We start from the raw sequence: 72,089 nt of genomic DNA on the forward strand, positions 1-72,089 counted from the left end.
CAATCTGCTGTGATGACATAGCTTCTGAATGTTTGACTGTGCTGAAATTATTGTAAGGGTCTTGCACCCTCTGTCAGTGCGCAATGACCTCCGCGCGAGTTTGGGCTGTGGCTCTGAGCAGCAAGTGGTCCTTGTCCTGGCAGAAAACAAGCCACAGGCACCTATGCAGCCGACCACAATTTGCCCTTTTGTGCCTGGCTCTGATCTGGGCTTGGGAATGTGGACGAGTTTTAAAGCTGTTTAAGTTTACTTTGAAGAAAGTAAAATGAATCTCTTCTGAAGTGTGCTTGACCCTTGAGTCCTTTTGCATGAAAAACTCCCTCAGGCTTTTGTGGAAATTATGCAAGTGGAATGACTGGCAGGCTGGGGTGGGAGTTATTTGTAGAACAAATGCACAATCAGATCCCAAATCCCTCTAGAATAGGTTTAACGCGAGGTGCATTTCACCTTCGAATGGCTACTGGGAATCAAAATAAAAAATAAAATAAAAGAAGACTAGACCGAGGCTGCTTGAAATCTGTATGAGTGTCCAAGCTGAAAACCACTACAGAAAGCCATTATGCCTTGCATCTGCATGTCAGATGTAGCCACAGCTGCTTGCTTGGCATTCCTGAGCGTGGTGGCTGAGCTTGTGTCCTGGCCAGTGGAACTGGGAAGCATGGGGAAGAACAGTGCAGGGACAGGGAGGCTGTGGGGCGGAGGGAAGGACAGTGGTGCCCTCTGTACCCACAGCATGCTTCCTCACATGGGGTTCTGCATGAAAGCCTCCACACCATCCCTGGGTTAACAGACGGTTTACAGGGGGTTCGTCTGGTTAGAGACGATCCCAGAATTTGGGTGCTTGTTTTGGCTCCGGTGAAGAGACAGGCTGATGCTCAGCGGGTCCACAGTATTTATAGAGCAATTTCAAAGACTTTAATCCCCTCCTCTTCCCCTCCCAAGCACAAAAGCATGTTTCTAAAGCAGGATCTTGTGGGAGAAAAAAAGTATTACCATATTATTTTTCGGAATACCTTAATGTGGTCATTCATTTTAGAAACAATGGGTAAAGACGTCAGATTTATTCCTTATTCATCTTTCTATCTCAGTTCTAATCTTCTAATAGCCTTAATTAAATGCTGAGTAGTTTAGAATATTATTAAATAGCTTTCATAGGATTTTTTTTTATTTCTGATTACATCATGAGTACAGATTATTTAATATTCCATTCATTTTAAAATTATGATTAAGAGGATAATCCCAAAAAGATGTTTGTAACAATTTTAACTAAGCTGTATTAATTGAGTTAGGGGATAAGAAATGAGATTTAAAGGGTGAACAAGGGGTAAAATCAAAGCCTGCACAGTTTTAAAATCAAGTGGATTAAGAGATTGGTCAGAATGGAGAAGGTGGCAGGTCAAAAACTGAACTGGTTCAAATAGAAAATTCACTTACTTTTGGGCCATGTGCCTGTCTTTCATGGAAATCATGTGCAACGGCACCCGGTGTAGTATGGCTAAACATGAAAGGGAATGAGTGCTTGTTACGGGTCAACAGACTGCACATTGCTCATTGTTGGGCTAAGGTGTGCAACATCAAGGGATGTAGAAAAGCCTGCTCAAGTGTTACCATCTGTGACAGCGTTGTGTCCCCAGATGTGCCCAAGCACACCAGATGACATGCATGCCCATGTCCCACAACTTGGGACCTTTTGCTGAAGTGATGTGTTGGGTGACCCTGAGACACTGATGGTTTTGATGCATTTGGGTTAGGATGTTGAGTGCAGGGCCTTTCAGCCTTCATTCCCATTTCCTTCATTTGTAACTCACTAGTTGTATCACAGCCAGAGTATTGCTAGGTTATTTCTCTTATACTGGAATGTTTGCTTAGGATTGATTCATTGCAGCTTTTTTTTCGGTGGCTGCTCTTTTCTTAGGAGCCATCCCCCTCTTCCTCTCTGCACAGAGGTCTCTACATGAGATGTTCCATCTCACCACCTCTTGTAAGAGGAACACAGCTCTAATGTATTTGGAAACCAGGGAAGATATTTTTACTCGTGTTCCTTAATCTCTGCATGAGTAACTGAAGGCATTCACATATTGGAGGAACTTCTGCAGTCATTGGTAATTATGGAAATGACAGCACCCTTTACGGTTCTCCCATGGGGACATGAGAACAAACCAGTGCCTGTAAAACTGAGCCTGGGAGGAAAGACATGAAAGCAAATGAAACACAAAGTGCAGAGCTCAAGCTCTCAGGAAGGGATGAATGAGGCAGGGAGCCTTTATTTTACAGATGGACAAAGAGAGCCTAACCCATAGCACTACTGTCAGAGACATTACCACGTGTGTATCATTTGTGCAAGTTCTCTACAGTTACACAAGTGTCCTTTAAGAATTACAGCAGTCTACACGACAGCCTTAGGAAGAACAGAGTGAATCAGCCCATGATACTGGGAGGAAAGTACACATTTCATATTTCTTTGGAGCATTTACTTGTTCCAGAAGTTTTGCATGGGTTCAGGGTGCAGATGGGGTCTTCTGTATCACACATCTAAATGAGGCTGAGGAGAGGCTGACTGGGGGAAAGCAGCACTTAAGCCCAGTAGAGAAAAACAGAAAATGAATTTGAATGTAGTCAAGAAGAGTAAAATACTGTGATGAGTGGTGGAAGCATTAGTTCTGCAGGTTCAGTTACAGAGGTTGGGATTTAATCTGTTTAGATCTTTTTCTTCCAAGCTTAACAGCTTTAATTATTTTTAGAAGAAAAAAAATCAATACGTCCTTACACACTATTAATAAAAAAATCAAGTATCATTGATATTTGAAAACAGAAATCATAAAGAACATATTGCATTCACACCAACTACATACCAAACAGAATGTTAATAACATTAACCTTTACTCTATCAGATATTTTCAAGAAATACCACTATATTTTTTGCAATGGCTCATATCTGTCATTTAACTGACATGTGATCTTTGCTAAGTTTGCCAAATCACTGAGGCCTGAATACCATTCAGCAATGTTAATTTTGTTTTCCTGTTCCACCCTTTACACAATTATTCTCACGGCAATCATTCTAGCCTTGAGTATAAATAATACTTCAAGTGGTTTGTTGATATCCAGAAAATGATGTGTATCTACATTAAGAGATTCTGGAATCTAATGGGAGAACCATGCATATTATTAAGCTGAAATGCCTATTTCTTTCCTCCCAGATGGGAAGTAGTACAGGGTAGTGCCATGGCATATGCATTAATTTTATTCCTTCCGCAAATTTTAGCACATATTATTTTTGCAGATTTTGAGTCTTTGCCTCCTACCAAATATCCAGGAGATTTAAACAGGATTTTACTGCAGAAGGGATCTCAGTCTTAACACTTAGGACCTTGGATAATTCTCAGGTGAGCTGAGGAAGAGAAGGATGGAGCAGTTCTCTTCTGGAGAATAAGGACAGAAATGGGAGTTTCGTAGGAGGAATCCTCGAGGATTAACAGACTCAAAAGAGAGACAGAGAGTAATTTTCCTGACTCCCATATTTCACTTCTATAGATTGAGTAGCTTGTTCTGAAGGTCCTAGTAATAAATAAGGAGCACACTTAAAATGAAAGGGGATAACAACCACATTGTAATGTGAAACATAAATCCTAAAACATGTCTGTAAGAATTGTTACCCCATTAATACACAGAAATACTCTTCTGTTTAAAAATCAGTCTTTAACAGATTTCTTGCTAGGCCTGTGGATTTCTTCCACGTTATCTTTCACAATTTTTATTCCACATTACATGTTTTTTCCTGTTCCAAGGCCTGTGCTCCATTCTCATTCCTTTCAGTCCAACATGACTTTTACTTCCCTGGGACACGGGTAGGGGGAAGGAGCACACTGCAATACATGCGGAATGTTTGTGTGGGAGTGAGCTGTGTGGGAGTGCTTCCTGCAGCACTTTACAGACACACAGAAGGACAAGTTTAAAACCAGTTGCTGGTGTTTACAGACGTGCAGTCATCATGGGGCCTAGTCTGGAAAGGCTGATGGTCTGAGGAGGCAACAATGTGGTATGAAATGAGGCCTGAGCTCACTTGAACCGCTTTTTCTTTTTTCTCTTTTACTTATTTGGCTCCTGTAACTTGGTCTTTATGTCTTGGCTTTCACCACTTGCCTATGAGCATTTTTAAGTTACACGCATTCATTAATGACTGTGGCTCTGAAGACCTGAGCCTAGAATTAGTGCTGACCTTCAGATCTGTGAAGCAGGACTTCATCTGTGCTCCTCCTCATTCTCTAGGGGCTTTCCAAATGGAGAAACACATCTGTCTCCAAAACAAAAAGGAGTATTATGGTGCGTGGGCACACACTGCTCCGTGTGAGCAGGACGTTCCCCAGCCAGATCAGCTCTAGCTACACAACGCTTTTAAAAGCACAGATCTGATGGCTAAAACACAACAGTGCATTCCTAGCTGCAAATCTACATACAAATTGATCCTTTCAGTATCTGTTCAATATGTCTTGGTTTGAATTCATCCCTCCTCCAGTTAATAGATACCTCAGGGTCCTCCTTCTGCCCACTGAGTAACTAGAGCCTATCGTCAAAGCATCCCTACTTTGACATCTCAGATATGCTGAGTTTAGACACCTCATTTAGGTGCTATCTCTAAATGGGATGAAGCCAGCCTTTATTTCAGCTGGTTTTTTTTTTCCCTTTCATTTCCCCCACCAGCATAGATACAGTTTTTCTCAGGATGAGTTCTGTTGTGTCTGAATTCCTCTTTGTGCTCTTCCCAGCATTCCAGGCAGCGTGCACTGCAGCAGCACACCCCTCTTTGGAATGTTATTCCCTCAAGACTCCCATGGCACAGAGAGATGGGTAATGTTTTCTGAGCTTCTTCCACTATTACCACATTTTCTGTAGAGGATCAAAATGGATTATTTTCATCTTGACATGCAAATGCCTAGGCTGTGCCCTTGGCTGAGATCTCAGCATTGGCTGCAGAAGTAAAAGATATGGGGGAAGTAGCTTTTTAAAATCAAATATGGAAGTGGCAGCCTTATTTCTTAAGAAAAAAAAAAAAAAGAGAAAGCGACTGTAATCCATTGTGCCTTAAAAAAAGAAGGCTAATAAAAATATTTCCTCATGCACTTACTGAATACTGCATTCATATGCAGCTGTCGATCTGCATAAGGGCAGATGAACATTATGTGCAAGATCTCACTGTTGTACTCTGATCTGCCCAGTTGCTGTGCCAAAATATTGATGGAAAGAAAAGACATACATGAATAATTTTACCCAGACAGATTACAGGCCCAAATATGAACATTTACTGAGCGATGGTATTAGAGCAGAAGTAGGAAGGATTTCTAAGGCTCGTTGTGAAATGCTTATAAAGCTAAAAAGGTCAAATTCTTCTCCAATTTTCACTCCACACAAAAGCAGTTAAGTAAATGAAACAACATGACCCACAAATTGATGCAGGATACAACCTGCAGAATATGTTGACACACAGTAAAAGACATTGTGTAGTTTCATGTTAACATGAAAGAAATGATATCTGACCATGAGAGTACCAGTACTGACTCACTGTTTCTAATTATTACTATATTCTTTTTTTTTTTTTTTTTTTCCTGAAACAACAGCGACAAAGCAGCATCAAGCAATTGCCTCCTGGCTAGAATTCTCGGCAAACCCTCATGACTATTGACTCAAATGAGCAGCCCAGCAAGTAAGTTGTTAGCTTAAATGAAAATTATAACAGAGACAAAAATGTCAGCCTGGGAACTGAACTAATAAGGGAAAGAATGTGCATGAAGCTGCCGGCACTGTTTTAAACCTCAGGAAGAATAAAGGAAAGCACGGCTACCCAAATTAACTTGTGAGGTGGAGGTCAATTAAAAAGCCCGTGCTCACCGCGACTGTGCTCTCAGCAGTGTGGCTGGAGTTGGGCATCCTGGGTTGGAGGGGGATGGGATGCATGGTAGGCAGGAGGGTGGTGGGTGGGGAAGGGGAGTTGGTTTTCCCCAGGGTAGGTGGGATGCTGGCATGGGGCGAGTGGTTGGAAGCGAGAGAGGATAACCCATGGCAGGCTTGCTCCGTGCAGTCCCTGGCCGCTGCTCAGGCTGAGGTCTTGGACACAGTCCACTGTCAGGCCTCCTGCCAGGGGATTTGTTACTGTGAGAGCTTGGCTTAGGCAGGATTTTAGTGCAAAAATTGTCTTGATTCTTCTTCCATCTTATTAAAATCTATCTCACCCTTCCCTTCCGTGCCAGGAGGAAGAATATTTTGTATATATCTGGGCAAAACACACAAACAAATTCATTTCCCATAGATAATATATTCAGGGTGATTTGCTTTTCAGAGTTGGGAGCTCAAAATGATGAATTTATTATGCAAAGTAATAACTGCAAATTATATTGGCAAACTCCATTCCAGAAAAAAAATGGGGTATTAATATAACTAAAAGGATTAAAAAATACTGGCTGTTAACTTGGGGCTACTGCAGATATTTTAGGAGGTTATATATCTCTGTTCCACCTAAACCACCAGAGGCAGTACCTTTCATTTTAAAGGTCTAGTGAGATACTGTAATTAATGGGCCCACCTAACAGCATATGCTCCACTTGTACTGAGCAGTAGGACATGGTGCATATAATGAAAGAAAGTGAAGGAAACGCTTAGCATCATAAAAATTAGCATCTCTTTTTAGTTCTTTTTTTCTTACTGTGAAGGAATGAAATACATCAGAGTTGAAATACAAAAGAATTTGACTCCAGTTTTTGGGTCAAGTCAACCTGTGCCTTCAGTGGAGCAAGTGAATCGTGTATGTTTATTTTCTGGATCCTTCTAGGATCCTAAGGGCTACAGTTATGATTCCCTGGAGCAGCTATACAGTACTTCCCAAGGGTAGGTCCAGGTGAACTGGAGAATGGTGGTTCTTCCACCTTGCAATTGCCTATGGACTCTCTTGCCAGTTCGGTCCTTCATGGTCAGCAGTAGAAAGGGGCCCTAGCAGTTGTGAGGGCTGAGGCTCTAACATAATGCTTGTCAGCCACTTGGGATTTATTTTGCTGGATCTGTATATTATGTTGGGATTCTCAAAGGATTAATTTGCAATCACAGTCTTCATGAAAAAAAGCACAGCTCTCTGCTGCTATAGAATCATTTGCATCTCTGGCACACATGTCCTATCAGGAAGTACTCTGTGGTAGATTATATTTTCCAGGATAGTTCAGATTTGTGGGTAATTATGAGAAAAACAATGTGCTTGTAAACCTTGCAAGTAATAGTTGCAGTGCAAATGCTGTAATTCATAGGCATGGCACCATTAGAAAGTGATGGAGCTTGTTAAAATAAAATGCTACAGACATTTTTAGCATACTTTCATGCAAGCATGACGATGAGAATGAAAGAAGGGGATTTAGGTGCTCCACAAGTTCTGGCACCGGCATGCATGCTAGCTGTGCACTCAAAACAGTCCTCAGATAGGGTGGTAGTTATTTAACATTTGCAAAGGACTTTGAAGACAAGAGAGCAGTGGCAGTTTTCACACCACGGCAAACTAAGAACAAAATGTCTAACACTCATTTCCTCACATCTTTATTTCTAATGAGCATTACCAACAGTCATTGTGATGAAAGGACTTCTACCTTGGGAAAAAGAGTAACTGGAAAAAAAAGAGGAGCAGTGGAGATGTCTAATATGTAAACATTGAACTTATGATCAACAGCTTCTTCACTGAACAACAAACCTGTATTTTGCTTTTCAAGCAGGGGAACAGACACCATTTGATTCACAGATTATCACATGGATCCCAAGAACAGCATGACTATGCTGACCATGAGGAGTCTGCAGCTTCCAGTTTTGACCACCAGCCTGCAGTATCAATAACAAGCACAAAGGTAAAACTGTTCCTCAAATGTTATCACAAAGTTCATCATCAAACTGTGCTTTGATCTTAGTCCTACCAGTCAGGTGAGGATACAGATCATCCACCTCCTTTTAAGCACACTAATTCAAACTAAACTCATAAACAGGACTGGAAAAGAGAACTGGACCTCAGAAAAAACAGACAAAGCTAAATAAATACTCAGACAAAGCCAGTTCTCTTGGTCTATGTAGAGATACGCTTGTGAGGGAGACAATTTGGAAACAACTTCAGTTCATCAGAAACACTGTCTGATAGCATTGGCTAGAAATTTTACCATGTTCACATGTTGGTGTTTTGATATGGTACGAAAGGTTTTTCTTGGTGCTCCACTAAATGTTTTCAGTGAAACTGTTGTCACAGCTGATGACACAAGCAGCAAGGAATAAGGTGGTAGGACCTGTATTAGTGAGATGCCATTGCTTTAACAAAATATACACTGTGATATTTAATGATAAGTAGTGAAGAATAACAAATAGTTACTACTGATTCCTACATGTCAAATAAAGGAAACAAATATGTCCTTTTTTTCCTGCTAAGATGCAACGTGATAAGATAAAGCTAACCACAGCGGTCGCAGTGCAGGCAGAAAACACAGATTTTAAACCATGTTGGTGGCATCCAAATTGCATTAAGATAGTAATACAAAAACAGAAAGTCAGCTCTGTATTTCTGTGATGGAGGCTAAAATCTGATTTTGAGGCTTTGACTTTCTCTTCTGCTTGGGAACCTGCAGAACCATCTAAGTAGTATTTTACATTATTTCATCCATTTAAATGTTTGGCAGCCTGACTGCCTTTACCATCAGTGAAAGAGAGGGATGTCCAGGAACTGGTGCAGCCCATTGGGTGTGTGGGAGAGGCAGTCCATGGGTTGCTGACATCTGGGGATGCCACAGTGGTCCCAGATAGAAGTGCCTTTGAGGCAGGAAATCCCAAAAGCTGAATGAGCATCCAGTGCCTCAGCTGGGTGCAGTTCAGCTGGCAGAGGTACCCATTCACTTGGTAGCCCAACATTCTTATGTGCGTAGATCTTATACCCCTTTCTCTTTGTTCCAAAGCAACTGAGAAGAGACCACTGTTTTCTGTTAAAATACTTCAGGAAGAGGAGACAGAAAGTGCCTGGCCTCTTCTTGAAGTGCAATAGCCCATTGTCAGAGCAGTCTCACAGGAAGAGGGACACATGGGTCCCATTTCCCTTCTGCCTCAGGGGACACAAGCCCATGTTTCACACCCTTTAGGAAAATGACTGTGGTCAAGGAGAGGATTCAGGATTCACAGGGCCAGTGACCAAACATGAAAGGGAGCACGGCTCCAGGGCCTCGGGCATCCTTTCGGTTCCACGCTCTGCTCCCAGGATTGTTTCTGCCTTTTATTTAAAGACTGTTTCACGTAAACATGAACCAAGGCAACACAATGGTGCAGTTTCATCACCATCTGATAACTGGAAATATATAAACCACGCCTTGCAAAAAAGAATGAAATGCACACATTTTTGTGTGAATGAAAAGTGAAGAGATTAGGGCTATGCAACAGACAGAGATGACTGTAAAGGAATATAGTAGCACTATTTAAGATAAGAAATGGAAAAAAGAAAGTAAAATAGGTTCTTCTGTTTATCCACTCAAGAAAATAAAGTTTACTGAAGCCAAAGGGAAAAAAATCTAATCAAAGTAAGCATTTTTTTCTTTTCTTTCTTTTTTTTAAACAAAAGCTGTAATTAACCTTGTGAACTCACTGCTATTAGGTATAACTTAGGCCAAGAGATCAGTAGGATTCAAAAAAGATTAGACATCTATATGCATAATGAAAATATCCATAAGCTACCATGATTTCAAACTCTTTTGTAGAATAGCTTCCTTCCTAATGCCAAATGAATCCCAGGTACCAACTTCTGTCTCACTGAAGATCTTGTGAAGCACCTCTCTTCATCAAGGAACTTTACACATGGTGTGTACAGCCAGCGTCACTCCTCCCCTCAAAAAAACAAACCCCAAACTAAACCAACAACAGAACAGCTAAAATAGAATACGTACTTTTATACTACTGCTGTTCCAGGGAATTAACCTGTATACTTACACAAAATAGATGATATTTGTACACCTCTTAAGTCAGTGTTTTTACAACATGTGAGAAATTCAGCCTTAGTAAACAGAGAGAGAAGTCCAGTCTGACCACCAACCAAGCTGCCTGAGATACATGTGGAAAAATCATAGACTTGTTTCAGTAGGAGGTGAACCACAAAAGGGTCTGACTTCCTACCTGCAGTTTATTCTTAATTGGAATAAGAGCGAGGTCACAGGAATGGTCTTTATAGAGCAGCTCTGTACCAATAATGTGGTGAAAGAAATGGACAGTTACCAAATTCTCCATGTGTATATTTCATACAGACTGAGGCAGAACTGCTCTTTTTTTTTTTTTCATTCAGTGAGGCAGAGATACACAGTGATGCTTGGAAAATCAGAGATTATTTCTGAATATAAGGGCTGGTGTTATAAACAGTGTCCTTCTTCCTTTTTGCAGACTCAGTAATAATAAAAAGATAGTACCAGCAGATCTGAAAACAACTGTCGAGGTTTTATAACTGTGTTTAGTTTGTATGAGGTCACAGAAGTTAAGAGAAAACTAAAACGTAATACTAAGGCCGTAGTTGGTCACTGCTTGTGGTAGACTTCCCATCAACAAATGTAGAATCAGAATTGCACTTGAATTTACCTTTTCTTCTATGACTCTTTTTGGTTCACTCTCCATGCACTGAGCCATCTCTCTCTTTCCATCCCTGAGGAACATTTTGTTTTTGCTCTTTAATATGACCTTATTCCTTCAAATTCAGTGAGACTGAGAGGACCTCCTAGCTTTCATGTTTCTGCTGACCATGTTGTTTCAGTGCTGTGAAATCTTTGGAAGTCTCATCTTGCTGCCATAGCCGCTGTCTCATATTCCTCAGTTCAGAGAACCAATCCCACAGTCTGTATGTACACCCAAATGAGCTTATCATCAGGTGGGTTCCAGAATGTTCCTGGGGCCTCCTAAAGCTTTTGCAGGCCCAAGATATTCAATATCTCAGGTGGGGGAGACTGGAGAATGTATTTCCTTGTTAAAGTTCTTCCTACCAATTCCAATTTAACAACTAAATTTAGTTGTGAGTGATATTTAACAATTCCAGGCTCACTTTGCTCTTACTTTAAAATTTGTCAGCATTACTATATTGTTGTTTGCAAAAGTAACAAAAGGTGTTGCAATGGGGATTCATTTTGGCAAATTAAACCTGCAGTGGGATTTCAAATGCAGGCATTTGTCCCCTGGGATTAGACAGCAGCAGCCTGTGGAATTATTTCTGACATTTCATCCATCATACACTCAGAATAGCTAAACAAACCAGTGCTGTTCTCTCCCCATTCAAGGAACAACTTTCACAGAGCCTTCCCACGGAAATATCCCAATCTATTAGTGTCAGGAAACTGTGCTTGGAAAGTTAAGAGAAAAAAGAAAATTCTTCTACAGCCAAAAGGCAAAGATGTTATCGTACGTCAATAATGCGCACTGGGAGGTCTTCTCAGAAACAGTTCTTGGGCTGGTGTAAATCAGAATGGCATAACCACTGTGAGTATATTGATTTTGTTCAGTTCAGAAATCTGCACCACAGGAGTGGTTAGGTCGACAAATTTGAGATTTTGGACTTACTCTCCTCAAAGTAAACTTCCAAATCAGTGCTAGATAATCTTAAATATCTAATATTTAAATATCACAGCATCAGTGAACAATAACTCTGGACGAGATCATTATTAGAGGGTAATAACATTTTAATCTGTATTAAAATGCAGTGTTGTCTGATAGTTCTCAAATTAGTTTCCCATTCTGGAGAGACCTCTAAGGATATATTGCAATTACAGGAGGTTTCCCCCCCACACTTTAATAACCAATATAAAGTGCTTTGATGTAATGTGGTCTCACACTGAAATCTACAGTCAAACACCTAAACTAACAGAAAAGGTAAAACCACCACAAGGGAGAATTTAGGAACGGAAGTGCATAATCAGATAAATGAGAAGAAAGTTTTGAAAAGGATTGCAGAGGAGTAACAGGAGATATTGCTGGTGTGTTTCTTACTACATTGTTGTTTTCCTTCAGTAAAAGTTCTATCAGCTGGGGAGGGTTGCTCACTTCTTTGAAGCTGGCTCTTGTTTCTCTGAAATCAGATTCCCTATTCCCAGGGCTCCACTCCGCGATGCCAGCACAAACATACATCAGCAGCTGCACAGCACTTTAAATACTAAGCAAGAATCTATCAAGCAATTACTTATTCCATTTTAGATCCATGTTCATTATTTTCATGGAGCAAGTTTGAAGTTGGGGGAATATAAATCTGAGAAAGCAAATACACATTTTGCAATCTGAGAAACTCACCTAAGAAGCAAAACTCACCTACCTTTAATTAAAGAGACAAGACCTGTAGATAAAAAAGAAAAATTTCTCACCCATGGATAAAGCCATAAAGAATACTTGTGTCTTTGCTCTGATTAAAGTAGTGAATTTTGATATGATGAAGCATTGTCAGCCTTATTCCTGCAGCCTTGTTGGGGGCAGGTGCAATTCTAGCTGCTTCTATGCTTGTACAGCACTGCATGTGGGCTGGTTTCATTCATGATGCAGTCCCTAAAAAGTTAGTACAGATGTGCTGTGGAAGAGTTAGTCCTGTAGAATAAGGTGAATGAAGAAACTAAACTGGAAATTGTTACACCTAAAATTAACATTTTTTTTTTTCTGGTGATCCCCAATTTGTGTTGATTTCTAGTGTGTAAGTGTGAAATTCAAGATATTGTACACAAAGACTGACTTTTCATATAAACAAGAGTATATTAGTCCTTTGGCCTGAAGCATGTAGTGACTCCGCTGATTAATAAGGTTCTCATAAAATAAGCAGTGGTGGAACCATTGAAATGCCTTCACCTATGAGAAGTCCTCAAGCACTGAGGAAATGCTTGTGGTGTCCCTCACTTGAAATCAACAAAGTCAAATAGCATCTCAATGAAAAAACAGCAAAATATCAAACAGTCTCACTCAAACTTAAGAGATGAGATGGTCTTTCTCATTTTCCCTCAGGTTAACTTTTGGCCTGCATGGCATTTATTGATTTTTTCAAAGGAAGTACCACATTGAGTAATTTGAGGGAAGAGTATGAAAACATAAAAACTTTAGGTCATAACATACCTAATATAAAAGTTTCAAGTCATAACTTTCAGATTCTTCACAGTTTTCTGTGTCTTTAGCTACCTGAAACACATGCTTCCCTGCATTTTCCTAGGGAAGAAAAAAAATCAATTTTTTGCCTGACAGGAATTAGGGAGAGATTTTTGTATGTGCAGTTAGATATGTCAGGTCAGAATGGATGTTGAGCTCAGGTATTTTGACAGAACAGCACTGTCAAACTCATCTGCTTCCCGCTGAATGTCCTCCGAAGCAAAGACATGGGACTGCAGAGAAGGGATCATTTGACTCTGCTTTCATTCTTTCACCCCCAAAAGAGTGATACGTCTGCAGTAAGGTGGGTGCCCAGGATGAATCTCCCCCACTCACATTGCAGTGACACGTGAGAAAGATCACTCAAACTCTATTGTTCATTTATTACCAACATTTTATCTGTCCTCCTTTACTAACATATGCGTAAGTGCATGTAACTGATTAAATGTTTCCAGTATTAGAATTTCATAAAATCATGCTATAGACCAAGCACATCCTTGTCCACCAGAGCAAGTTGTTAATACTGCTCTGGAAGGAAGAGGTGTGAGCAGGTCTGGGAGTATCCCCAGGAGCCAAGCCTGCATTGACCTCCCTCTTTGCTTTTCCACCCTTGTCCCAGGGCCATTGTTCTGAAAGCACACCTTCACTAGTGAGAACATAAAAGGAGAGGGCAGGATGGTTTGGGAATACAGCTTGGCTTTGCATAATCTGGTTGTTCAGTCATTCACCCAAGATGTCAGAGGATTGGTCCTAATCCGCAAGTTATAAAGCAGCATCAGCATGGAAGACAGCTGTGTGCATTTCTGGAGACATGGGGTTGGATGTCAGCTTCGGGGAGACATGTACAGATCTGCATTCCAGCAGAGCAGAGACAGGCATCAACTCAGGGCTGAGGATTTCCCCAGACACTGTAAAATTAGGTTACTTTATATGTTTTTATCCCTGTAGACTTTTTCAAAAATCTGTCTTTGCTTCTAAAACATTTTCAAGAAAAGAAAGATATTGTGGAAGGTTTCCGTATGTGAGCAATTTGTAGCAGATAGCTTTTTTAATGAAAGATTTATTTTATTTTTTTTCTGTCTAGAAAAATGCAGCTACTTTTTCATCCTTGATTCTGGGAGTGGAAAATACAATTTACCCGAATGTGGTGGCAACAGCTTTATTTTTTATGTGCAAACAAACAAGGATGTTTTAGGATAAGTACCCCTCAAACAACAAACTTGATGAAACTGGTTCTGCTTCCAAAGTACTCCTAAAAATGTCAAGAGCATAAAGCAATGTTGTCATTAGTCCATTCTCCCATAATGTTCAATGATTAGGGTGTGAATTTATGTGCCAGACTTAATCTCTCTCAGAAGGATGGAAAGAGGATCAGTGCTCCATGTTGACCTTCATCCCCTCCACCCCTTCATGAAGCAAAACACAGTGCAGAAGTTAGATCATCCCTTGTCTTGTCTTCCACAAATTACTTTCTATTTCTAAGCCCTCTGCACCCGAAAGCTTTGAAAAAGATAAGCAATTCAAAATGGCACTGAGAAAAGGCACCTCCAATACACTGTGAGAGCTCTGCCTTGCAGAGAAATGTCTTTCAGAGGAAGAGGAACCGGTTGAGTACCTAAGAAGAAATCAAGGTACCTTCTCCACTATACTCCACTTTGTTTCTGGCCTTTTATATTTGGGGAGAGAAATAAATACTTTTACATGAGAGGGAAAAAATTAGCATTTAAAGGTGAGTTGAGTGCCATGTGTTCTTTGTAGCGAGATTTTTCTTTGAGAAGTACGGAAACAAAGTCCCTGTCAACTGAAAATAAATTTTGTAATATTTTAGGGTAGTGCCTATGGATCTCCCAAAATACATGAAAAAGTTTCAAAAGGTTGTACTATCATTTCATGTATGACAGCAGCTGAGAGAGACAGCACAAGGCCCTAGGCTGTAACAGTTTGATCCTGTGTTCCTGAAAACCCTTAGAAATTCTGCCAAAAGGCTAGGACAGTTGTACTGAGAATGCTGGATTAGGCTAAGAAGAGACACCTAACTTGCTAGGGTGCTTTCTAGCTTCTTTAAAGTTCCTGGCTTGTGGTTAGAGGTTAATGGATGTATTGAAGTGGTGATCAAACTGTGTTGTGCTGTAGGCACACGCCATGTGTTTTGGGGAGAAAACCCGACTTCAAGGATTTCTACACATCATGCTTATGCAAGACAATGATGGCAAACTGAGGAACAGTTCTGGCTGTGTTAGTGCCAAATATAAAATTTGCTTTGAATTCAGTGGAAGAAGCTTTCCAAGTAAAATTTGCAAATTTCTTTGTTTGAATACAATATCCTTTGTCTCAAGCAGAGAAGGTCATGTATGCCTCAAATCAATAGGTTCACAAAAAACATATAAAGAGGTAAGTGCTCAACCATTATTGCTAAAGCTGTGATTTCCTTATAAGAAAGGTTAGCCCTGACTGGAAAGTCTATTGCGTGACAAGATCACAAAGACTAATCAATCACTTCAGCATCCAGCACCATATAGGGAATTTGGAGTACAACGCTCATCTCTGACCTGCACTGTGGATCACCCGGTGTTCTGCAGTCACTCTACATACAGCATCTGTTGACATCAACAGGGCTGACAGAAAAATATGTGTCAAGGTGACCCTAACTTCTGCTTTGATTAAATGAGTTTATAATTTGTCACTTTGGGGGGGACAAAAAGCAAATATATATCATTAACCTCTTTTGAAAGAACTGAACCTCAATCAAGTGCAATTATTTTTCTAGATGAAACTATCCTGACCTCTTCTTGTACTAACAAGTATTATCTTAGCTCAAATCTGGTATCAGTAAAAAGATGCTTAGTGTATTGACCTGAAATAAATTATGTCAGGACTTGTTTGTGTGGTGCATTCAGGAAAATGTTCTGTGTCCTCCTTTGGAATTACTTTCAAGTAAAAGCCATACACTTACAAATGACTGAATTCCTAAGGACCATGTTTTTGTAAAACTAGATTTTCTATGAGTTTCCACTAATACATCACCGAATATTTAGGAAGAGTCCTTAGCAATTCACAAATATCCAGACATATTTTTTTCACTTTAGCTTTTTTTTTTTAATAACAAAAAAGACAACAGTAAAACTTTAAGAAGATACATAACCTTGAGCTATGTGTTGTGTCAAAGCAGATTTAAATAGATGCCAAAATTGGAGGGATCTTGTTCTATTCTTATCTGGGCATCATTTTGTTCAATCAGAACGTTAATGTTCCTTTCCTATCCCGGGTGTAAGACCATGTTATTCATACTGGTTTCCAAGCATGACAGATTCCAGCCCAATCTGATACTGCAGTGACTGTTCATTTCCCACTGGTGATCACCCCCTCATCTTATGGTTTGCAAAGAAAAACACAGAGAAGCATCAGAAGACTCTCTCTAACAACAACATATACTCCACATACAGCCATATTCCAGCACTAAAGGTAAAACATTGTGATCTGCTTTTTTACTTTGCCATTTTGTTTGATGTGAATCTTAAAAAATACTTGGAGATCAGTGTTATTATTTGTTAAGCGTGTTTTCTTCATTTTTTTATTCAGTATATTTCGAGCCAAGCTCATTTATATGGATCACCCTGTGCAAATTTGCAGGTACACAAAGTTAAAAAGTAGCTATTTCTAAACAACAGATTGGCAAAAATTTGAAAATTCAATTCTTTGAAAACCCTGAGTACTTTCTTCATTATGTATAATTTGTACTAATGCATTTGCTTGTGCATGTGCCTCATATATCAGTTGCTAGGACATTTTCATTTGTTGTGACTGTTCTCTGCTGTACATCTCTATCTGTTGCTTTTTCACTATTCTTTCAAAAGTTTTGGATCTAAACCTGGTGGCAACGCATGAGTTTAAAATCTGCAGATGTTTTCCATTGAGTATGTAGAATGGGATTTATGTTTCATCAATGCATGTACACTGACTGTCTTGATTATACACATGTACACTTCAAATACACAGGCAGCAAAAAGATCTTTTCTCAGGAAGCAAGAACAAAACACTTAGACATATGAGCATGTACTCCGTACGTCAGTGAGAAAGACGACTTCGACACAGGGCTATCCCAGATCTTGTAGCTGTCACTTGCACTGCACAAGCAGAGATAAGGAGGAAGCCGTAATATAAACAAAGAGAGGAGACTCGCCTTGCACTTCAGTTTAATTTGCCAGAGCGTTTTCTCTCCATCCTGCACACCACCCGTGGTGCTGGGTCCCAGGAGCAAAGCCGTATCGGGGCTACAGTGACGGATGGACAGGGAGGCTGACCTCCCTTGCACCCATGTACCACCCAGACTGTGTCCTCTGATGGCATTTCTTTCTCTGAAACTTCACTTGTCCATGTGCCCTGGTGCTGTTCCCAATGCTGAGCTCTCAGAAACTGCAGGGTGATGCTTCCCCATCATCCCAGCAAAGTGCAATTGTCATATTTAGGGAAAATAAAGTGGGAAAAAGAATGAAAAGAATTTAAACAACCCCTCTTAATTATTAATACATATCAAAACTATCCTCTTCTGTTCTGGAAACTGCAGTAAAATGTCTCATGATCTAGGGTTTCTTCCCAGTAAGTTATTCTCAGTAAATCTTGCCTGCTGGTTGCACACATACACATTTAGATATCTCAGATCTGTCTTTATATACACTTTCTCCTTGTGAAAATCATTCTGACTACATAACAGGCATGTGGGAACTTGCATAAATTATGCTGATTATATATGATTCAAACTACGAAACACAAAATTTCATTGCATTTTCAATAAGCATATACACATACCATGAGATGCGTGAAAGGTCAGACTGGAAGTTCCTCCTTCTCATACATGAATACATGCTTTTTTCATTAAACAGCCCTACTGGTTTAAATCGGCCTGGATAAGAGGCTGTTCATAAGACAACTGCCTGGCCTTGTGTTCGCACAGCTACAGGGCTCCAGCCTTGTAGCCTGACCTGTGCACTGACAGGAGCACACTTAGTATGTTACTAGGCTTCTTTTTTTGGAATGGGAGCCCTTTTCCTGGATCAAGGCCATAATGGTTAAGTTAGCTACCTGAACAAGAACATGACAAAACTCCAACACAACATTTAATCTGAGATCTCTTGAGTTTATTTTAACTTTAATCTTCAGAGGAGTGTGGTCACAAGAATTATATTCTTACAGCATTCCCACGGCATGAAGAAGACAGATTACCTTCACACAAATGACAGACAATGAATAGTTTTTAGTAAATTTGAGGAGAACCACACCAGCAGAATGGCAATAATTACAGAAAAACAGATCCTTTCAGAACTCTCAACTTTCTCTTTGGGTTCTTGCATGCTTGCTTTCTTTAATCGTAGCTGACTTACACTGAAGTTTTTAAATCTGCTTCTTTATGCACTGTCATCCAAATTCTGATTTAGGTGTTTGTATTCAGAAAAATTGTTCTTCTGTGAATGCTGTTTAGTCCACACACAGACAGATGCATCCTCAAAGAACAGCTACACTTTGCTGGAGAGCTGAGATTTCTAGCTTTAGACACCAGGATTTGGAAGTACTTGTGCTTAGAGGCTGGATCCAATTACTTTTCTGTTACATGAGGACCTGCTTTAACAGTAGGGTAGGTGCTGAGCCAACGCTCTTTGAAGTCCGCTGAAAATCTCCCATAGACTTCCAAAGTAGGATGAATTGTGTCTGAAATATACAGCACAAATTTTTCTTCTCAGATGCCAGAACTGGCCTCCTTTGAGGGCGTCATAGGTGTAGAAGGTTAATGCCAGCCAAAATGCCTAACAGGCCCAGGCAGGTGCAGTTTCCCATAGTGAAACACAGGTACCTGCACATTTTGAAGAGAGATACAGTGCCAGTCTGTTTTTGCTGCTATCTGTTTTAATATTTCTTGTGATGCAAAGCACAACTACTTTTCCACAAGGTGCTTTTTGCTGATGCTTTGTACACTTTTTCACACACTGGACCATGCCTAGCACATTCAGCAACCTCTGCAGCACTTCAGCATGCTCTTTGTATAGGTATGTTGGAGATTCTCACTCCTTTAATATATGGCATACCCGCAGAGAGATGCACACGTGAGAAACTTGTTGCTTCAGTATGACTGCCGCTTTGGTATGGCAGTCAGTATGATGTTACACATAGAGAGACTGGGGCTTAACAAGACTAAATGTGTCCTGCCATACTGCACAAGAGATGATCTTCAGCAATTTTATCCAACAGTTATTTTGTAAAGGGAAAAAAAACAATGTAAGCTTTTGTTGTGTGTAGAAAAATGGTGAAAGACCTAGAAGAAAGATTTGAGATCTTCAAAAACCCTTGGCTCACAAAGTGATGTTGATGTACTATATGTCTAGGACTGCTTGTCTGGATTAGAACAGGACTGGCAGGTCCTGATCCACTCAGAGCTGAGTGCTTTCTGCATTTCCTTAGCTCATGGGAAGCCACACTGCTGCCCTCAGAGATGCAAAGGCTGAATAACCATCGTTTCAAGTACTATGAGCCCAGTTCTATGCCTAAATTTGCAAGGATAACTATCAGGAGCTGCAGAACATTTGGAAGGGCATCCCAATAGCATTTCTTCTTCCTGCACTTGCAAGGAGCTCTTCTGATCCTTCCAGCAATTAAAAGTGTGCAAGGATAATTGCGACAAGTACAGGACTCCTTACCAGTTCACAACTTCAGCACATTTTCCACTTGGTAACAATGTCACCCATGCATGTGTTTGATGGTCTTCCCTAGCTGTGACCTCATAGTGATCTGAATACTCGTCAAAATCTGGATCATGCAGAGCCCAAATCAGATTTTCCTGTTGTAGCAGGAGGAAAGCTTCCTGAGAGATTTCTGCCCGCCATATTCCAGGAAACTATAGCTAGTGGTTATGGCTGTTTTGTTATGGCTAAAAAACCCCTAAAATCTTTCTAGTTAAGCTTCTTGCTTTCATTTAAAAAGGACACATTTGGGTAAAGGTGAAGATCACAAAGCTTAGCCCTAAATGTAAAAATATGAATGCAATGGTCAGAAAAATTTGAATACTTGTAGGAGTTTAAAATTGAAACTGACATGTAAACATCTAGCCATGTTTCTTTTCTGTACAACTATTTGTAGCAAAGACAGACATGTTATTGATTTTAAGTCCTTTTCTCTGCTGAGAAAAGAGATGACTTTAATGCAAATAATTATTTGCACAATAGTAATGGCAGCGAAAATAATGCCACTGTGTATGAAAGTGTGCGCTGAACAAATAAGGGTCAGAATCAGGAATACTTGAATTCAGATATTCAATTAACAATAATCAAAAAGATGTGGGGCATGGTATGTAAATGAAAGTGTCCTGGGGCCAAACATTCTCAACAGAGAAGCCAACAAGATATTAAAAACACCCCCACATGACTTTGTTTTTCAGCTCATGAGCAAACACATGTTGAAAATATGTTTATTTGTTCTAACAGCAAAAACAAACATATTCTATAATGTATGTATTAAGAGAATGTATAACTCAAAGCATTCATGGCTAGGAAAATGTGACTACATAACAGTAAGTGCTGCGGAAGGGAGGGGAAAGAAGGGAGAGCAGTAAGAAGGACAGATGCTTGGGAGAAAAAACTTGCTAACCAGAGGCTTCTACATGGACCACATCATCCTGTGTCCCACATGCTGATTTCTTGAGCACTCCTGATGCCAAGATAAATTTTTTCTTGGATTCTAGAATTTATAGGATGTGCTTGGCTTGCACTGAGAACACAGCAGTTTCTTCTCCACACAAACAGCTCTATCTAGTGAGGCTGGATTTGAACAGAAAGACTGCCTCACTAATTATTTATACAAAGACATAGATAGCTGCATTCTGGAAGGTTCATAGGAACAATATTCCTTTTTTTGGGGATCTTACTGGGTTTTTGACTTTCAGGGCTGTGAGATGCTGCATAAAAGCATCTAGACCTTCATCTGTAAGAAGGTAACTTACAGATTAACTACTATGGTTCATGCAGAGATATGTATATACTCTCCTTTTAGAGTGTTGATATTGCTTTTTCTTGTAGTAAGGTATTTACCAAAAGCAGGACCCTTATCCAGATAAGAAATGCTTCTTCCTACCTGGCCTCTTGGCTTTCGAGTAAGCTATGTGAGTAAGCAGTGCTCCTGAGCTACTAGGACTAACCTCATTTTAAGTGTTTACATTTAGAGAAGATTCCTACAGCTCCTGGAAATGTACAGCTTTCACATAATCCAGCAAACATGATTTTCATGAAATTGGTATGACTACTTTTATGAGACAAGTGCAACTCATTCATAAGTGTTTTCAGAATCAAAGCAACAGTTTTGCTAATTATGCCCCATTCTCTTTCCACATTTCTCCCCACTTTCAGACTGAAGATTTGAATGACTGGAACAATTTTAGAAAGGGGAGTAGGAGGAAAATAATTTTCTGAATGTTTCACATACCATTCTCCTCATCCTCTCACTTGTGCATGAAATACAGATGAAACATGGCAAGCTCTTAACAGCTTGCAGAAAAGCAACAGGGCAAGCAGGGAAGAGAAGAAAGAATAACACAGTCAGTGGAAAAACAAGCTTCATTGTGGAGAAGCAGAACACTAGTGAACTGCAGTCACCTTGGACCTTAAACTGAACCTTGCAAGTAGTCTTACTCTATTTTGAGCAGGTCTTAAGGAACTGCGGGATTGAGTCACAGTTTAGACTCCAGGATTAGCATTCCTCCTGTGCAAAGAACCATGGAATTTTAATGAATACAAGTAGTCAGAATTTCTACTGTCTCCCAGAGATTTGTTTATTTACTAATTTAGAGACATGTTTAACATCTTACTTCAGTGGTGCATCTGTACCAGCACCACACTGAGATAATGGTTAAAAATCTGATGCTGAGAAAAGAGTGGCATCTGTGAGTCATATATGCTCCTGGGCACATATAAATGCTCTTTGAAAATACTGTCCCTGACACAGACCATGAGATATTAAAAGATTACAGGAGCCACAAAGACATTGCACCAAGGAGTCTAGTTCATTTTCTTTTGGAAGCTTTCTGCATTTAAAATAAAAGAGAAATTTGAGATATATTAATTTCTGCTGTAAATATACGGGTGTTTTCTTTAGGACAAAGTATCTTTAGAAACTTTATCTTAGCACCTGATTTAGTGAAATAAAGTCTTGTTGAAACAACACATCATACTCTTTACTCCAAGTCCATGAAGAGAGATGGAATTTAATGCCACTGACAGAAGCTAGCAGCCACTTCCCAACTCTACATTTCAGCTGCTGCCTTTCTTACTTCAGGTTAGGAGAATTCTCCCACTGCCCTGAAATTCTTCCATTAGAATGGCAGGGACCCACTGCAACACAAGACAAGGGAGCTGAGAGGGAACTTACTGAAGCTGTAGTGACAATCTAAAAAAAAAAACCTTCATCCAGCTTGTGAAACAAGGCACTTGGCCCTAGCATTTTGTTGTGTCCCAGACTTTGAGTATAGGGTCTGTATGGTAGCAAGAAGGGCAACCAAACAAGCTGTTGTTAGCTTTAGGATGGGATTTTTTAATCTGTATTTTAAATGATTTGGGACAAGGTTTTACACTTCTCGTTGTCATTTGCTTTTGCAAAAAGAAAGTAGCTGTCTATGCGTAATCTGGCCACGCAGTTCTGAAAATCTGGCTGCATTCATTGAGAACTAAACAGTAGTATGCAACATGGTCATTTTTAGTTAATCTCATGAAGAATTCTATTAGTTGCTTCTTAAAATGAATATAAATTACAACAAATATCAGAAAAGCCAACAAGCACAAATAAAAATAAAAAAAATCCCACCTCATTTCAACTACCAGTTTTCCCAGAGTGCTTTACATGGTTTCTGAAGTTAAGCCACACTATCAACAACCCTCTGCTTTAACATCTGGACCTACAAAAATATATACTCTATTACTTAATTTGCTTCCTAATGTCACAAGTAAATGATTATTTACTGAGTTTTATCTTAATATTTATATGTGTTTTTGTTAAGATTTAAAAGAGTTGCTTGATAAAAAAGATATTCTGGAGTCAAATCAAGCTTTGGTAAAAACTGGCCTGATGATACATTCCCTATGATAAATTCACTAGGATGAATATTCAGAGTTGAAGTAGTGTTCCATGACATACAAAATTTATAATAAAAGTGAGATTGTGTTCTTAACAGCCTATATGATAAGAGTTTTTTTTAAAGCAGATACCTAACTACCTCTTAAGGCAATTACTCTACTTGTTTCCCAGGTGACTCCACTCTCCTCATAATGCATTGACCAAATTTATCATGATTATTTCCCAAACAAGAAAAGAAAATATTTGAAAAATCAATAGCAAAGTTCACATGAACAGTTAGTCTTCTGCATAGTTTCTTATATGTTCAAGATAGTGATCTTATCAGTGTGGGGCCTGTTATTTTTAAGAGCTTTTTTAGTTAGCAAAGTCAGTAGCAGTAAGGCCATGGAACTGGTAGCAAGAAGTCAACTGCATATTTGAATACTTAATTTTGTGTCTATAAACAGCCACGTCACTTTTCAGGCAATAACAATGGGATGCTTTTCAGCACTGCTCTACCAAGCAGGCATGTTTTCTATTTTCTTCTTGTATATACAATTAAAAGCATTCCCACCAGAGAAATCTGCCCAGCATTCACTTCAGAAACACAACATGAAGAGAGATGGCTCTCAAAAGTCAAAATCCTGCCTTTATTTGGACCACATCATGAAAGAAAATACACTATTATTTTCAGGGCTTCTATCAAAAGTTTGGATTTGCTTACTAATTGACAATACTTACCACTGTATGCAATTCATAAGGAAATCTCCTTTCAACAGGGAAGCCTTTTTTATTCTTTGTAGAAAGGTGGGTTTGACAGGAGATGAGGAATTGAGAACATCAGGTAAAAGGCAGGTTATCGTCTAGCTCTAGGGGATATCCACCAGTGCCTGCATTCTTGTTGAGTAATAATGAGATACCATAACCAAACAGTAGAAGATGCATGTCAGATGGTTCTCCAATAACATTAGAAAAAAGCAGCTGATGTATGGGATATTGAAGGCAGATTAAGTTGTTAATGTATATTAGTATATTCTTAATTTCCTTTTAATTGAAAAAGACATACTGACTTTAATTAGAACCATTTCACAGGAACTGTCAATTAGCACATGTCAAACTAGTTAATTCAGAACAGAATTCTTTTAATTAGGGTCTGCTTTCCTTTAACTGTGGGGCCAATGAAATCAGCCTTTCCTTATCAAGATTTTAAATGTCTCTAAGACATACAATACAAATGTAGTCTCTTATCTATTATTAGAAGCCCATATGGATAACATTAAAATGATGATGCTGGCATTGTTCATGCAGCACAAATCAGAATTTCCTTTATGACTCTTTGGAAAAAAAAAAAGATGGCTTTGAAGAAAGACTATTTTAAATACACAGATTTATCCTACTTTAAAGAGACTACAAAATTTATGACATGCATGTTCACATTTAAAGTATTATTTAATACGTCTGCTCAAATAAATGGGCCTATTCAAACGTTTTGTGTGTTCCATCAGCCAAAGACACATAAAACATTTTCAAAGCATGCAGTAACGTTCTTCCCTTAAATGAACTGTAATCAAAAGGAGAAAACAGACTGAACATTTTTTTTCTTTCTGGGGAGGGACAATATAAAACCAGCATTGTTAACTTTCATTGCGTGTGAAGATTTAACACTGATTGCTAATCTAGTGGCTGTGAACACAAGTGAGTTAATGTCATCCCAGTTATCAAATGGCATATAACCCTGGTCTTGACTTTCATATGCATTTTCTGAATTTATCTGAGTTTTCTGATGAGTTTCAATTCATGGCCAACACACACACGTGAATAACCCTTCCCTGTGGTTTCTGGGTGGTGCCAAGTGTGGCACCTGTAACACTGGTAATGCGACTAACAACAGCTGGGAGAAACAAAGCAAAAAATATGAAGGGAATGATTGCAAAATCTAGTCTTAGTTTTATCATATGGGATTTAGCCACTGTTTTACTGACCTCTATCAACAGAGGATTACAGAGATTAGTGAAAGGAATACTTAATAACTGAACTGTGGATTCCAAAGAGGATTATCTGGTAAGATATTTTATGTATCCTGATGCTTTGTTGAACATATTGGGAACCTGATTATAGGCCCAAGTAACTTAAAACAATAAAAGAAGCATCATTTCTCTAAATGGAGTACAACTGGGATGCATTAAAATTTAGTGTCCTAGATTTATAATTTGTCTAGGATCCTAACCACAACATTTTTTTTCCCCAGAGCAACTTTTTGATTCTGTGTTTGTAAGTACAGTTCTTAGGGTGCCGTGGGCTAGACTGTGTTAAGGTTTCCACAAACCCTTGAAAAGAGGGTGAACTTGAACATGATAAATGTCTAAACTGAAAAAAATTCTTTTTCAGATCGAGAAAGAGGTTCTGTACCTACATCACTTGGCAGCCTATCATCCCACGTGAACTGTACCTTGAATATAAACTAATAGATGTAGAGCTACTTTTAAATGTGATTGTAAATAAATAACATAAAACTCTTCTATTTATTCATTAATCCTATTGTGGCCCATATTACATCTCTGCTTATCAATTTAAATATTTACCATATTTTAGAGTACTTTAAGCAGATCTAAGTCACTTTGGCACTGAATTGCATAATCCAACTTCTTTTCTAACACAGCAGAAACAATGCATTGGATTTTGATTATACTACTCAACTGGCAATATACTGTTTTTTTCAAAATGGCAGTTAATAAGAGCTTTCTTCTAACATCATCCCAACACCAACTGTGCATAGGAATGATGGGTACATTCACCACATGGGTTAGATAAGAGGAGGGGAGTGCCTTTGTACTAGTGTTTTCTGCATTATGATGAAATGCATTTAACTATAGGAAATTCTCTGCTAGATTACTGGGAATTTTTTAGTCCTTGCAGTATCCTGATCTGATCAATAACAATTTGTCTAATCCATATCTTATAGCTGGGACAATTGAGGAATAGCTGCACAGAGGAACATAAACTCACCACAGCCCCATACCCATTCAGTTGCTGACACTGAAGGCAGAAGTTGCCAGTTGCCTGCAGACACACCAACAGCAGCTCAGTGCCCACTTCAGACTCTGTCCTTATAGCAAAGGAAGGCTTATTTTTCCAAAGCGATATAAGGCGAGGCAATTCTTTGCATAGCAGCAGCATTAATATTTGCATGCTTATGGATCTTATGATTAAGTAGCAAGCTTTGACTTCAATGAAATCTGACGGTTTCTGATAGCAAAAAGTCATGACAAAACTTAAAAAGCACTTGAACTGTAGCAAGATCTTTGCAATTATCTATATAACATCTTTCAGCCTCTTTTGGCTCCTTGATCTTCTGCAGCGGGCCCAACTTCTGTGTCAACTTCGGTCTGTGAGAAGCCGAACCTTAACGTGTATTATTTTAAAAAACATATGAAAATGCTGCAATCTACAATGGATTTCACCCAGTCTGACATTCCTTTTGAGATAAGTACTTCATAAAAATTGCTCATGTGAATCATGCACTGTTCATGTATTGTTCATGAATCAAACCAAGAGCCATTTAAAAATGACTAGCATTAGGGAAACGTAATAGCTTTTTAACAGATTATTTAAATGTCTGTATCTCTGATTTCCAGTCATTTTATCCAAACAGCTACGGCAGAACTATCACTGAAAAGGGAGTAACTTTCTGATTAAACTCTTTTGTCGATGGATTTAAGAAATATTTTAGAAGAGAGAATTTCTCAATTACATATTCATCTTTCAGAGCCCAGGCATGGAGGGTGTACAATTTGATCAAACCCAGCTGAAAGCACGAACGGTTTGGAGGATTCATTCCATTTTTACAATCACAGCTGAGACAGTATTTGAAATGCGCTCAGCTCCATGCAGTCCTCTTGTGCAGGCTGACTGGTGCGGGAGTCATTTCCTCACTAGTTTGTTGTAGTGGCAGCTTGGCTGAGATACCTGACACTCAGCAATGCCTGACAGTTTGGTAGTGCAATGAGACAGTGTTCAAGCGGAGTGCTTGTATGTTCCTGTAGCTGGATTATTGTCCCATCTCTCCCCCTGGTTTCTGGGTTGTTATGTATCCTAATGTAATTGGAAACAACAGATACGTTCAAATGTTCGCCTTATCTCCTTGACCTGCTTCTGCCAGTGGCTCAGCCTGCACACCCTCACTCCTTTTCATGGAGGGTTTCTACCTGTGGAAGTGTGTATCTGTTTGTAAGCAGTGGTGGTGCCCCCTGCAATCCTGAGTTGGAAGGGACCCACAAGGATCATGAGTCCAACCCCTGGCTCCATGCAGCACCACCCAAACCCAAACCCTATGTCTGAAAGAGATGTCCAGACGCTTCTTGAACTCCAGCACTGGGGCCGTGCCCACTGTCCTGGGCAGCCCGTTCCATGCCCACCGCTCTCTGGTGCAGACCCTTTCCCTAAACCCCACCTGGCTCTCCCCTGACACAGCTCCATGCCGTTCCCTCAGGCCCTGTCGCTGTCACAGAGCGCAGAGCTCAGCGCTGCCCTCCGCTCCCTGTGAGGAGCTGCAGCCACCATGAGGCTTCCCCTCAGCTCCTCTGCTCTGTGCTGAGCAAATCCAGGGACCTCAGCCTCTCCTCTCACACCTTGGCCTGTACACCCTTCACCATCTTTGTAGCCCTCCTTTGGATACTTTTTAATAGTTGTATGTCCTTTTTATACCATGGTTGCCAAAACTGCTGATGGAGTGCTGCAGGCGTGTTCCTCTGGGTTGCAGCACCTCATGCTATGCCAGCCTTAACTACTCCTTTATTAAGCAGTTCTCTGAGTATAACTAAAGCATGTGGGTTGTTAACATACATAATAAGTTATATTTAAGAAGGTTTCAAACCAGCACATTGTATTTTGCAGCAAAGTCATAAAAATACACTAACACGAAAATATCTAATGAGGGAAATGTTGCGTGCAGATGTCTGTTTGCCTATTATTCCATAAAATGACTATATATTTTTATTTATATGAGTAGCATTAGACACAAACATGTTACCAAAAAAGCATTCATTTAGGAAACATATAAACACAATATGAGTATAATATAAGAAACTGTTGCAAAGCACATTTTTTTTAGTGTTTATACAATGAAGAGAAATTAAAAGAGATGGTTTCAAATACATTTTTTTTTCTCTCTCATGATGAGAAAGAAATATATGCTCTCAGCTGGCATATTATTTCAGATGTGGTAGCAAAGTGAAATTTGTGCCTCGTGTCATGTATCCTTTACATGATCCAAATGAGCATAATTTTATTTTTGTTTTATTTGAAGACTGTCCGGGCACACTGGCCACCAATTTCATTTTTATTGCAGTGCATGGGTAGCAAAGTCACATATCCTTACGTTAATGCAAAGGGCATGGGAAGGGAAAGGGAAAGTATAATTTTTGTTGTTGCTGTTGTCATTTGAAATTTCCATAGTGTCTATGCACATTGGGTACCATTTCATTTTTATTGCTCTGCACTGATAGCAATGTCGCATATCATTAAGTTAACACCAAGTTAGAAAAAAAGAAAAACAGATTTTTTTTCCCTTCTATTACCATTGTTTGAAATTTTTTGTACTGTGCAAATATAATTTCTGTGGGTTGGTAGGAGTACTGAAAAATCTAATATCCACTGCAAAAAGCTATATCAGTTTATGCTTTTTGTATACATACAACAGTGGATAGAAAATGCAATGCTACTCACATTTCTTATTGGTGAGATAAAGGTTTGCTCATTGTTTAGATGTAGCTAATATGGAAACAGCCACCTTTCAAGAGAAGTGGAATAATCCCACTGTTTAATATCTCCAAATCGGTACATTTTATTACAGAGCTTACCTCATACATCCTAAAATACCTCCCATGTCCACCTCACTGTCTTTTAACTCCTGAGCAGAGACTGTGATCCTCACTTTGGAATGCAGAGGGTTAATCTGTAGTTGTGATGCATCCACTCCTTATCACTGACAAGTGTAAATAATGGCCGTCGGGATGGACATAGCGCTCATCTAAATGGGGAGCACCAGGCAGCTGTGTGGCTGCTCTGTTTTACGTGACAGGTCATTGTACAGGTCAGCACTAATAGCAGGCAGGATTACAGCCCTTGGGCTCCTCTGGGAAATTTGTGCCCCAGTATGGTGAATCTACTGCCAACAATTGTCTCAGTTTTGGAGGGCAAAAGAGGCCATCTTGTTTTATTTAGTTTGCTATTAACCATTCCCATATCATGCACAACACTGTTTTTTTTATCTTGACCTTCGGAGCAACTCTGTTGTGGTACTGTAATTCAATGTTCATTTTTAAGGAACCACCCTGGGAAAGACAGAAAAGGGGCTGCCAAAAGGCAATGGCAAGCAGAACCAATACGGTCTACACAGTTTCAAATAGACCCCATGTGTTGCAGCTGGGGCTCAGCTTTCTTGGTAGAATACCCAAACCAAGTTTCTGTAATTCATACTTGAATTAATGGCTCTGGAGGCACCTCAGACCCATTGACATTGATCTTGTGGTGTTCCCATGTGGAGCTCATGGTTGAGGTCACTCCAGGGAGTAGTCTCAGCCAGCATATTCAGCTGATCCATAACATCCCATTCTTTTCTGTCCTGTGATATTTTAAATGTAAACTCTTTTCAGGCATGTGGTTTGGACCCCACAAAAGCAGACATAATTCCAAAACTGTTCATGGGCTCCGGAGACCTTGTTACTTGAGGAGACAGTTCTCTTGATGAGGAGTAGGACAAGGAAGGACCTAGAGTGAGATTTGTGGTCTCTGTAAACCAAGATGAATCTGCAAGGACAACAGAACCTTGGCCAATGTGTTTAATGAGAGCTGTATGGTGTTAAACAACCACAGATGTATGTGATAGATTTTGCTGTGTCACAATAGGCTACATACCAATAAGCCACCTGAACACACAAATATGTAACAGCTAGTATGGTTTACATTTTTAATGCATTTCCTTGCGTGAGGCTTGGAAAAGCTTCCTCTTCACCCATTGCCATAGGCTACTGCTATGTGACTGCAGCAGCACTCCATCTTCAAGAGATCACATATCATGAAAGAAAATCACGAAAGAGAGACTGGCTAGAGGAATCCCATGAGCCCATCCATTTTCACTGAGCCTGAGATGTCAGCACCTGTGCTGGTGTTGCTGTTCCCTGGATAGTGTCCATGAAATAAAGACCTTTCTGCAGCAGTGCAGTGGCAGTGGGAGTTGCTTGCTCTGGAAATGTCAGTCAGAGTGTTGGACACAACCTTCAATGGTGCTGGTGTCCTTTTCCTCCCATGCTTCGAACGAAACAGAGCAAGTGTGAAATATTTTGTAGCAGGTGTTAGAGAAAGCAGGATAAAGTGGCAGTTTTGGAAGAAGTGCTGGAATGGGAATATGCTGCTGAACTCTCCATCTGTAGAGGAAACCCAGAACCACCCTTCCCTCACAAGCTGCAGGAAGAACAGGAGAGTGTGTGTTTGGAGGTTTGTAGAAATCAAGTTATAGCTTGTTTCTAAATGTCTTCATATGTTTTTATTTGTGTTGTATACTTTCTTCTTTGCTGTAGTGGAGCTCTTTTATTTTATACTGATAAATTCCAAAACATTTTCAGTTATAAAAGATTTGCGTATCTCAAGGCTCTGTAAACTACATTTCCCTTCCCCCCCCCCCCCGATTTTTGTTAAGTTTACTGGAACTAATTCCTTATCACTCTGCATTTTATACAGTCATTTATACTAATGCCAAATGTGTGTAAAACACTGGTCAAAACTACAGTCAAGTAGTGACTCAGTGACTGAACTTGACTTCTGGGGTCACACTCAAGAAATCTGTGTCCAAACCTTGCACCTGCAGTGCGTAATGTCCCTGTCCAGATGGCAGGTATATTCCAGTTCTTAAAAAGCTACTTAGTAAGCTGCCTTCTATCTCCATAGCAAGTGATGATGAGCCTTTCTGATAGTACTTCAGAAGCAGGAGAGTTCATATATAGACATATACACATACATAATTGTATACACACAAATATAAGTATATATAATTTCCTAATATTTTAGAGATAGAAATTATATATATATGTATATATAAACTCTTCTACATGTTTGCATATATATGAGGTATTTTTAAACTTACAGTCTTTCAGGAGAAAAATGAATCTGCAGCACGGTTACAGAACATGGGCATAACTTTTGTGGAAATCCTGCCTAAAAGCTTCTCCATTCACTGCCATGCCAGTGGTGGAGAATGCTAGCAGTTTAACCATTTGTCGGGAAGAAAAGGTAATAAACCATTTCTCAGCAGTAGCAATCAGTTTGCTTTCACTGGACTCGGGTCCTGGCAGTTTTTGATGGCCACAGGATACCAAACAGAGTGGGAGGGTCTGGGTCTTGAGAACCAGCCAGTGCTCCCCCAGGGCTGGAGCACAAGCAGCAATGTCACATTTTAGAGGTCTGAGAGATGTCTGGGTGGGGCTTTAAGCAGCTTGGGGTGTGAGGGTGGGATAAGCTGTCCAGGTTGACATAGCCATTGCTCATTATAACTGTGTTGACATAGAAATTACCAAAGTTCGGCTTTGGTAATTCTGAGCCCATGTTGCAGTGGCTGTATACAATAGAGAACAGTAGAGAACCAAACTCGTATACAATGCATTTTAATCAAATTCTTCATATGGTTTGATTTCTAAAAGATCTCTCATTAGCCTATTGCCTGCATTTTTGTAGCAGTTACCACAAACATTGGCATGATACTGACTTGGAATGGAAAATATTAGCAGGAAAAATGGGTTTTCTAAGTACGTTGAATACACGTTGAAAACAAAATCTGTTTGCAACCCACCTGCAGTTCAAGGATTTATCTGTTAGAGTAACCAAAGCTTAACCAGGTAAAGTCTTTATGTTCCATCCTCTCCTAATTTGATCATATGTGGATCTGGTAGCTCATAGACAGACAGCCTGTTGTAACCTTTGCAAAATCAAAGAAAAACAAAAGAAAAGAAGCAGACTTTTCGCTCCATTCTTTATAGATAGGGCAAATTGGGTGCTGATAGCTCATAAACATTAGTATACTCTGACAAAGCCAATTTAGGGTGAAGTGGTATGCTGGATAGTGACTATCCTGATTTTAGCATCAGGAAATGGCATCATTTTTCTGGATGCTGTATTTGCCTTAGTCAAATCCCCGTTCTCTCCTTGCTCAGGCAAAACTGTATTGAACATAAATTTTCTCATATGCAGTGAGTTAGTTTTCCGCCTTCATGAACTCATGCTCTGTACTTATAATTTTTCAGCAAATTAAGTTTATTAAAACCAGTCTGATAATCTTTATTGTCAAGTTATATTTAATACTTATTATGAGATTAAACCACCAAAATATCTGTAGTTCAAGAAAATATCTCCAAACTTCAGTCATAAGAGAATGATATTAAAACAAACATTCAGATGAATTGATGATGGGAACATTTGGCAGAGACAAAATCTATTAGGGTTGGGCTGAATCTTGAGGTCATCATCTATTCTTTGCAATCACTGTCCCAAATGTTTATATATGTAAGTACCAACTAAAATGAATTAATAACTTCAAGATTTAATCTGGTGTTATTAAAGTTTTTCTGATTGTTTTCTGTGACTGAACAGCTTATGTAAATACTCTGAGCTGTTGCATTGTCTATAATTACTGTGCAATAGATGAAGTTGCAGGCTAGTTAAAAGTATGTGTCTTGATTACAAAATACAAAGAATAATTGTAACTTATTTCGTCTTTAAATTTTTTATGTAAGAACAAATGTAGTAAAATTTAATTAAAGCACCTGATTTTTTTAGTGCCAATTGTAAAAATACTGATGAAATTATAAATATATAATAATTAGCAAGTGATTTCAAAATAGGTCATATTCTTCTAAACTATAATACATCTGGTAAGAAAAAAAATGCAAGAATAAACCAAGAGGCTGCTAGTGTGTCCTACAGAATACTTCCTAATGTTTAGCTGAAAAAGATATGGGGAAACAGGATGGTATTTATTTGCAAACATCTTTTAAAGTGAAAATGGTATTAGCACACTTGACTTATCATGAAAGATAACATAATATGATTTGATGCAGGTACAAATTTACTGGTATGGGCCCGAAATCCAGCAGAAAAGGCTTTGTTCATATCTTGGTAAAGATTATCTTTCTAGACATCTAGTACAACATGTACAGTGATGGGTTATGTTTATATTTTTTTCACTGATGAACATCAGAAATATTAAAATAGTGTTTGATAGTCTGCTGATGTGTTTGTTATTTTTCTGGCACAGTGAAGGAGTGGAAAGAAAATTATCTGGGAAAAAAAAATGATTCCTTCTCTTCCTTGGACTGATGGTTTTATTCACTGTAGGAACTGATGTGATGTGCAGCCAGGTGACTTTGTGCACTACCCAACAGCCTGGACCACAGAAGCACTCAGAGACGGGTCAAGAACAACGCTCACTTTTCTGAATGGCTTTCCTCTCCAAGTGTGGATGTCAGACCATTTATCATGGGTCACGACATCCAGTCATAGAGAACTCCTTGCAGCAGCAGAAGAGGATAAGAAAAACCCTCAGTTACCCAGATGATTTCTTCCTGTAAGTTGAAACTCTGCTCATGGCATGCACTGAGAGACTGTCCATCCCTACCTCTGTGGATAGAAAGGAAATTGGTTCCTTTGTTGTGGGAAATGTTCTGTAGTTTTCTTCTCAATTTCAGTCAGTGGTGAGAATCATTCCCCACTTCATGAAATGTTATTGGCATGTAGAGAAAAATACAACCTCTATGCAGCCCTTTTCCTTTGGGGTTTCCTCACCCTACCTGAATGTTTTTCAAGCTGTTGTGCTACCTGTGGTCTTCAGGTGAAACCTTCTTCCTCTTAATAATGTATATTGCCACTTTTCCTAGTCTGATTTTGTGCCAAATGATTTTAGCTTGAGAGCTAAATACCCATTGTTTTTGGTGAGCACCGAGTGGAATAAGATGAGTCTGAAGGTTTTTTTTTTAGAAACACTCAGGAAACAACTGCTGCCATAATCACAAGGGAATAGTGATCCCTCTTGATAAATTCAATTTGTTCATAACCTTTTGACACAGACCATAAATAACCTTTATATATCTCACACACACACAAGGGCATATACAGTATGTGACATAAACAATGTATATAAATATTTACAAAAATAGAAAATAAATGTAAAGTGCCATAAAAACTACCCATTTATTAGCAAGTGGTTAACTGCTTGTTCCAGTTGATACCTGGGGTGCCTGCCAACTCTGTTTGCTGTGCCACTGTACTGGCTGAGGTACAAAACCATAGCAAAGGAAGTACCAACCCACGGGCAATGAGGCTGTTTCTGCAGAGGTTGCCCCAGAGATGAAGGGAAGCTGAGGTTGGGTTCTGGCTCCTTTAAGGGCTAGCAAGATTATCTGCTCTGACAAAAAATCAAAACGATAGAGAGAAAAAAACCAAAAACCGTAGAAACTACTTTTAATTCTGAAAACTATTCTCTGTGATATTATTTATTATTTTATTTAGACTCACTTGATAATAATATTAAAAAAAAACAAAAGTATGTGTAAGAATTCAAAGTGGTAAATCAGAAAATGTTATGGAGGGAAGAATTATTCCTAATTCAGCTTTATTCCTAAAAAAGACATATTACCTCTGTATTAAAAAACACAAAATGGGCTTGGCTTCCTAACTTCTTTCTATGTTCCTTTTTGTGCTTTAAAACCTATAGGAAGGTGTCCCATCTGATAAACTAAATGCTTTATGTTTTCAGTAATATCATGAAAAATGCTGATCATTTTTGGGTAAAAAATTAACAGAATGTGCTATATGTTAGAAAGTACTGAAATTTATTACTTATTTCAGTAGTAGCAAAACTTCTTGCAGAAGATCCAAGATAAAAAGGATTCAATTCACAGCCTATATCATTCTGATTTTTGTTCAAAATTAAAAGAAGCAATTAAATTTAGACCTCTCAAGTATAATTATGATGATGTACATTTTTCAAAGAAAAAAAAGAACTGTTAAGAACAGGAGTCAGAGACCTATTCCTAATGGTAGAAAACGTCCCTTTTAACTTTTTTTCATCTTTGTTGAGCAAGGCTGTATGGAGCTTGAATGTGCACAGTCAGAAAAGGAAATGTTGGCCAAAGCAGCTCTTAGCCTTTTGCACACCTTTGGTTTCGGTGATGGGGCTCAGAGCCCTGGAAAGTGTAAGAGCACAACAGGCAGGGAGCAGGCAGCCTCCTCATTCACAGACACATGGTAAGGATGCATGATGGATAAAGGGATGTTGCAGATTACACCTTGAGTGCAGCACTTGGGAAAACCAACATGTTTCTGCTTTCCTCAGAGCAGTGTGCTTAGTCTTTCTTACCAACATGGGCAGCATAACAACTAGAATACATTATCTATGACAAATAATAACAAGCTGTCATTATCAGTATTATATATTCAGAATATTCTGAATAGAGAGCAGCTCCTCACAAATATATCTTTCTAAGAGAATGACCGTAACTGCTCATCCATGTTAATTAAACAGGACCTCATCTCCTTGTAATGCGGCTCTGCCAGGTGCAGATGCTGTTGTGAGTTTGGTGTTACCCACAGTAAGTCAGGGCTCAGGGCTGAGTGATGGAAACCAGGGGAGACCTGATCTGCATGTGATGCTGCAAGGCTGCAGAACCACTGAGGCTGAGAAGGAAAGCTCTTTAGGACTATTAATCAAAATGCAGTTTCGTTTAAGGGTGGCATTTTGCTAATGCCTACTTAATTGAGAAGTATGTTCTTCAGTAGCGATGAACCCTTTCACAGTACCAATTAGTTCACATTATGCCATGACAAGTGGAGGAAATGGTGACAGCACAAGGATTCAATTTCCTAAATAATAAAATACAAGCTATACGAATGTAAGTAGAAACAAATTTACAATACATTTGAAGCTATTACATGGCTTTACAACACATTTAAATGCCTTTACTTAATTTGGGCCACCTTCCCTCTAAACTTTCTGCTTTTAAACCAAATGAGGGATGTTCATTTAGACTATGCTGGTCATTACTCCCATGTCTTCATGTTTTCGCCGCAGCAGTTGGAAACAGTCCTGCTTCAGCTTTATTTATTTAAGTTTCATTTTAGGAAAGTATAAAGTTAAGGAGAGACCTCAAGAACTTGGAGAAACTTCAGAGTTGAAACTCTGCCAGGCAACATAGATTAGAGTGTACACTCTGACAGGCCAGGAGCAGCTAGGAATGAAAGATCAAAGAAGCCATGAGAAGCAAAAATAGCCAGAGATCTCTAGAACAGATATCATATATTAAATTAATTACAAGAGCAAGAGTTACATGTCTAGACAGTACCATCTACTAAAGAGAGGGGACAGCCAAATCGTGTGCTTCCTTTCAAATCTTCCTTCCTTTCCTTCTTTCTCTACTTCTTTAATGCCCATGCCCAAGGAGAGCTGTTTATTTTACCACACATTTCACTGGAACTTTATCTAGTTAATGGGGGTTCCACAAATTAATCTGGGATGCTGCAGCATAATTCAGCAGATTATACTTTGAAATAAAATTTCCAGGCATTACACTTCACTTTCCTGTTCAGATTTTCATCCCATTATCTCAGTTGACAATCTTACAGTGTTTATCATTAAAGATTCAAAATTACCACCAGTTAACACACCACAGTGTCTGAAATACTGAGCCCATTTTCTGTGATAAGATAAACACATCAGAATAAATACTTCAGTGACAAACTCAATAATTTTCCCCCATAATTAAGGTTTAAAGCCCTCAAATGTTTGTAGATTTTTATCATATTTTCACATGGTCAACACTTACCAAAACTCAGAACTTAACCTTTTTCTATTGAATCATCTCCTCCAGTCTTTTAATGTATTTTTGTTTCTATTTCAAGGTCAATTTTAAAAGGAAATAAAAATGTGGCCTTAGCAGGCTGATGTAAGGCACAAAAATGATGGAACAATTTGAGGGATTCAGTTTTAGTGAATTACCAGGACTGAATGATTTCCCTCCAGAATTCTGAAACTAGAAAATTATTACGTACAGTATGTGTAGATGAGAACAAACACTGTCTTTTTAAGATAGTAACAGGAATAATAATATATAACATCCCCCCTGCAAAATCACTCTTCTCAGAGATTGAAAGGCATGAATATGGCACCTTCTTCAGGGTTTTGGATTTCTTTTGAGAAAGGGTGTGAAATTTGTGATTCATTTTAGTGCTGAGAAAGCTAATGAATTCTTCTAAAGAAGATAATGTTGCAGTACTTGGAGGACAATGGCCTGAAAGGATCAAAACTGTGAAGCTTCTGCAAACGGAAAGTGAGTTAGGGCATAGCAGGTGACAGTGAGCAGGGAAAGAAATACCCTGGACTTGGAGAAATCACATGACAAAGGCAATGTGAGGAGAGCATGTAAGGCAATACTTTTCTGTGTAGAAAGGAATTCTTACTGATTAAACTAATTATTTTATTCTTTGGAGTCCATCGATCCTGTCCACCAGCTAGGAAGGACAATTGAAATTCTACTGGGTTAGGATGGATAGCCTCCATTGTGTTTCTCTGGACATGCCCACACAGCTGACCAGGAAGAAGGTAAGAGTTAGACATTGTCAACAAGTCATTTTGACAGGCTGCAGAACTGATTTGACCTATGGAAAGTTGCTGGGAGAACTGAGGTTGTCATCATCAGCTCCCGTACAATCCCACAGAACACAGAACACAAACGTCTGACTGTAACAAGAGAGGCCATGTCTGCTCCTGCACCTGGGCTTGACTTTCTGGATACGTCCTAGGGGGCCAGACTCCCAAGACATCAAGGTCAGTAGTGCTGGGGGAGATCTGTGCAGAATCTGCTTGTGGAGAAGTTAGATAGCTTGCATTTAGGGAATCTCATGTTTAAAAGGATAGCAACAACTGAACTCAACAAGATATAAAATGAGGGTGTTTCTTTTTTCTTATTTTTTCTTTTTCTCTAAGTCTGTAAACAACACAGGCATTTGCATAATTCCATCCTACAAAACCACATCCTCTTGGCTATAGGAGCACACCCTGTTTTACACACATCAGTTTGGGAAGGACATTCTGGACACAGATCTTACCTAACGTGCCAGACTATGAACCAAGAGGACCTTGGTCTGAGCCTGGCCAGTGTCAGGGGAAAGGCTTCCTCTCACCTTGGATTCATCCTAAGTCTCTAAAAGGAGTTATTTAAGTGGAGGTAGGCGAAACAACAAAGGGCATCTGCTTTCCCTTGTGTGTGTAGATCCACAGAGAGAAAAAAGAAGGGCACATGGCTGTACAGAAATATATTCCCCTATCTGACTTGAAATCAAACCGTGGAATCCACTGCTATTCAGTCAAATATTCTGAGAGAATTTTTAAAACGGGTTGGATTAGTTCATTGTTATTTGTTTCAGCTACTCTCAAATAAACAGATAAATATGTGACTGTTTAAGCAGGATGCTGTTTTCCAGCTTCAAAATTATACAACTGAGAGCAAAGTTTGGCTATCTAAAAGTAATCAAACCCAATGCTTGATGCTGTACAGCAACCTTTTTGCCTGAAGAGGTCAGGAAGGAAATATTTTCCCACATTAATAGGTAACCTCAGTTTCATTTTTCAGCAGTTGTTATGTTCTTAAGTACTTGCTCGTTACCACTCGAGACACAATACGCCACTGCCCAGTTCTCTGTGCCAGAGGTTTTACGAGTTAGGAGAAATGTTTCATACTCAAGAGTAGAGGACTGTTGTCTCCTTCCATTCATAAGGTATACTTTTGTCATAAGGTATCTGTTTGGTCTCCAGCTTTTGCCCCACTTATCCTTTCATTCATCCAAGTGTAATTGTTAAGGTAGGCCCTATGTCTGGGCTTTACTTATCAAAAGCCAGGTGAACAAAGAAGCAAAGCATGGCATTGTTAACAGTGGCTCTCCGGTGTGTGAAGGTACAAAACTCCATGAGTACACCTCTGCTTAATGAGAAAGCACAGGTGTTCTGACAAGCAAGAACAAATAATAATTAAAAAAAAAAAGCTGCTATCCTGTCAAATACTGTTTGCATATCAAGGATCTGGAATACAAAGCAGACTTAACAGCAATCACATTTTGAGTAGAATTCACTTGAATGTAACACCTTCTCCCTCTAAGGTTTTGAATGTGGTATCTTAAAGAAGATCACACAAATTACTCATTCCAGGAACAAAGGCTCTTTTTGAAAGCTGTCAGCTTGCTGACAGTTATGATGAGCATTTACTTCAGGCTTGTAAAACATATTAATCAAACTTGTTCCTATAGCTTCAGTCCAAGGAGGGTTACTGATTCTTTTAGAGAAATGTTTTACATAAGTGAAGAGCTCTGAGTATGTATACACCTTGAATGCAAACCACTGTCTATGCCATTCATTTATTCATAATGAATAAATACTAGTCTATATCAGGATTAAGGAGAATTGAAGCAGTGTATGGAAATCTGTTTATTACAAGACTATTTGCCAAAGACCTGTGCACCGTTCATTGAACCCTGAAAAACATCTGAAAATATGGATTGCATTTGCAAACTTCAGTGTATGACATGGAGAGCTGGCAAACTGCCTGGTTTCTACTTAAAGGATTGTCATTCTGGGAAAAATAAATTTCTCTAACTAGACAAAAGTCAATGTTTTCATGTTTTACTGCAATCAAACTGATACGGCTGACAATTTAATGTCTCAACACTTAAAATATCTGTGGATAATCAGTTACCTCAATCAATCATATCTACAAGATTTCTCTATTTTCAAAGCCTGTATACATATGACAGAGATATCTAACAGTTTAGAGAAACCTTCCCGTCCTTAATGCTTCATGATTTCTCTTCAACTATGCAGGTTTTTTTTTCTCCATATGCAAGACTTCATAATTGCTGGAAAAAAATAAATAAATCCAACCCTGCACTGTAATCAGATTTTGAAACCTTTGTGTTAATGTCCTGTTTTATTTAATTTTATGTATATTTTATAGTCTGCTTGCCTGTCAGAAAGATGTGGAAATGTGCTGGCATTCCAGCTCAAGACATCATTATGAGTGAGAAAATGCTCAAGGCTTTTTCAAAGTGGGTGCTGAAACATACGTTTCTCTTCTTTGACTCCAGGGGATGCTAACAGCTGCCCCAGCAGACAGGTACTGCGAGGTCAAAGGCTAGCAGTGCTGTGCACCTCCAGGTTTTGACTGCCAGCAAGGTAGATGGGTGGTTTCTCAAAACTAATAATAAAAATAGCAGCAGTGATGAGAAGAAGGAACTGACAACAAAAATGAAAAGAAACCTGCAGGAAGTGAATTCTGGGTAGCACAACGCTTGGCAGAGCTGATTTTAATATCTGACAGGTTGAGTTCACTAATCTTTGCTATTCGTATTGACGTGAAACTTCATACAGTTTTAGAGATTTATATCTATTAAGACATGCAGCAGTGTTCCTACAACATGGGAACAAGTTTGCTAGTGCCTACTGTTCTTCTTCTTCCCTGATAAAAATTGATATGAACTGTTTTAAATGCCTAACAGATAATTACTCTGAACACTCAATAAAGAAAGTTACATCTTTAGGGCTTCCTTTATCTTTAAAAAATAATAAAAAAACCAAGCCCCAGACCCATCAACAAGACAAAACAACGTTCTTCCCTCCGTCTTCCCCCCTTTCTTTTGTTTCTTTGATTACTTGGAGCCTTGTAATCAAACTAAGCTTAGTTTCAGGACCCTTGGGGCAGTATCTCTTAGTTCCCTGTCAGACTGCGTTGCAAAACAATCAATCTTGCTCTTGCACTCACTTGGCGGAAGTGCCGCGACACGAAGAGCGCAGTGCTTTGCTCTTGCTGTGAAGCTTCGATGACAAAAGTTTTTATCAGAAGCTGACTGTATTTAGGGTTATGAATATGCAATGACTCTCATTAGTATTGAAGCGCAGGAGCACAGGCTGACATCCCCCGCCACTTTTAGCTGCTGCAGAATCGTCTAATGAATTGTCTTGCTCTTTCACTTGCACAGGCACTGCTGTTATGGCTCCCTGTTCCAAGGGGAGTTGCCCAGTTTGAGAATACTGTTGACTGCAGAAATTAATTGCCAGGAACTGCTCTTGATTTTGTTAAACAATGTTGAGACAGTGTTTAAATCGCCAAAACAGAAAACCATTAAGCTTTGCACAAGACAGAGCCATCATGAGTGAAGGAACATGCATGTCCTTGTGCCAGGCATGCCATGGGTTTGCGTGCAGTCTTGCGGTCACACCTGCGTGCATGAAGATGTCTGCGTGCTAGTGGAGGGACTCAGAGATGTGGCTTCACATTGATCTATTTATTGTTCTCCCAGATAGAACAAATGAGGATAAGGTGCCGTCCTCCAAATGAGCAGTATTCCAATACATTGCTGTTTGATCAACCTGTTAATACTCTTTCTTTTTCCTCTGGGACCCTGCCAAACATTTTTCAGCTCACACATCTGCAATCTTTTTACGAATAAAGCACTGATAAGAATGTTGCCAACAAATGATTAAGATATCTGGCTTGATTTGTAGTATTTGAGGAGACGTGAAAGCTTTTGGAAACAAGTGGAAATGCCCCCTTTTCCCAATTGGTTAAATTAAGTTTTTTTTTTTCCTATTCATCTGAAATTTCTCCTGACATAAAAGGAGCTTTTGTGGCTCTCTGCAGATTGTGAAGGATGGAGTGAATTGAAACAGATAATATATTCCAAAAAGCATAAGTAGCATTCTGAAAGGTGTGCGCATACTGCAAATAATGAAGGATATGAGGTTCTCCCAAGAAGATGTCAGCCGTGTGCAGCTCTTTATCCATTCAATCAGTAATGGAAATAGTCCCAGTGCAAGCAGGAGGATCTGTTTAATTTTTACTGCGATTTTTGGCACTGCTGCTCTAAAGTGAGCTTGGTTTACCTCTTGACCCAACCCCAGGAGTGCCTGTTCTCGTCAGCTGGAGAAAAAATAAACATAAAAAAAAACATCTACATATTGGGAGTATCGAATACAAGAGCAGTTTAAAATAAATGCAGTTCTGACAAAAGTGGCTCAAGTATCATACATCAAACACTTGTTACCTCTCTTGGCCTTAGTGATTGCACGTGACTAAGAAAGAGTGAGTGATAAAATCCGAAGAAAGATGAAACCAATCTGGGCCTTTTTAAAGATCATCAATCATTCTGCGCAGCCATGATATTATTAGTTCCAGTAAGCCTTGTTCTCCCATTTTATGGACATCATAAACCCCCCACCCCTCCACCAATGCTACCATGGGAAATCATTTTTATGGGCAGCATCTTAGCATGGGCCAATCAGATCTAATCACATAACAAGCTACTGAATTATTCAACGTTCTCCCTAATTCTGCATTCTTCCTGCACTTTGCTGTCACTGCAGGGTTTTAAAAGTATGTGTTTTTACAATATTTATTAAGAAGATAACCGTACGCAGGAATTTTGCTTTCTCGATGTCTTTCAATAATTGTTTGTTCCCTTAGATGGTTGTACTATATACACAACTGTACAGAGAATATTTTCTCAGAAAAGAACAGCTATTCATAATGTGGCATTCGGCTCTAAACTCTTTCGGCTTTTAAAATACTCAGCGTAAGGACAATAGTGAAACAATTGTGTTCAAACATAAAATATTCAGATTTACAGAGCAAACTGTAACCAGCATGTCTCTTAGCTGTTGCTATGAATACAGGGCTCACATTGTATATGAAAATATTTCAGTTTTAATTGCAAATCTGTGCAGAGATGATTTGGGGTCTGTAATTAGCACATAAATTCCAGACTTTGTGACTGCTGTGAAAACACACATTATTTATGGAACGATTATCTAAACATAATTCAGTGTTTTTTTGCTTTCAACAACTACTGTAAAAGTCTGATTTAATAAAATGTGAAAAATTTCCCGTCTCTTACACTTCTGTTTACATTATGAAGCGTTTGTTCCTCCGCGCTGCCATTTCCCACTCCACCTGCAGTGGTCTCTGCTTTCAGTGGGTCCATACTTCGCTCACACCTCAGGGAGGTTTCTTCACAACCATAAAGTGCCAGGCACTTAATTTGTTTAAAATGAAAGCTTGGATTATGCAAATCGGTCTGAACTGCATGAACAGAGTGAGTTTATGTGACCTCCATCCTCATGCTTTTCATCCAGGCTCGAAGGGGAAATAGATAGGAGCCCTGTCTGAGCTGGTTTTAAGCTACCATATGCAGATTTGTGCTTATCCGGACAGGGTTACGGGAAGGACAAAGTGGTCTCTTGTTCCCACCCACTTATTGTAAACTGCAGGCTCAGCCACTTCTCATTCCCCCCACTGTAGGTGGCAGCCGGCTCAAAGCTCCTTGTCTCTTCCACGGGAATTCTTCCCTACCTGTAGCCCAATGTGTTTTTAACATTGGCTACTTCCACAACTTGTTTCACAGCAGTGATTTTTGGGACCATCTTCCACTGCAGCGTTAAAAAACAGGTATTTGGGTTGTGTGGAACGGAGCTTTCCCATTTCCAGTATTAATTGTGTCTGTAGGCTGCCAGTGGGCACTGAGCTGCACACCAGTGTGCACAGCTGCTCAAACACCACAGTAATGGGTTAAATAACAAAACATATCTTAGAGTAACAGTAACAGCAAAAATCCCTCATATGGACTTAATTTACAGCTGAAAAGGACACACCTGAAGCTCTCCTTCCTTGTGAGATGGACCTGTATATAGTTTTGCTGTTGTTGAGGTACAGCCCCCATCTTCCCTTTGAAAACTGACCATGGGATACTCTGCAGACACAGCTCTGTGCAACAACAGCCTCAGCAGCTGCTGCAGTAGTGACAGTCCCAGCCTCTATGGGAATCACCTCATCTCCACTACAGCTTCCTTATGGCTGTGATCCCAGCCCTGTCTGTATGAGCAATCCCTGTGGGATAGACAACACCTCAGTGCTGGGCACCAGAATTCTGATTTAAGTGGTGGTATCAGTGTTACAGGTCACGTGCTGTGAGAATGGACTTGAGAAGAGTAATAGAGAGATTCAGCATGAAGCCACTGAAAGCTGTAATTTGAAGTTCCAGTACTACTATTACCACTAAAGTTTAAAGCAACAGAGGCCCAATTATGAACAGTTATTTTCTTAAATAATATTGAGTTTCTATTCCCTGTGAAACACTTGTTTCTGCCTACCCATCGCTGTCACCAGAACCTATCTGGGTGGCTTCTGTTGTCAGAGTTGCTGATCCCTACACCCTGACAGCGCAAAACAGTTGGGAATTGAGGCTGGGAGACTTGCTGGATGCTGCTTCATGTGGAAGTCAGCAATGGGTCCAGCCTACCTTCCAGGGACAATATAAAAACAGTACTTTTGCAGTAAGGAAAAGAAGGATGGATGAGACTGGAGATCTTTTCTGATGGACTAATTATGTTAGAAATTATGGGAATAGAACAGCTCAGTTGAAAGTGACCTTCAGAGATCACCTAGTCCAGTGGGCTGACCTCTGCAGGGCTAACAAAAAGTTAGAGCATACAAATGAGGTCCTTGTCCATATGCTTCTTGAACACTGACAGGCATGAAGTATCAACCACCTTGTTAGGAAGACTGTTCCAGAGTTTGACCATCCTTACTGTAAAGAAAATTTTCCTGAAGTCCAGCAGGTGCAGCTCAGTGCTGATCTTGTTCATCTTACCATCAGTTTAGAGGAGAAGAGCCCAACCTTTCCCTCTCCACTTCCTTTCCTTTTTTTCAGACTAGATAACCCAATTGCCCTCAGCATCTCCTCACAGGACATGCCTTCCAGCCCTGTTACCAGATTGATCGCCCTCCTCTTGATGGTCTTAAGCATTTTTTTTTTATATTGTGGAGCCCAGAACTGCACCCAGTGTACAAGGTTAGGCTGCACCAGTGCTTAATATAATGGGAGAACCACCTTGTTTGATCAGTTGGCTACGTTACATTTAATGTACCCCAAAATGGATTTTGCCATCCTGACTGCCAGAAAATGCTACTGGCTCATTCTGAGCCTGCTAGCACCAACACCCCTGGGTCCTTTCCCACAGAGCTGCTCTCCAGCCATTTGGCTGTGCTTGTGTCTGGCAGTACTCCATCCCAGGTGAGGAACCTGATATTTTCTTCTGTTGAACTTTGTGCCACTGATGACTGCCCAGTGTCCTACAACCCTCTGAGCTTTACCATTGAGCCAGTTCATCACTCAGTGTAGCACGAACCTGTTTATCTCATGGTTGGACAATTTATCCAGAGAGATGCTGTGAGGAACAGAAAGATTACATCCATCTCCTTCCCTTCACCCAGTAAGCAGATGGCCCTATCGTAGAAGGAGATCAAATTACTAAGGCAGGGCTTTGCCGTCATGTTGACTATCATAGAATCATAGAATCATAGAATTAGCTAGGTTGGAAAAGATCTAAGGCCTGTGCTCCAGACCCTCACCAGCTTTGCTGCCCTCCTCTGAACACGCTCCAGGGCCTCGATGTCTTTCTTGCAGTGAGGGGCCCAAAACTGGACACAGTACTCAAGGTGGGGCCTCACCAGTGCTGAGTACAGAGGGACAATTACTTCCCTGCTCCTGCTGGCTGCACTATTTCTGATACAAGCCAGGATGCCATTGGCCTTCTTGGCCGCCTGAGCACACTGCTGGCTCATGCTCAGCCGACAATCGACCAACACCCCCAAGTCCATTTCCTCTACATGGTCTTCCAGTCACTCTGCTCCAAGCCTGTAGCATTGCCTGGGGTTGTTGTGGCCAAAGTGCAGGACCCGGCACTTGGTCTTGTTGAACCTCATCCCATTGGCTTCAGCCCAGCAATCCAGCCTGTCCAGATCTCTCTGTAGGGCCTTGCCAGCCCCAGGCAGATCGACACTTCGTGCCAGCTTGGTGTCGTCTGCAGACTTACTGAGGGTGCTCTCAATGCCCTCATCCAGGTCATCAATAAAGATATTGAAGAGGACAGGCCCCAGCACCGACCCCTGGGGAACACCACTAATGACCAGTTGCCAGCGAGATTTAACTCCATTCACCACCACTCTCTGGGCTCACTATGTCTGATAATAGCTTTGTTTACATACATTTCAATATCCTCCAGGACAATATTCTTCATAACTTTTTCTGGGACTGAGGTTAAACTAATATTAGCCTAATAAACTAATATTTTATTTGTTATAATTGTCTCCATATCTTGCTTTAAGAAAAAAAATGTTAATTCACACGACAATTCTTAACATGCAGTACAGCTTGAAGACTGTCTAATTAAATAATAAATAAAATTATCCTACACATTTATTTGACTGGTGCTACACCTAGAAAACTTCAGATAAGCTTGCAGTGGCCTCATGATACTCGTATATTTTTCTTTATGTCTGGCATGATAAGATGACAGGAGCACCTGAAGTTCCATATGAAAATGAAACAACTGCTTTCTGGGAATACAAAAAAATTTAATACAGAATCTCTTTAAAAAGTTCTGCTTCCATTTGTACAAGGAATTCCTAAAGCAAGAGCAGTATTTGGCTCACAGGTAGCAGGATTTTATGGAAGAAGAGCTATCCCAAGAATATCAGCCAACCCATCTGATGTACATAGCATAAGCAATATAGGTCAACGAGACTGATTTCATATTATTAATGTTACTATCAATTTAAAAACACATTTTTCATTCCACAATTTGAACAATGAACCCATTGTAATAAAGTGAGATCTGTGACACAGAAAATAAATACCTAGGTGGAAAGGAAAACAGACTACTTTTTGAAAACCTAGAAGAGCCAATTATTTCTCCTTACAAGAGATATTATTTTCCTATCCACATATTTAACATATTATTTTATCTTATTTAAAGTATTTTTCTATCCACCTGTAAAGCAGCTGCCCACAAGACCATGCCTGTTCTTGCCCTCAATGATGCTCCTAGGCAGAAGAGTCTGTTTTCCATGCTTTGTTCACCATTACCCTGAATAGTTTTCATTTTTTACCTCCAATATTTTATGAAAATGTAAGTGATCAGAAGAAAATATAGGAAAAATCCTTTAAAGACTGCTACAGACAGCTGGCTGGGAGAGGTGTGATGTAGAAGCAAGACGATGTTCTCTTCGATGGCACCTCTGGGCAGGCAGGAAGTTATTGCAGGAGCAGAAGATGGGAATGCATCCACTAAGTCAATAAGTAAACACTCCGTTGTAGACAGAAGGATCTGTGTGGCAAAACGAAGCTGCAAATCAGAGGGTGGAAAATGCATATAATGTTGTGATGGACTTTTTCCCTAGCTTGTCCACGGAGAAAAAAAAATGACAAATTCAGTAATGAGGGTTCATCTGCTACTTTAGATATCTGAAATGGGAAACCATGTAATAGCCAGAGATGAGTATTCTTCTGTGCTAAGTGCTGTACAAACAAACACAGGATCAAAAAACCTGTCAATATCCAAGAGATTACAACACTGGTAAGTAACTGGAGAAACTTTACAGTCCTGCTAAGACCATGCTGGCAGTGAGGCTGAACTCTTGAAGTAAAAATTCATAACCTATGTCCCTCCAGTGGCATCTGCGTGCTCACATCAAGCATGTACGTGGCTCTGTGTTTGACTTGGCTGGAGCTGGTCCAGTGCTGTCCTGCACCCCACGTACAACAACAGCTTCCAGCATCATCAGGGCAGCTCCTTTGGGCACCATCCTCACAGCTGGATGAGGACTGGGGCCAAGTGACCTCTGCGAGTCAACCAGGGCTTTCCTGCTAAGACCAGTAAGGACTGGTCCCAAAGAAGGCTAATTAGTTTTGGCCTACTGAATGCTAGTGAAATCATTCAAGCTGGGATACATGCTCCGTGCAGATGGACATTGCTGTGATCTGCTGCCACACTGAAAAAAAATGGAAAGAATTTTATGTTATACACTGTAGGCACTCCTTACCTGTTTTAATTTTTAATAAAAATGTTCCTTTTTAAGTACCAGAAGCAATATGAGTTTAATATGAATTCAGAAGACCGTGCAACACAAGCATAATTGACTCACTGCCATCACTTGCTAGATATTTTTTCCTTTCTGTTTCTTAAGTCTTAATGTTTCTGATGTTCTTAATGGAAATAGAACATGCTAGAGAGCTTGCATTTGACACAGAGCTTACAACCTACTAGTCAATATTGAAACTGGAGTTGAATTACTGTGTAAGTAATTGCTGATAAGAAAACTGGAGTAAAATAGTTGTGGAGAGACCTAAAGCACCTGCAGGTCATAAGCAAAAGAAACAAGAAATAAAAATGTTTACAGAGGTCAAAGATTAAAATTTTTAATTATTGTTGAATCAGGGAACTCAGACCACTTTTTACGTGTGTGGCTTTCCTCTATAAAATCAGTTTGTCTTATATGGAAGTTTGGTATATTTCCACAAACCAATGTCACAACTGAAAAGCCAAACAGATGAACAATATTTACACTGAACCTTTGAACTGCTGGCCTGATACTATCCCTCTTTTTAATCACAGAGTAGCTCAGTGTTTAACTAACCTTACTTTCATCTTCTCTGTTCCCGCTTGTGCTACATTACCCCATCTGCAATAAACAATGAAGAAAGCTGTAATATCCTGAGTAGTGACTATAACCTGTCCTCCCCTTAATGACAGGTTTATGCAGTTCGTCAACACCCATCATCTGAACAGATAAAATTGAATTCAGTGACTGGTGAATTGGACATGCTGAAATAAAAGCAGTGAGGTGTCTATGCTTATTAGGGACTTCCTAATAGGAGATAGTCCTGGTGACTTACTGAGAGACAGCCTTGCTGTCATCTAGGGAGTTTTCTGGAAGTCAAAGCCATAAAAACAAATGAGGAGCAGTATTTGCTGTGTTCACTAGACAAAAACTCATTAATACTACTTTGACTGAGAAAAAAATATCACTGGTTGAAGAATTTGAAGTCACTCCCAGTTTTAGGGGACAGACTGGGGAAGATGAAGCCAGTAAGTCACATTCTGATTCAGGATGCTCTCAATGCTGTATATTGCAAACAAAGCTCCTGACCAGACTGACATTTCTTTTTAGAAGTGATCCTGTCAGCTGAAATGTAAGATAAAGTTTCCAGGTAGGCTTCAGGGTAAACACCAGGCTGGGCAGAACCAGCTCATTTGTAGTCATCTATCGAGTGTTTGGTTTCTCTCCTTTGCAAAGTTAGTGAAAAACAAATCAGAAAAAAAATCATAACTTTTATATGTTCCTATAGAGAAAGATGGATTCAAAACTGTTTCTTGATTCTATCAAATAGTCTAAGTCAGTACGTATGAGTAGTATAACTCAGTGAGTTTTGGGTACTACTCCTTATCCACGGCGGCATGAAGCAGAACAGTAGGAGATTTTTTTATCGGTGGGCTTGACCTGGGTTGCTATTTCCAGCGTTAGCAATGTCTTTTTTTTGTGTGTTCCTGATAATGGTGTTTATTTTTTTTTCCCACATTCAATGTATTCACTTGAAAATGAATACATTAATGCTCTTCCATCATGTAGTGAGGCTGGCAGTCTTGATTTATGTAAGCAAAATATTTTGAAGTCCTTACAGAAAAGGAGGTATAGAAAAGTAAAGCTGTAATTGGAGGTTAGCTGGCAAGCAACACTGCCATCACCTTACAGCATCCCTTTTGCTTCCTTTCCATTGACAGACCTTAGCTCAAATCTTATAAAAATATTTTTTGCACTGGAGCAGAGGTGAACAAGGCCCTCAGAACCATCACTGAGACAAAGGAAAATGCTTTCTCGTTGAGAAAGCTTGTTAACAATCTAAGCAGTGACGGAATCAGCACTTGGGGTAACTCCAAAGCCACCTACTCACACTGGCTAGAATGATAGCTGGAGACAGATCCTGGTGGCAGGATTAATATTTCCCCTGACTTAGCTCTGGTGGTTTATGTTCACAGCTATTAAAAGTAAAAGAAAGAAATGTTTCAAAGCTGTGTTTGCATTCCCCAGCAGAGTTCTTTGTGATTTCAATTTTGTAGGAGATTTTTCTTTTATCCATTGAGAAGCAGGCAGACAAAATCCAAAGACTTCTAATTCTTATGCCCTTCTACATCACTACAAGATAAAAATTTGGGAAAGCTGCCTGCAGTTCTAGGTTCAGCTAATTAGGTGGTATTGTCTTTGGCCTGAAGAGTGCATGTAACTACCCATGTTAGCTGTTCACCTTCCTTTAGCGGAGGAACTAGAGAGGAAAAGGGAAGGGAGGGAAAATTTTAAGCTGTTTGTCTGCATCCTTCTTTTTCTGTGCCTTTTCTGCTGGATAAATGGAAAACGCAGTCATGTGACACTGCCAGCCTCATGAACAATAATATGCTTGTATACATGAGATAAGTCAGTGGAAGCTGCTCTGAAGTTCAGAGCTGATGCTTTCCTTATGCTTCCTTCTGGTCCTACTGCTCTCTTAGCTCTTTAATTCCTTAAGCATGAAACATACGAATGGTGTTCATGCAGCTTCCCCATGCATAAGGTGTCAAAATGAATCAAGAAGTTGTCACTAAAACATCTTTTGCTTAAACACATTTACATTAGGAGCACCTTTCTAGGTACACTGATGACAGCATCCTCAGGAAGAAAAGAAACTCACAAGTGTGTACTTCATCTTGGCCCTAACTCCTGAGAATTAAACATATGTTTAAGACTGTCTTTGCTCAGGAAAGTCCTTATTTAAACCCATTTGGAGAAAGATTCAAGACAGTCTTTTAAATATAAGCAAGTGTAGCTCCTGATAAACACACTTTACATTTTGTACTTTTAATTTACTTCAGCAGTGAAAAAGAAGTGCACGTTGCCATGTAACGAAATGATGTAAGGTCTGTCCATAGAAGTCCAGCTGAAGACATGAGTATTCCTCAGTAATACTGAGGACTGTAATTGTACAGAAGACCAACACAAAGAGGAACAAAAGCAGCCCTTCACCCCCACCCCCTCAGCCCACCACCCCGCATAACCTTATGTAGCTTGAAGCAAGACAAGCAAGTCAGCATCTCACACCATTCAACAGCTTTGACATGACAGGTATGGTATTTTCTTACCCACAGAATTGCCAAGGAAATCCGCCCTAGCAAAAGTGCAAAAGTTTTCAGTATAAGGAGGTGGGGTGCAAAAACTGGCTTGTAGGCAAAGGTTGAAATGACTCAATCTGAAACAAAATGTAAAGCAATTACTGCTGGGAAAAAAAGATCATGCTGACATTTAAAGGCTGCAGTGATAGTATCTGTCCCTTCCCAGGCTGACATAAGCAGCCTGGATTTGATCTCCAAATGTTTTTGTATTTTATTTTTTGATATTTAAGATGTCCTTTATTCAGAGGTGGGGGGCAGCGGGATGGGTTGCCTTAACTTCAGTTGTTGATGCAGAGAAATAATTGCCACCCCAGAAAGGTAATTACATATGCCATTGTTTATACACATAATAGGCCTGGAAAAGCATGTTCTACAGATAGGAAAAAAGAAAACCCTGCTTTCACATCAGGGCGGAACACTATGTAAAGTGACAGATTGCCACAAATAGCATTCAGACCCTTGCACATTAGTGGTTGATTTTTCTTCTGGGTAAGAGGAGGGATGAGGGCTATGGAATAGGATGGAGGGAGGAAAAAAGACAGTTTTGCTCAACAGTCACAGTAGCATATCCAGTGTTTTTTGCTCTCCTGATTGCTGCTAAATGAATCTGATCTTTAAGAAGTTGTTATTAAAGTCACTGCCTCAAAGGGATGTTTTCTATTGCTGCCATCTTGTGCAAATACCGCTTTTTCTAAAGTGGCCTTAATCTGAGTTGCTTTCAAAGCATACCAAATAATCTGGTAAATATGGTATGGCATGATTCATCCCTTCTTTGTGCCTTTAGTACCACATAGAAAGTGAATTTAGGTCACAAAAGGGCAGCTAAAGTCTCTTTTCTCCCCTCCTGTCGTAATATATCTAACAACAAAAGAATAAAACGAACAGCGTGCTGTGATGTCAAACCCATTTCTTTCTTTCATTTTTTTAAAATGCAAAATATGTATTTATTTCTTCAAAATATTGAAAGTATCAGGGCTGAACAAAGGAAAAAATACATATGTATTTCTATATTGAACCGTGCATTGTTAGATGCTGAAGCAATTCATAGCAGGGCTATTCGCTGCTGCAGTGTCCAGCAAATTGCATGACCTGCTTGTTAGGCTTGACAACAGTGTTTTACCTAACAAAGGCCTCAACAGCTCAGAGCAGCAGAGGAATGTCAAAATGAGCACATTTCACACACAGATGTGTGACCATAATAGTCTATAAGAAGATGCATGGGGTGGAGGCAAGGGGCTGGGGGCTGGGAAGGCTAACAGTTAGCAGTGGGGACATGGCCCTGCTGACCACATTTAATCAACCCTTCTGTAAACAATTCAACATTTTCATTGTTCTCTAAAAACTAATAAAGAGAAACAAGCACTTTTCATTCATCTTGAAGTAATTTTCTGTCAGGTTTGAGCCCCTTGTGGCCTACAGCTTGTGCATTGCTAGCTGTGTGATACAACAACTATTTCAATTTATTTTACAAACTCTGGCCATTCACATGTCAGTTAGTGTTCACCAAGCCGGCATCTGAAATTGTGCAGTTAACGAGTTTTACAACATTTCTATCAAGAGAAACTGTTTAGCATAACTGACTCTTAAGGAGTTATTATACCTCTAAAAATCCATTTTAAGGGGCATTATTTAAATAAAATAGAAAAACGGTTCACTGCCTTTTAAAGGGGCTACAAAAAAAGTCCATCAGATCCAGTGCAGTAATCCTCAGCTTAAAGCACTCTTGAGAGCACTTCTGGGAATTATCAGCATAATGAAATGTTTTGTGAAATGTCCAGATAGATTCTTCTACTCAACAATTTTACTGCACCATATTTATTTTCCTCCTAGTTTTTAAAGAAGTGAATTACTTTTTTTGAGGGGATGACTCTATATTGTGCAGATTAACTGAACACATTATTGCCAAGGCTGTAGTATAAGTGAGGGTTTCAATCTGTGTGCAGTCTATATACACTGGCAAAGGAAAAAAAGAAGTAAAGCCCTTTATGCTATACTCAGCTCTAAAAGGGTTAAATCACAATGAGGCTTATGCAGATTTGCATTCCTCTTGTACTACATTTTTCCCATACTCTTAAACAACTTTGTTATACAATGGCACCTGTAAAATGCATTATTGAAAACAATCCTTAAGTTAATTAAACAAACAAAAAAGCTTATTAAACTGAAATTTCATTTAAAACACTCTGAAAAGGAAGAGCCTCTGAATTTTAATTTAAAGAGTAGATATCCACATATTAACTGCAATGACCAATGATCCAAAGCTGCTAAAGCCAAGACTCCACTGTGGTAGAAAAACTACAACATATGAGTGAGTTAATTTTGGCATATTAAACCACCTAGTGAAGTAAAACCCATACCTGCCATGTAAATTAATGAGCATTTCTACCTGAAGAGGGCCCTGGTCAGAGAAAAATTGTCCCTAGTACAATAACAGGTACAATATTTAACTGTGTACTGATGCACTGGTAATACATATGTGATGGCCTATCTGCCAGTATCAGTTCAACATTACTGTCTACCTCAACCAAAATCCTCAGAATTGAATGCCAGCAAAAAAGCTTGCCTCCTTACCAGTCCTATGAGGAAAGGCTGAGGGAGCTGGGCTTGTTTAGCTTAAGAGAAGACTCTGGGTAGACCTCATTGTGATCTTACAGTACTTGAAGGGAGCTTACAAGCAGGAGGGAGACCAACTTTTTACACAGGTACTGATAAAGCAGAGGGGAATGGATTTAAATAGAAAGAGAGGAGGCTGAGGTTAGATGTTAAGATGAAATTCACTCAGAGGGAGGTGAGGTCCTGGCCCAGCTGCCCAGAGAAGCTGTGGGTGCCCCAACCCTGGAGGTGCTTAAGCCCACGCTGGATGGGGTCCTGGGCAGTCTGATCTAGTGGGTGGCAACCCTGCCCACAGCAGGGAGTTAGAACTAGATAATCTTTAATGTCCCTTCCAACGCAAGCCATTCTATGATTCTATGATAAGTTTGGTTTTGAGTTTTTGCAAGATGGAGAACCTAACATTGCCAGCACTGCATATCAATGGATAGGAGTTCAGTTACTGACCCACAAGGCACACAGTTGGTAATTTGTGATCTTGGCACTTTCTCAGGGTGAAGATACATTTCCAACATTACCATAGGTTTGCTAGAGTTGCTATAGGGTTTTGCAAGACAGAAGTACATGTAAGGTGCCTTCTAATTGGGCAAATCTATGATTGTTCAACATGAAATGAGATTGCAGGCACTGTCGTAACTGGGCTACAACTCAGTTTTGCAGGATACTAAGCATTTTGGCTGTAGTTTACATCTACAGTCACTGGTTTACCCTATGGTCAGAGCAATGAGTTTGTTTATAACTGAAAGATTTTCTGGAGTGGTATCATGCTTCTTAGCACTTTACTTCAAACATGCATAGCAAAACATGTAAAATGTCAGAAAAAGAGTTTTTAAAGCTACATTGCTCAGATTTATATTAGATCAGTGGAAAACAACTACACAAATAATGTATGGGTGACAGATAATGAAAAGTAAGGAAGGATGAGGTCTATCATATTTCTAGAGTAGAGGTATTAAAGATGTTGGAAGTTGAAATATAACAGGACCCACTACTGAGAAAAAACATTGTGTCCAGTTCCAGAGTGCAAGCTGGGGGGACAAGACCAGATGTGGAAGTTCATTTTCTATGAGAATGATAATAGAAGCAAAGACCATAACAGTGAAACAAGAGGAGTGAGCTGAGGATAATCCTGATGATACTTTCCAATCCTATGCTTTCAGGCTTAGTTCTTGGTTTACTGCATGGTCAGCTAGCACATGCTATTGCAGGTCTTCCGGAATGACATATAAATGGGTCATTAAGATATTTTTCATGTCTCACCGTGTTCATAAGCATACACCTCCTCCTCCAGCCAAACTCCACTTCTTCTTCTTGGCATATTGAAGGTTTTGATGGGGAACTGGGAACTGTATCTACAACCTGTGTGACAGGAGCTCTAAGTCAAAAAAGAATGGATAATAATGAATCTAAAGACCACAGAGTGACCTTCTTTGTTATGTGCTAGGGAGATATGAAAGACACAAACATCTACAATGAAAACAAAGATAGGAGCCAGCCTGACTGTAGACAGCTAATTATAATCATGTATTTTCCACGAGTTTAAATATTATGGCAGTAGAATCACAATCATAGAATTTCTCAGGTTGGAACAGAACTTCAAGATCAAGACCAACCTCAACCTAACCATGCTACCTTAACTCTAACAACCCACCGCTAAATCATGTTCCTGAGCACCACATCCAAACGGTTTTAAAACACATTCAGGGATGGTGACTCAACCACCTCCCTGGGGAGCCTATTCCAGGGCTTAACGACCCTTTCTGTAAAGAGGTTTTTCCTGATATCCAACCTAAACCTCCCCTGGTGCAACTTGAGGCCATTTCCCCTTGTCCTGTCACCTGTCACCAATGAGAAGAGACCAACCCCGCTCTCACTGCAATCACCTTTCAGGTATTTGAAGAGAGCAACAAGGTTTCCCCTCAGCCTCCTCTTCCCTAGACTAAACAGCCCCAGTTCCTTCAGTCACTCCTCATAGGGCATATTCTCCAAGCCCTTCACCAGCCTTGTTGCCCTTCTTTGGACCTGCTCCAGCACCTCAATGTCGTTTCTGTACTGAGGCGCCCAAAACCGAACACAGTAGTCGAGGTGGATCCCTACCAGCGCTGAGCACAGGGGCAGGACTTGGCCAAAGTAGAGGTTAAGTATTTTTTGAACCATGCACAAAGGTGTCACTGATTTTCTGTTCTGCAGTGTAAGGTCTTTTACTTTTGGGGAAACAACTACACAAAACAGAAAGAGAAAAAAGAGAGTGAGTTTTAGCTATGACAGGTTTAGTTATGACAAGTGAAACCTTAATAATTGATTTTTCATGTGACCAAAACTTTGATGCTTGTTCCACTTATTTTTATTTGTTCATTTAAGTTCAACTTTTGTGCGGAAGTTATTGATTTTTTTTTTTTTTTCTGTAAAGGGCTATTTTACCCTTTCATGTAACATACACACCTAATTAATAGGAGAGTGAAATAGAGTTTAGAGGTACTCAAGCTGGAAAGGACCCAAGTGGGGTATATACATACAAGCTGTGACAGTGTTCTGCAACCCAGTGCAAAGCAAGCTCTCAGCCAACAGGAGGAGAGTGGGAAGCACCATGGCAAAGTAAATATGGTTTTCCTTAGCTATGTGTTGCGTCTGGTAGTCTGTTGCTGCTTCATTAATTGTTCCACTTAAAACTGGCTTTGGTGCCCTTCTTCTCACACTAATGTCTGCAGTCCAGGCATCTCAAATCACTAAGCCATGAGAGAATGTTATTGTTTGAAACCTCTGCCTGGACGTACAACATGTCTTCTGGTTCATGTTCCTCTGTGCTGCTGTGTTAGCTATTTTCCATCTTTATATCAAACGGCTTTGCTCTGAAACACTGTGACCTTTGATATTCAGGAGGAAACAAAGCATGAGGGAAAAAAAAACGGCAAAAAATACTTAAAAAAATTCAAAACTTTTAGGTCATCTTTTATGTATCATCAAGGTAGCTGTTAGGCTGACTTTTCTTGGCCTTTCTGAGTATGATGACATAACTACTTGCAACCAGTCCAAAACTCAGCTTGGAGAATTTTAAAACAAATCTTTTGCCTGTAAAGTGAAGGAGGGCTGATACAACCACCTCTGTGAGTGCTGCAGTCTGCCGTGAAACCTAGAGAAGCAGCCTGCCTGTATTACAGCCACACTTGTCTCTAAAAATAAAGGCATAACAGTCAGAGTATCCCTTTTGTTGCTTTTCCTACCCTTCCAAGAAATATGGATTTATTTATTTTTTTTTGTCATGGAAAGATTGTGTACATGTCCTAATAATTTTTGAACTCTATAACGAACTACAGTTGAAATGCTAAGGGTGTGGAAGAGATTTTGAATCTAGAAGCAAAGCAAGAAGCTGTTTGTCCTTGTACCTCACCAGTGTCAGGTGCTTCCAAATTACTGTCTTTGACTGAGTCTTAGCTTGCAGCTGGATTTTCTCCATTCCATTAAGATCCAAATCAGCTCCCAGATGTTTAATCATTTAAATATGGATACCATCATTCCTGGTACTACTCAAGTTCCCCTCAGCTTCTGTATCTCTTTCAGTTAAGACAACCATCAGTCACATGTGAACTAGTTTCAACCTCACATTAAGACATGAATTCACGCAAATCCACGTCACTTGCAACTCCATAGGCATGGAGATTTTCTTATTCTTAAAGTGAGGTATAGAAAAATATGTAAAAATCCAAATTTCTATAACCAATCACAGACAGTAGAAACAAAGTATGAATGATTATTGTTAATTAAAAAGAAGCCCATGGAAACAACCTGCAGCAACAGGCTGTAGAATCCACTCTATGCAAGTAGCTACACAAAGCATGGTACATCTTATCTTATAGAAGGAAAAAATAAATGAGCAGAAGAAAGAATAGGTAGCATGGGCACCTACCCAGTAAATGTGAAAGCTGACTGAGTGTACTGGCCTCTAGGAAAAGAGCAATACATCAGTGTCAACGGTTTACAGGCGTTCGGCCCGGTTCCGTGACGAAGGGGACGGGGGATCCACGGGTCCACACCCCGTGAAAAGGGAAAAAGGGAAAAAGGGTAAGGAGATGGCCCTGAGAGCAAAGAACAGCAGCAACAATCTGAGGAGAAACAAACTAATTTACTAAATAAAATATCGGAATGCAAAACAACACACTATAATACAATATAATTACAATTTAAGCTGATAAATCCAATACAGAGAGAGAGAATGTCCCAAAATCAAGGTAGGCCTTACTCTACTACCGACGATAAGACGGCTGGAGAGCGAGGTGCTGCCAAGACGAGAGATGGGCGGAAAAAGGGACGAGGTCTCATGATCTGCAAGTTTTTATACTGTGAGCTTCTATCTTTTTTCTCCGGCTGGAAAATGGTAACAAAGGAGCAAAGTGCCGTGGGGAATGTAGTAGTCCTTCTCTTCTGAGAACCAGGTACATTCACTACATGATGTTATGATGTGGAATACCAATAACCGAAAATCACAAAACCATGACAATCAGTTGGCACAAAATATGCAGATATGCCAAGAGATGTCAGAAAAACATTTTTAAGAGGCAGTACTGCCCAGGGTGCTGGGTGTCAGCTGCTTGTTGGCTGTTTAGGAGTGGGAAAGATGTTTAAGAAGCAGCCCCAGAATTGGGCTAGACCAAAAACTACTTTCACTAACTAAGTTGGGGAAAGGAGCAAAACAGAGACATACAACTCATGTGATTTAATAGATTTATTTCATCAAAGAGGTCTTATGTTTGATAAGCCCTTATCAGCAAGCTAACAAAGAGACTGAGCCTTGCATCCCTGGGGTAGACCAAAGTCTGGTCCTTCCTTTTGCTTCATGACTGCCATCAGGACTGCAGAAATATGCTTACTCAGGGAGGAGAACACCCTGTTTGTTTGGGCACTGACATTCCTTCAGTTGAACTTCAATTTCTGCTTTCATTGAGTACAGGTTTCACATACTTTCATCCATATATGGGAAATTTTCTTCATTTGAATAGCAATGATATCACTGATACGGTGATTTTCTTGGGAAGAACACAGTAAGATTCCTAGTCAGAAAGAAACTCTAGGTAGCAACCACTTGAGCAATAAACAGTATCTTTCATGTCCTGGAAAGCCAGAGCTTGATGTTTCAGGAGTTTCATCATCCTATATGTCAACTACTCAGATGATTGTATTAGAGGTTCTTCCTGGAAGAAAGGCAAAAAAGAGCCTTGCTGTACTTTAGACGCTGTTCAAACAGATAATTTTGCATTGTGAAGTCTGCATCACGTTTGCAGAAAAGATATTCTGAAACATAAGAGCAAGTGGATGCTTAATAAACATTTGGTGATATCTCATAGATGGTCATAGCCTATAATCATGTGTACTGTGTGCTGTGGCTTCAGTGACAGGGTCCATTTTGTGGGACTTAAAGCCTGAAAGGCTGCTGTTCCTGTGTTCACGCAGACAATATAATTAGTAGTGGCGATGAGGAAAACTGCAAGGGGAGATATCAATCACTGCCTGTTCTCAGTAGACAAGTTCACTCTTTAACACTGGGATGAACTGAGGCAGAGATCTAAAGTGGTCTGATCATATTTAGGACAGTAGAAATCTTGTCATAGTCTTTAATGGATTTAGACCAGATTTCTTGTCCTCTGTGAGTGGAAGCATGACACTGGATAATTTACTAAGCTCCCAATGATTTAGGATCTTTTGTGTGTCAAGGAAGGGGATAGAAGAGGGGAATGGAAAGATGCTCCCTATTCTTTTTAATTAAGATTCTTTTAAGAATATTTTCTTTAGTCTAATTAGATCTGGCAGTATTAGTGTGCTTTCACTAGTTTTGCTAGGGATGAAATATATTTTCAAGGTTGTCTTGTCAACTTTAGCCTATGAATGTGAGAACTGAGTCTATATGTTAGAGGCTGAGCAACAGGTCAAAGCTTTCAGAATTTCATAGAAGTGAGCTAACCACAGCAGAAAGAAGTCAGGAAAAACCTAACATAAAGAAGAAACAGAGTAGTGATTTTTTTCTGTCCAAATTAGCATAAGAAACAGTGCAAATGCCTTTTTTATTTCCCCCGTGCAATTGTATCTGAAAGATCACAGAAAAAATTACCCATTCAAATATTATTATGTAGATCATTGACATGGGGTTCTCTAAAGCAATTTGGCCAAGTCCCTTCAGTGTATTTTTGAACTGTACATCAAACCATGCACAGTTGTAAAATATGCTGCAAATTTATCATGTCACATCTGTGACACTGTAAGTAAAATACAGTGGTAATGCAACTTGCTCTAAAATAGCACTCAAAGTGATAGGAAAGAGTAAACTTATAAAATTCAATGCTTTTGTCCAATATTAGAGTGCATATTCTTATGCGTGAAATGTGCATCCATTCATTTATTTATCTAAATAATTTTAAATATATTTTACTCAAATGATACAAACGATTATTGTGGACATTCAAATTTATGCGTTTATTTAATTTGTAATTTAAAAACTTGGTGAATTACTATGTTTTGCTAGATTTTTATCGAAACAAATGCTATTTATAGGCTTATTAAACTGATAAACTCTTCTAAAACAGGAATTGTGCCAGTGCAAATTTAATTGATGAAAGACAAATTCTAAGTTAGGATGCATCTACGAAGTTAAGTGGTAGCAACAAAATGCTCATCAACTACAGAACAATTATTGTTTTTTAAATCATAGCTGAGTGTCTGTGTTATATATTGCTATGTTTTTTACCACAAAATATCTCCATTCAGGGTGTAAAAGGTGGATGTGCAGCTTTCTCGAACTCCTGTGTAATAATTCCTATGTAAACTCTGAAAATGTAACTGATAATATGTCAATGATTACTATACAAAGAGGTTAAATATTACAGCTAATTTCCTCACTGAAATCCAATCCAGGGATTAGCAACAATGGGGAATCTGTTTTATTTGCATTTAATTTGTACCTTCACACTATTATCTCCCATGTTTTAGTTTCAGGAAATGTGGTCTCAGGCTATTATAACCACATTTCATGCTGCAGTTGCACTGTTATTTGAGCTGTAGGGTTGGAAATGACTTACTGAAAAAATAAAGCCAGCATACTTTATTTTAATTATACTATAGCTGTGTCTAAATACAAAAAAATACTACAGTATATATTTAATATGGAGCACAGATTAACAGTTTTATGAGACATAAAATCTATCTATATCATTTTCTATTTACAAAACAGTTATATATCTTTCAACAAAACAAATGCCTATAGAGTAAAAATGAATAAGGAGACCGTCAAACTAACAATCATGTAAGCAGTAAATAACATCTTAATTGGCCTGGAATGCTGGAGTTTGATTTTTTGGGGACTAGGTTTTATTTATTGATCTATATGGCATATTTATCTTTTCTCTGTTTTGTACAAGTCTATTCCCTTTCCTCCATATCGGATCCATGTATGGTTTTATATAGCAAATCCCATCTGGGGAAATAGCCAAGTAAGAGAAGCACTGTTGCTTCTGGTAAAATCATCCATTTAAAAGCCTTCACTGAGGCAAAGATAACTTCACAGTTTTTACACTTTGTCTTCTGATAAAAAAAGAATGGGAGAGTGAGGGAGACAAGAAACGCTGCTATTATGAGGCTACCACCCAATGCGTGGTTCAGCTATTCTTCACTCTTCAGTGGTTTGGCAGCAGCGAGAAAACAAGAAAGGGTCCGATGAAGACTGGATATGTCTTTTAAATGTCTCTGCCCATTCAATTCATCAGTGAAGTTTCAGGCCAGGAATGGATAAAGTTGGCTTGATGCCTCCAGAAAAACCATGTTTGACCTGTGCATCCTGCTGAGATCTGGCAAACTCAACCCTCCTCTGCCTGTCGTCTGGACTGGGATGTGCCTCTTTGCTAAAGCTCAGGTGTCTGCTGCTGGAGTCAGTGCTGCAGAAGGGAAGGCATCCATCGACAACACCTGTTCCTTATGAAAACATTGCTGGAAATGTCACCCTGGAGACATTGCTTTGCTGCTTTGCTTAGGACTGCTAAAGTTTGGTCCTTAAAAGTGTTTCTGCTGGAGGTGTTTGAGAAAAAAGTTTACAAACAGCAATGTTGCACTTGCTTGACTTCTGCTTTTGTGAAAGTGATTTTATAAACACTGGAAAAGAAATGCTCTGCTAGCTGCCATTGCTCTGGTATAACCTTAACTGTCTGGAAATGAGCTAATGAAGTTTTTTGGTATGTCTTTTAGAGAATACATTTGCATTAGACATAATTAGTTGTAGGCAGATCCAGCTCCATCCAGGGGGAATCTCAAGACAACTGCTTTGCTGACTATTAGTGCCTAATTTCTGAATGTCAAACCCTGCACATCTTAATTTCTAGAGAATGAGCTCAATTGAACTTGCTCCCCAGTTATGCAAAAACTGCTCAGATAAAACCAAGTGGACACCAATGTAATGAATGTGGTTATTAAATTGTTTCAATTGAAAGAACCCTATTCTTACACCATCATAATGGGAACAATTTATCCCCACTGATCGGTCTGTCTCTTTTTTCTGAGTTCTCTTTGATCTTGAAGCATATTGCAGTGGTGTGTCCTATTGAAAAGCAAAACTGGGGCAATTTTAATGCTTTTGTACCTTACCAGTGCTCTATTTTTTCGCTGTTTAAAAATAGCTGTTAATTATAAGTGCAGTTTAAATGTCTCAAGTGACCCAGAAATGCAGGTTGGAATGAGACAGATTGTGTGTCTCATATAAAACAGATGTACTTTCACAGAGCAGTCTGAATTCAGCCCTCAATATGTATCTTTCTCTAAGGTTATTTCAGTCAGGTATTGAGCTTGTCTAGCACTAAGTTATAAAATCCCACACATTTTGAACAATGAAGAGAAAACTGGATCTATATTTACCACAAGAATAAAAAGTCTCTTTTTCTGTGTAGGTGTATTTTGCTGGTAGTGGCTGATGGGATAAGGGCATTTCCCTTCGACTTTGGAGACTCAGGAGACCAGATGCCTCATTTAATCTCCACCTCTTCTTCCTCTTGAGGTAATAAGCCCATGCTTTTAAAGAACATTTAGTGATAATAAACTTTCAGGAGCTCCTCTTATTTTGACTGGATTAAGCACTGCACAAGTACCAGCCATACCTTGAAGATACGAAATTTCAAGATTTTCCTGCTTTTTGAGTGGCTTGAAGGAGTCTTTTCTTTTTTTTTCTGCCACTGATAACTTCTAATTCCTGTCTGTGATGAGGTTCATCAAGAGAAGTCTGAAAAGTAGCATGTAAATTAAATCAAGACATGTTAGTGATTTACTGGAGAGCCTGAACAAATCAGTTATTTATATGTCTATTTATTTGTATGCTGTTAGACAGCAATTTATAGGCGTTTCAGTTCAGCCACGAGACTGTTTTACCTTTCAGATTAGAATGGACTGTCGAGTGCAATGAGTTTGATGAGCGCTCCCGTGTCCCCAAAGATCAGAGGCACACATTTCAAAGCCACCACCACTTCATGAAACAAAATGGTTTAATGGTGAGGGAAGGCAAGGGTCAGTGTAGCCTGGACTGCACACTCAGATCTCACCCATTAAGAGAGACTGACACCTAGTTAAGGGGTGCTCACTGCAGGAAGGACTGGTCTGTGGCTGCAGGAGAACTTACCTGCTCTGCAGCTGAGCAGGAAGCCTGAGACAAAAGGGCGCTGGGAACTCCTTCCCCTCTGTTGGCTGTTAGACATCACACACCTCTTCCTCTTCATGCCACCTAAGAATAAAGTGAAAAAGTAAAGCAGCGCATTACATTTATTGACCCACAAAAGCTTTTTCCTTAAAAAAAAACCAAACAGATTTTTGAGGTTTATTCTCAGATTTGTATTCACATAGTCAGATATTCATTAGATAAACAGAGAAATGCTCAGCAGCTGTAAATGCAAAGCATGAACTACATTGTTTCCTGCACTCCTGGAGATTATTTTCAATGGCAGAGATTTTGGGAATGAAATTCTAATTTCTTATTGTTTTTATTGCTTACAAATCTTCTCCTGAATCTCAGAGCATGTTAAGAGAATAAAGGGGCTGATACATTACAACACTGTGAATCCAAATTCTAGAGAAGCCACAAGCCTTACTTTTTTCAAATGTCACTCCCAAAAGACAGTGCTTATATCTACCTTTGGGAACTTCCTAATTGTAGAAACAAAAGTGCTTCCTTTCAATATTCCCACATTAACACAATACTATCTTGATGGAAAACACAAATTTGAGAGTAACTGAAATGTTAGTTTGTATATATTTGAAAGAAGAAAACTAATATTTGAAAAAAAAAAGTTTCATCATCCATTGCTGTCTTTTCACATTGTAATTCAGTTTGGGAATATATTCTGTTGCATAAAGGATTTCTCAAGGTGCAGATGTCAAGAGAAAATTTTCTACTAAAACTCTGTGAGCTTTCTTTCATCCTGTAAATCCACCAAGCACTAGGACTGAGCATCAGTTTAAGCAATTAACTATCCAGTTGACAAAGCAGTATGAACTCAGAATTAAACACTTAGAACCGAGTGCTCTGCTAATGTAGAATGGACACACATTTAAAAGCTCCACAGTACTAAGTCCCTTAATTTGAATTTAAGTGTCAGTATTTTCACTGCATTCAAAATAATCCCTTCTAACCTGAGTTAAATGGAGACAGCTTGCTGCCAGAGGACTTCAGCAAAGTGCAAGAAAACTTTGCCAACTTTGTCACAGTGGTGGTTGGAACCCATATTAATTTTACTGCTTTAATTTTAAATTTCCCATCACTACTGGATGCAAGTGACTGCGTTGCTACATTAAAATCAAAGTGTTTTTACGCAGGAGGGAATGTGAGTCCACATTAGAAAGGATTTTTTTTAAATTATGCATTACACACAAAACAAGTGGTCAGCTTAGAAAAAGTGAAAGCATGAAAATGTTTTGCCTTTCACAGAAATAGGCAAAATATAACATCTCTGGAATGAAAGAAAAACCTTATGAAAGCAGAATGGGTCATATGCGAGGAGAAAACATAGCAAAACAAATCTCTAAAGAAGTAGAAGTCACAATTTTTTTTTTCAAATCTTCAGTAGACACTGTATAGATAATAAACGTAATAAATAAGTAACAGAGAATGGCAGACTGCAGTGTCTACAGGCAGCAGCAGTAGAGGACTCTGTTGCTTTAGGTCTACCTTCCTAACAATTCTGTGTATAAAGTCTTAAACTGGCCTCTGTTGAACAGTTAAACTGGTTTTACGGACCAGTAATTCTATTCAGGATTGGCAAAGTTAATGTGAGCATGCTGACTTTTTGTGTTGCTAAAGTTAATTAGACTTTTTTCTTTTAGGATGATAAACAATCTTTTAGTAAATTCCTATTTGTCAGGAAAAAAACCCACTGTGTCAGGGAATTCATTATGTTTGTTGTGAGTAGTTCTGTTATGATTTTTCCCCTTATTTCAGACATAAAACAGAATAGCTGTATGTTGCTATCAGACAGAACATATACATGCATATAAATGCTTTCTATCTTCAGCCTTTGAATTTGCTGTCATGAATGGTAATGAGCAAACCTCAAATATTTGGAGGCTCAATTTAGAGAGGGACCCAATGATTGAAATATCTAGGATCCCTCCTATGAAGCAATCTTTCCATTCAGCATTAATGAAGCTGCTGCCTTAATCCTTTATCTTCTTTCAGATGCACATGATGGAGGGACTTTGGAGCAGGTCCAGAGGAGAGGAACAAAAAGAAGCATAGGTCAAGGAAATATGATCCTTGAAAAAACCCTGAATGGGGAGTGTTCAACCCCCAGAAATGAAGACTGCCAGGGGACATGGACGTGGTCACAGTCCTCCCATATTGAAAAGCCTGGTGCAAAAGAGCAAAGAGATTTGTCCTCCCCTAACACAGGCTGTAGAGCAATTAGTTACAGTCTTCAATGTGGAAAGGTGGAATCAGGCAGGATACTGGGAAATGCTTTCCAGTGTAGAGGTGAGCAGTGGCCCAGATTTTTGGGTGTGGTTGCAGGAGGATTCCATCATCACTACAGTGAGATGTAAGGGACAGGTTAGACAAAGATCTATCAGAAGTGGAGCAGTGATGGATTGTCCTGCTTTGGGGATGCTTTGACCTGCTTACAAAGCCTTTGACCTTTCTCCTGACTACTCTTTCCACTTCCCTCCCCAGTAATCTGTAATCTGTTGTATTGCTTTCTACTGTAATGCTTCCAAAGAAACATTTCTTGTCTTCCATAAAAACACATTTATCAGTATGCTGCTGCTTTTCTCTCTTTCCCTTACCTTTCGTATCTCTCCACTAGATCTATCAATGAAGATCTAATTGGCAAACAAAAAATAAATTAAAAAAATACAATATGAGCAGCTGAGCATTTCTTTGGTGGCTCACAAGTACCTCTCTATTTGTCATTACTACACTTGCATAATCAGCAAATTTACAAGTTACTTTTTATGCTTAAAAGAAAAACAATTTTCCAAAATTGATGTCAGTGTTTCAGCTGCAGCTAGATGCATCTAGCTGAGTTTGTAATAGTTTAACTCTGTGTTCTACTGACAGGACTAATATTTTGCTTTCGTTTTTTTGTCCACGTGTTCCTCAGCTTTTATGGTTGAATCTGGAGACAATTTCATGCTTTTGATATGGTGATCCCCAAACTGTTTCATGTAACCTAAATAAGCTGTCCTTAAAGTAGGGACAGAACCCAGATCTTTTTCAGACATTATCCTCAGGGTTGAGCTACTTTTAGCTATCTCCAGTTCCTCCTCTGTGTCTCCATTGTTGCTCTTTGACTCTTACTATCTGATGTGATGAATTTTATTCTGGGCAACAGAGCTACTTCAGTGTGGTACATTAGGAGAGAGTGGTGGCTTTGAATAAGAGGCAGAGGGCAGACTGCAGACGGATTGAACTCTCCCATCACTGAGCTACCGCAGAGACAGCAGAGAAAAATCTACTCCTTTGGCCATGGTTTGAATAGAAGGAATGAACATTACGAATAATGAATACCATATGCTTTTGTTTTTTTGAGTTTAGTCCCAAGTCTGAGATGGAGGTAACAGTAATTCATATTCATAGAAATTTTAGGAACCGTAACTCTTTTTAGGAGAACCAGTTCCAAGAAACCATGACTGTTATTACCTGAACCAGTGCTCAGCCATCACTGTTTCAGGTGCTGTGTGGAGATCAAGCCAATGATTCTGTAACATGCTATGATCCTAGACCATACTGAACAACATCTGGAGTATGATTAAAAATCTATGCAGCTACATGCATATTTTCAAATGTTTCTATGCAATATGTTCATCATAATCCAGGGCCCATGCTTTGTCCTCCTGTTGCTACCCCTGGTGCTGCTGCACAATGATGGTGTCATTGGCCACGTATTTACTAGGTGTCATCTGTCACTGTGGATAGAACTGCCCAGCAGGTGCTGTTTATACTGGTATTAATTTTGTTCTGTCTGCTCAAATTGTGTGGAAAACTAAAGAAAAAAACTTCAGTAAGCTGTGTAATGCTTCTGTAAGTTATATTCCATTCAAAACAGACCAGTAATTTTTCGGGCCTGTGTTTTATGTCGTGCAGCCCTTTGAGACAAACTGGTGTAAAACTAAGGATGTTTTTCCAGGTGGTAAATCCACACTAATCATTGAAGGAGTAGGAAAGAAAAAATCTGAATTTTTATGATTCTTGACCCTTTGCTCTAAATCCATTAATACACATGGATTTAGCATGATTGGACCTGCTGGCAGCCAACTAATGGAATGACTCTGTAGCTGGTGATAAGGAAAATGATTCCACTACAATTCAAGCACTTCATTACCTCCTGTCCCAAGCCCATAGTATACATATTTTCTTAATTTTAAGGTTTAAGAGGTATATACAGTCTAAAGACAGCAGCATTATGCACATCTTTGGGTGGAAAGAAAATCCATATATGCTCATTGTTTTTTCAGCTTACACTGAAATCAGAAGACAATTTTATTCTGTCACAATTCCTTGCCGCCACGATGTCACAGGGGAAAATTTGCTGTATATTTGATAGGAGAAGGAGTGTGACCTCAACCTTCTTAGCATATCCTGGTCAATGACCTTAGCTGATTGGGTTAAATGAACCTCTCGTGCCTTTCATCCATAAACTGAAAGAAAAGCAACAATGAAAAGAGCCAAGAAAACGTAGTCCTTCTGTTGGTAGGTTGAAGAAAGTGTAGAAGGTGTAAGAACGAGTGCACTGGATTTGCTTCCTGTTTAATTTGCTGACTTACAGAGAAACTTTGAATCAATAATATAACTTCTTTGAATAAATCACATAACTTCTGTGTCTGAGTTTCTCTTCTCTTAAATGATGTCAATAAAACCAGAATATCTTGGAAAGGGATTCAGACAGATAAAACAACAGTGAAGTTGTACTTTTTCCTTAAAAATGGCCGAGATTAGATCACTGAATCCCCACGAGGTAGAGGGATCCTTTTTTTACAAATCATATAGGTAAGTAATTGCAAGAAAAAATGAGGTGAAAATAATAAGTTTGGGAAGATCTGGTGTGACAGTGTGCAGTAAATCTGAAAAGATCAATTAAATTAGAGGGAAAATGAATTAAAGCTCAATCTTGTTCTCACTAGAGTGAAAGACAAAGCTCTCTTTGACTTTCTGGAGCATAGAGATTCAGAAGCAGAGGATGACTGGGAGGTGCAAACATACACACAGGAATAAATGGTGTAGGGGAAGTAAATCACACTTACTAATTCTCACCTTTGGTAAGGAAGTGGCCAGTCAGTTAAACTGCAATGCAAAAAACATAAAGAAAGCAGAGAAGTTCCTGCCCTTATACAAAAGCTCTTGTAGTTCACTGCTATGTAGAGATCAACATGTTCAAAAAGAGAGGAATTCTGTTGTAAGTAAGAATATAGGTAAGAATATCCAAAATAGTGTTAAAAAAAAAAAAAGACTAAAAACCAATCAAATCAGCATGTTATAGGATATGAGTTAAGCACAAACAACATAGAATTGTGTAGAAAATACTCTCTATTGCTTATTTAGCTACTTGGTCTTTCCATTTTTAAGGTAAAAGCAAACACTTTCATCCCTCTCCTTTTCACAAGAAATCTTAAAGCTGGAACGTAACGTTCTTCTTTCCTGTCCTTTTTGGATAGGTTATTCACATTGGAACTGTTTTCCCATTATTGAGAGAAGGAGGCGTGGCAGATAGCAGTTAGAAATGTATTAACGAATTACTATTTTGTTGTTTTCTCATTATTACTCATGTGTGAGTCTTCGGCTCCTGCACAAAGCTTTACTTTTCAGTCCCTTTAAAGCTGCTAGTTTGTGTTGACTTTGTGTGAATTTATCTTATAAATGGAGTTTCTTGAAGTATGTGGGAATTCCATAGGACCAGGTATTTTCACACATTCTCTCATTCTACACATTCTCTCATTCTCTCTGTATGGGAATAACAACATTTGAATCAGATACTTGAAACAGAACAGGAAAACAGATGTGTCCTCCAAAACATCATTCTATTGTCTTTGGATTTTAACCTCTTTTAATTGCTCCATAAAGTTTTAAAATATTTTCCCCTACAACATTTAACACAAAAGAGTGTTTTTCATGTGTAATTTGTACATTAAAGGGGATCAAAAAAGATTAGTTTGGATGACACATAAAAGAATAGTGATCATGCTTTGTATTTGTTAAAACTTTACTGTTAAAGGTTTTAAATTGTTTTTGTGGTAGGAGGAGGGAAGAGTAATTAAACTATGAGTTACAACTGCTCAAGAATCTGAGTTATGTGTTATTTCTGTGTATGACAAAATTGTGGAGCTCACTGTCACATAATGCCGTGAAGTCCAGAAGTATGATGGAAATCAGAGAGGAATCTACTAAATTTGCTAGGGATACATATGACAGTGGCTATGAAATCTGCAGGTCTTAGAATCATGCAGGTAGTCCTGCAAGCTGGATGAGTATAAGAAGTGAAGGATGGACCTACTTAGCATGCTGGACACTTTCTGTACGAATCTGACTTCTCTTGGAGAAGGAACTACATGATGTTAGAAATAGCATGGTCTGTCTTAACTTCTTGTGCTGTACAGTTTGTAGGTTAGTTCAGAGCTACACCTGCACAGAGATTTATGCACAGCAATTTTTGGAGGAATGTGCAAGTAGTGGAAAACTGTGACATAGTGGGTAATTTGTAGAAGGTAGAAAGCAATAGTAGACATGAAAAGTAGATAGTAACTTATATGAAGGCTTGAAGTCATGGAAGAATCCTTAAAAAACTTATTCACAGATTTAGGATGAGGTCTCTCCTCTTCCCTGTTCTCACCAACAAGTAATAGAGTTGGGCTGTCTTTAAAGGAAAGGTAAATAAATGCACCAGGGAAGAAAGGACAAAAATCCATGAGATTATATATTATAAAATTATGATATGCAGAATTTCAAAGATGAAACATATGTTGAACAATTGAATATAACAGAACCGCTTTCAACTTTAGCTGGGAATAAAGGCCAGTGTGCTTAAGGTAAGTCCTAGGAAGTGTAAAACAAAAGCAAGGGCCTTGTTTTTCAAAGTTACATATAGCAGCCAGAACATTAAACCAACTTGCAATCAGAAACTAGGTGTGGAAAATAAATTGTTCTATTTTAACTGGTCCTATGGAAAGTGATCACAGAATCAAAGAGTCATAGAATCCTTAGAATTGGAAAGGAACTTTAAAGGTCATCTAATCCAACTTTCCTGTAATGAACAGAGACAACCGCATCTAGATCAGGTTGCCCAGAGCCTGATCCAACCTCACCTTGAAAGTCTTCAGGAGTGGGGCATCCACCACCTATCTGGGCAACCTGTTCCACTGCCTCACCACCCTTACTGTAAAAGACTTTCTCCTTATGTCTAACCTATACCTACCCTCTGTAAGCTTGAAAACATTTTCCCTTTGTTCTATCACCACAGATCCTGCTAAAGAGTCTCTCCCATTCTTTCCTGTGTCTCCCCTGTTGATACTGAAAGGCTGCTACCAGGTCACCTTGCAGCCTTCTCTTCTCCAGCTCACAGTCCCAGCTCTCTCAGCCTGTCCTCATAGGAGAGGTGTCTCATCCCTTGGATTGTTTTCGTGGCCCTCCTCTGGACATGCTCCAACAGGACTATGTCTCTTCTGTACAGAGTACTCCACATGTGATGTGGAGTACGCCAGGTGAGGCCTCACAAGTACAGAGCAGAGGGGCAGGATCACCTCCCTTGACTGCTGGCTATGCTTCTTTTGATGCAGCCCAGGATACGGCGGGCTTTCTGGGCTGCAAGGGCACATTGCTGGCTCATGTCCAGCTTCCCATCCACCAGTACCCCCAGGTCTTTTTCAGTAACTCTGCCCTCAATCCTTATATTCCTCAGCTTGTATTGGTAGTGGAGGTTACCTTAACCCAGGTGCAAGACTTTGCACTTGGATTTGTTGAACCTTATGAGGTTCACCTGGGCCCACTGCTCAACCCTGTCTAGCTCCCTCTGGATTGTATCCCATCCCTCTGGTGTGTTAACTGCACCCCACGTGCTGATAGTCAGGGTTTTTTGATAAGTATAACCAAGCTGCTGCCTATCAGCCTGTAGTTTAGGTAGGGTTAGCTTAGATCCTGCTAAAATGCTGATGTTACCTACTGAGCAGAAAACCTCCTATGTTTTCAAAGCAAAGACACTGCTTAAAAGTGATGCTAATAGCTGTAGTTCATTTTACATAACTTTGCTTATGAATGAAAAGAGAGGAGGAAAAACACTTCTTTGGTTTAGAAAGGGTATGACAGTATGCACTAGGGGATGGTTTTTGCAATCCTTTTGAAAGTAAATTCTTCACTAAAGATGTATGAATATGTTAAGGACTCCTGGATCTTCAGGAAGAATTAGAAAAATAATGGCCAATCTGTATATAAAAGATCCTTAACAAAATTCTCAATCTAGAAATGTGATGGCAAAATGCTTGTAATTTTTAAAAAATGGTCCAAAATGTAGTTCTTAGTTTACTGTTTAAACCTAGAGCCAACATGAGTATCTGAGCTGGCACATACAAAAATGCTGAAATTCTGCTTAGTCCGGTTGTTAGTCATTATACTTGGCCAAGAGGTGAATGCTTCACC

General features: G+C 39.4%; 1 long non-coding RNA gene across 1 annotated transcript; it reads left to right on the top strand.

Annotated features, from left to right (window-relative positions):
* On the top strand, positions 3,674-43,147 carry LOC110390055. The gene is made up of 5 exons (XR_002433509.1): positions 3,674-4,039; positions 4,767-4,848; positions 5,616-5,701; positions 7,743-7,874; positions 33,610-43,147. It is a non-coding gene; the product is annotated as an uncharacterized LOC110390055 (long non-coding RNA).

This window comes from Numida meleagris, chromosome Z (genome assembly GCF_002078875.1).
Source record: "Numida meleagris isolate 19003 breed g44 Domestic line chromosome Z, NumMel1.0, whole genome shotgun sequence".
NCBI classification, from domain to species: Eukaryota; Metazoa; Chordata; class Aves; order Galliformes; family Numididae; genus Numida; species Numida meleagris.